General features: G+C 46.9%; 4 protein-coding genes and 1 pseudogene across 6 annotated transcripts; all 5 read right to left on the reverse strand.

The window, feature by feature from the left end:
* Positions 1-22,903: 22,903 nt before the first annotated feature.
* On the reverse strand, positions 22,904-24,153 carry LOC123144235 (zinc finger CCCH domain-containing protein 14-like). Its single transcript, XM_044563311.1, has 3 exons — positions 23,855-24,153; positions 23,680-23,743; positions 22,904-23,610 (listed from the first exon to the last, which is right to left on the reverse strand). Exons 1-3 carry the CDS (start codon positions 24,033-24,035, stop codon positions 23,019-23,021), a joined length of 837 nt encoding a protein of 278 aa, XP_044419246.1. The 5' UTR covers positions 24,036-24,153; the 3' UTR covers positions 22,904-23,018.
* LOC123144233 (uncharacterized) lies at positions 23,940-32,274 on the reverse strand (annotated as a pseudogene).
* A 263-nt stretch (positions 32,275-32,537) lies between these two features.
* On the reverse strand, positions 32,538-35,510 carry LOC123144234 (zinc finger CCCH domain-containing protein 14). 2 transcript variants are annotated; one of them, XM_044563309.1, is made up of 3 exons: positions 35,286-35,510; positions 34,611-34,671; positions 32,538-33,514 (listed from the first exon to the last, which is right to left on the reverse strand). In XM_044563309.1, exons 1-3 carry the CDS (start codon positions 35,350-35,352, stop codon positions 32,728-32,730), a joined length of 915 nt encoding a protein of 304 aa, XP_044419244.1. In that variant the 5' UTR covers positions 35,353-35,510; the 3' UTR covers positions 32,538-32,727. The 2 variants fall into 2 exon arrangements, with proteins under 2 accessions (XP_044419244.1, XP_044419245.1); XM_044563310.1 differs by lacking the exon at positions 34,611-34,671 and having other exon boundaries at positions 35,286-35,493.
* A 1,747-nt stretch (positions 35,511-37,257) lies between these two features.
* LOC123144236 (nicotianamine aminotransferase 1) lies at positions 37,258-40,762 on the reverse strand. Its single transcript, XM_044563312.1, has 7 exons — positions 40,362-40,762; positions 39,628-39,967; positions 39,310-39,528; positions 38,854-38,913; positions 38,543-38,698; positions 38,352-38,445; positions 37,258-37,636 (listed from the first exon to the last, which is right to left on the reverse strand). The coding sequence occupies exons 1-7, from the start codon at positions 40,679-40,681 to the stop codon at positions 37,515-37,517; spliced, it is 1,311 nt and encodes a 436-aa protein (XP_044419247.1). The 5' UTR covers positions 40,682-40,762; the 3' UTR covers positions 37,258-37,514.
* An 8,608-nt stretch (positions 40,763-49,370) lies between these two features.
* LOC123144237 (uncharacterized) lies at positions 49,371-56,058 on the reverse strand. 2 transcript variants are annotated; one of them, XM_044563313.1, is made up of 3 exons: positions 55,858-56,058; positions 54,820-54,874; positions 49,371-52,924 (listed from the first exon to the last, which is right to left on the reverse strand). In XM_044563313.1, exon 3 carries the CDS (start codon positions 52,670-52,672, stop codon positions 49,742-49,744), a length of 2,931 nt encoding a protein of 976 aa, XP_044419248.1. In that variant the 5' UTR covers positions 52,673-52,924; positions 54,820-54,874; positions 55,858-56,058; the 3' UTR covers positions 49,371-49,741. The 2 variants fall into 2 exon arrangements, with proteins under 2 accessions (XP_044419248.1, XP_044419249.1); XM_044563314.1 differs by having other exon boundaries at positions 54,813-54,874; positions 55,858-56,051.
* Positions 56,059-71,062: the final 15,004 nt, after the last annotated feature.

Consider the following 71,062-nt stretch of genomic DNA (forward strand, 5'->3'; position numbering starts at 1 on the left):
AATCTCTCCCGTATGCTGAGTTCTCTTATAATAATAGCTATCAAGCTAGTCTGAAGATGGCCCCCTTCGAAGTGTTATATGGACGAAAGTGCCGAACCCCTCTGAACTGGTCAGAAACTGGGGAACGTCCACTCTTCGGTCCGGATATTATCCAAGATGCCGAAGAACAAGTCCGCATTATTCGCGAGAATCTCAAGACTGCTCAGTCACGTCAGAAGAGTCAGTATGACCGTCATCATAAAGACATGGTCTATCAACCTGGCGAAAAGGCTTATCTTCGAGTCACACCTATGAAGGGTGCTCACCGCTTCGGGATCAAGGGCAAACTAGCTCCTCGCTATATTGGCCCATTCACTATTCTCGAAAGGCGTGGAAAAGTGGCATACCAACTGGAACTACCGCCGAACCTTTCTCAGGTTCACGATGTGTTCCATGTGTCACAGCTCCGCCATTGCTTCAAGGATCCAATCCGAGCTGTGGATCACGAAGTGCTCGAATTGCAGCAAGACCTCTCCTATAAGGAGCATCCGGTCCGCATTCTCGACCAAGCTGAACGCCGCACACGTCAGAAGGCGATCAAGTTTCTCAAAGTCCAGTGGTCGCACCATTCTGAAGATGAGGCCACCTGGGAACGAGAGGATCGTCTGCGCGAAGAATACCCCGCACTGTTTCCTTCTACCTCCTAAATCTCGGGACGAGATTTCTTATAGTGGAGGAGATTTGTAACACCCTGGGAATCATGCTACAGTAACTCCCTGTGATTAAGCTAATCATGTTGCTAAACAGGGCTTGATCACATTTGAATCACCTTCCTTTTCTAACTCCTAGTTCAAATTTCAAACATAATTAAAGTGGAAAATAAAAGTTTTCAAAAATTCAAACAGAAATGTTCAGTGGGTGCCAAATATTACACTGGTAATTATGGTGGAGAAAACACATTTTTATAAAATGTCTAAATACTTTTAAATGAAATAAAACAGAAAAGGAAATAAACAAATAAGAGAAAACAGAAAACAAAACAGAAAAAGAAAAAAAAAGAGAAGGCCCGTTCCCCCCACTGCACCCCGGCCCAAACTGGGCCGCCACCCCCGAACCCCCCGGCCCAGTCGCCCCAGCCCACTCTCCCCCCCCCCGCGTCCCCTTCCCTGTTCCCCCGACCGGGTCGGAACAGGGGCGCGCGCTCCCGCCCGACCACCTCGCCGGCACCGACGCCGGAGAGGATAAGGGCGCCAGCGGCCCCCGCTCCCTCGGGCCTCTCTCCCACTCGCCCCCGCTCTCCCTCGGCCTCTGCGCCTTCTCCCCCGCCAGATCCCCCTCCCTCCCCCCTCCGTTCCCCTCTGCCCGAGCGCGCTCGCCGCCGTTCACCGTAGTTCCCGCGGCCACCGTGCCCAGATCGCCCCGACGACGTGCCCGAACGACTCCCCGCCGTCGACTACGCCGACTGCGCCATCGGGAACGAGCCGAGCGCCACTACATCGACCTCCCCGAGCTCGTCTTCCCCGCACGGCCGCCGTCGATCGTCGCCGACTCCGGCTACCCCGCGCCCTCCCCGAGCTCGCTGCCACTCCCTACGGCTCCGCTGTGAGCTCCTCTACCTCCTCCCCCTCTCCGCTAGCTCGCCCGCGCTCCCTAGCTTCTTCCCCGCGCGCGCCCGAACGCCACGCCGCGGAGCTCGCCGCCGGCGTGTCTCCGGTGACCAAATGGCCACGGGCGTTGGCCCGCTAGCCCGACCGCACCATGCCGCACCCGCCTAGCTAGCTAGTTCGGCCGTTCGCGCGCTCTAGCGTAGCTTCCATCGGGCACCCGTAGCTCCTCGCCGCCGGCGAGCCCGTAGCGGTCGACCCCGTCCGTTCCAGCCCCTCCGACCACCGCCGTTGGACGCGCGACGTCGAGCCGCGTCGAACGCGCCCAGCCACGCCCCCGGAGACCCCCTGTACGTGAAACCCGCGCCCCTCCCGAGCCGCGCCGCCGTGCGTTTGGTCGCCGGCGATACTCCGGCGCCGGCCGCCGACGTGGCACACCTGGGGCCACCCCTGGGTCACTGCCAGTGGCCCCCACGGGCCCAGTTGACTGGGTTGACCCAGTCAACTGCTGACTGGGCAGGCCCAGTCACTGACATGCGGGCCCCGCCGCAAAAATTAAAAAAAGAAAAGAAAAAGAAATGTTTTTATAAATAAAAATAATTAGTTTAATTAATCTCTCACTGACAGGTGGGCCCAGTAGTTAATTAACTAAAAACTAATTAGTTTAATCCTCTGTTAACCCACTGTCTATGACAGGTGGGTCCCCCTTGTCAGTTTGACCAGTCAACCCGGACTGTTGACCGCTGACGTCACTCCTACGTCATGCTGACGTCATATCCCTTTTTCTGTTAATTAAATAATTCCAGAAATTCAAATAAACTTTGAAAATTCATATCTTTTAAACCGTAACTCGGATGAAAATGTTTTCTATATGAAAGTTGCTCAGAACGACGAGACGAATCCGAATACGCAGTCCGTTCATCCACCACACCTCCCTAACCTATCGAACTAGCAACTTTCCCCCTCCGGTCCGTCTGTCCGAAAACGCGAAACATCGGGAATACCTCCCGGATGTTCCCCCCTTTTTGCCGGTACCACCTACTGTCGCGTTAGGACACACCTAGCACCGTTCATTGTCATGTCACGCATCGTCATGCTTATGTTTGCATTGTATTTACTGTTTCTTCCCCCTCTTCTCTCCGGTAGACTACGAGACCGACACTGCTGCTGCCCAGTTCGACTACGGAGTCGACGACCCCTCCTACTTGCCAGAGCAACCAGGCAAGCCCCCCCCTTGATCACCAGATATCGCCTACTCTACTCTCTACTGCTTGCATTAGAGTAGTGTAGCATGTTACTGCTTTTCGATATCCTATTCTGATGCATAGCCTATCCTTGCTACTATTGTTACTACCTTTACCTGCAATCCTACATGCTTAGTATAGGATGCTAGATTTCCATCAGTGGCCCTACATTCTTGTCCGTCTGCTGTGCTATACTATCGGGCCGTGATCACCTGGGCGGTGATCACGGGCATACTTATACTATATACATGACACATGTGATGACTAAAGTCGGGTCGGCTCGTAGGAGTACCCGCAAGTGGATCTTTGTGGCGGAGCGACAGGGCAGGTTGAGACCGCCTAGGTAAGAGGTGGGCCTGGCCCTGGTCGGCGTTCGCGGATACTTAACACGCTTAACGAGATCTTGGTATTTGATCTGAGTCTGGCCATTTGGTCTATACGCACTAACCATCTACGTGGGAGTAGTTATGGGTATCCCGACGTCGTGGTATCAGCCGAAGCCTTCTTGACGTCAGCGACTGAGTGGCGCGCGCCGGATTGGACTGGAACGCCACTAGGCTAGGTCTGCTTCCGGCCGCGTACGCAACGTGCAGGTGTGCATAGGGCGATGGGCCCAGACCCCTGCGCGCATAGGGTTAGACCGGCGTGCTGACCGCTCTGTTGTGCTTAGGTGGGGCTGCGACGTGTTGATCTTACGAGGCCGGGCATGACCCAGAAAAGTGTGTCCGGCCAAATGGGATCGAGCGTGTTGGGTTATGTGGTGCACCCCTGCAGGGAAGTTTATCTATTCGAATAGCCGTGTCCCTCGGTAAAAGGACGACCCGGAGTTGTACCTTGAGCTTATGACAACTAGAACTGGATACTGAATAAAATACACCCTTCCCAGTGCCAGATACAACCCGGTGATCGCTCTCTAACAGGGTGACGAGGAGGGGATCGCCGGGTAGGATTATGCTATGCGATGCTACTTGGAGGACTTCAATCTACTCTCTTCTACATGCTGCAAGATGGAGATGTCCAGAAGCGTAGTCTTCGACAGGACTAGCTATCCCCCTCTTATTCCGGCATTCTGCAGTTCAGTCCACTGATATGCCTCTTTACACATATACCCATGCATATGTAGTGTAGCTCCTTGCTTGCGAGTACTTTGGATGAGTACTCACGGTTGCTTTTCTCCCTCTTTTCCCCTTTCTATATCGGATTGTCGCAATCAGATGTTGGAGTTCAGGAGCCAGACGCCACCGTCGACGACGACACCTATGGCACTGGAGGTGCCTACTACTACGTGCAGGCCGCTGACGACGACCAGGAGTAGTTAGGAGGTCCCAGGCAGGAGGCCTTGCCTTTTCGATCGTTGCTACTTTTGTGTTAGCCTTCTTAAGGCAAACTTGTTTAACTTATGTCTGTACTCAGATATTGTTGCTTCCGCTGACTCGTCTATGATCGAGCACTTGTATTCGAGCCCTCGAGGCCCCTGGCTTGTATTATAATGCTTGTATGACTTATTTATGTTTTAGAGTTGTGTTGTGATATCTTCCCGTGAGTCCCTGATCATGATCGTACACATTTGCGTGCATGATTAGTGTACGGTCAAATCGGGGGCGTCACATTCAGTAAGGTGCTGGAGATGTACATGCATGCATATTCATTTTTGTACACTTTTCTTTTTTTACAAAATAAATTGCATTGGATACTAAATTTGTTAACAATACATGAACTAGTGATTACAGTATAGGCTGGGCATTTATATCTGACACCGTGGACAGTTACTTGTTTGTTCTGTTTGTGCAAAATGCCGTTTTTAGAGAATGAACCAGGCAGGAGAACCGTTGTAGCTGCTTACTCATTGAGGCACTGGTTAGAACTAGTAGTAAAGCCAAGTAGCTATAATAGTGATTAGTATCTTTTTTGTTTTTTTTACTGGAAGTAGTACTGGTAGCACCACCATTTTTCTATGTAGGTACATTTAGTTCAGAGGTTAGACTCATGACCATCACAAGAGTATTTTCTGATCTGTCGAGTAGCAAAAAATGAAATATCTTAGCCTAGATTAGCATCGTTTCTGAATTAATTTAGTCATAAAAATGTATTAAAAAGCAAGATTTTTGTCATTTTTGGGGGGCAGGATTTAATTTCAGGAACCTGAACGGACCCTGTGTGAAGCTATTCGAAACTACTTTTTGTTTGTAATTCCTTTTTTTCAGAAGAGCGTAATAGTAACCACATGTACAGCAATACTTTCGTTTCTTCTGTTTCTTGAAACTGAAACTACTAGTCTTTTTACAGCATAAGTACTTTTGTTTTGGTTGTACCATCGGGTAAGCATGGTTTTTGGGCTTTTTTCGCAGTCATTAAGCTGCATGAATACATTGTGAAATATATATATGTTTCTGAGGTGAAAGAATGACACTGTAAAGTGTTTTTTTTAGTGAGTTATCCATTCTAATTTTTTTTGCTTCCTTTTTTGATGTGTACAGGGGGTTTGTGGAGTTTTTTTCAACCATTGCAAGTATGAGAGCAAGGGAAGCGGTTTCAGCATGCTTGCATGGGAGTTCAAGAATGCAGGGGTAACTCACTCCTAACTTTTTGTACTAATGTCATCACAATACTCACAACTTTTTGTTGTGACATCACTCCTAACTTTTTTTTTGTTCAAATCAGGTTGCGCCTTGCAATGAAAGGGCCCGTTTCAACAATGTGACAAGAGAGAAGGTGACGTTTGTGGCAAACCAACGGGCATACACTGTAAAGTGTTACAAGGGTCGCAGAAAGAGCGCTATGTATGGGAGAGGTTGGAGGAAGTTCTATGAAGACAACAATCTGGGCAAGGGTCAGATGGTGGTGTTCTACCTGGATGAACCTTCGCCTACGGCATCTATTTTGTGGTTCCAGATGGGCAATGGCTCTGAAGATGAATAGCCTATGGAAGAGGGTGATCCCATTGAAGATTCAGATTTCAGGTAATGAGGATGGAGAAGCTTCAAGCGATGATAGTGAAGGCATTGTTCGCACTAGGGGGCTTTTGCTTAATGAGACAGAGGATGCTCAGCTACAAGGGCTGCTGCCTCTCAGTGATGGTTTCGTCGGGTTTGCTTTTGTTCACCGCCTCACAAGGACTGACATTCGCTTGGGCATGATGGTATGTATATATTTGTCTTCGTTTTTTCTTTTTTTGTATGTGTATGCTACAGGCATATATATGTGAACACACAATGCAAATATGATTCCTTGAAAGAGAAGGGGCGGGGGTAATATGGATTCTGAACCAAAAATATAAGATTTTTTTTGTATTAGTTTTTAGTATCTGCAAGCATGTTTTGAACATGTATTCATGCTCAGTTTTTTTCCAGTACGCTCTTTTCAAGCAAAAAAAATCTGAATTGTGTTTTTACTCGTTTTTTAAATTATTCAAAGACCAAAGAAAGTTTGATTGTTTTGATATAGACACTCATATTTTTTCGTGTCTGTTTGTGTTTTTTTGATAGAAAATACCCAAGAAAGTTGTTGCTGCCACGCCGTTTGAAGAACAGGGGGTTGTTGGTATTTCTGTGGATGGTCGGAGATTCAAAAAAATCTCATATAAAACTGCTGATGATGGCCGCATTGTGTTTGGCAGGAAGAAGTGGAAAGACTTCGCAGCTAGCAGAGGACTCAAAGTCAACACAGCTGTTCTTATTGGCTTCAAGAGCAGCGAGAGGGATGATGTCCATGTCCTGGTTATCTTGAAGAAGCTTGGCTAGGCACCAGCCACAGCAACTAATGACAAGCAGAGCTGCGTCTATAATACTCATCTTTTGGGTATTCTATATATTTCTGTGTCGAAGTCTGTATGACGAACCTTTAATTTATGTGTACACCGAACAATGCGGCTTGAATAATATATGATGGGAACCTTTTTCTACATTATATTCAAGTGTTTCACCTAAGTTTTTTTTGTTGATTTTTTCAGTAACCATACATATACTTTTTTAATTTATGTGTACATGCTTTTTTTTAAATGTCAAAATGTGTGCTACTGTATTCGTTTCAAGGACAGCAGACTTCCTCTATACATGTCAATTTTTTCCACGCTATCCAACCAGCTTATGTGTTTTTAATTGTGGTGTCGAGGAACACGCTCCTTACACACAAACGAATGGAGAATGTGGACGATGAAACTTTATTCGATTTTTTTAAGCCTGTCGTGATCTAATTTTGCTTGCATGTCTTTTTCTAAAATGATTACTGGGGCAACTACATGTTTTTTTGTCGCAACTAGGGGGTGGGAGACCTTTGTTTTGTTGGAGAGGGCGACGTCAAAAGACATGGCCCCCAATTTACATGTTCCGCACTAGGGGGCACGTAAAACTGCATGTCTTTCTACATTGGTCGCAACTAGGGGAGGGGACATTTGTTTTCTTGGTCGCAACGCGGGGAGTAGGGGGGGCACCTTTTTGTTTTGTCGGAGGGGGAGCCGTCGAGAGACACGGGGGCCCATTTTGCATATCCCACACTAGGCACGTAACTGCATGTCTTCTCTAACTTGGTCGCAACTCGACTATCCTATGTTTTTGTCGAATGGGGCGGCGTCGAGAGACATGGGGCCCAGTTGCATGTCCCACACCAGGCATGCAACTGCATGTCTTTCTAGGTTGGTCGCAACTAGAGGGCTTTTTTTGTCTTGTCAGTGGGCGCGGCGTCGAGAGACATGGGGCTCCAGTTGCATGTCCCACAGTAGGCACGCAACTGCATGTCTTTTCTAGCTGGGTTGCAACCTGACTTCCATTTTTTTGTTGGTTGCCGGAGGGGCGGCTTCTAGTTTTCTGGTCCAAACTCGGGGAGGGGGGCGGGGGTACCCAATTTTTTGTCGAATGGGGTGGCGTCAACAGACATGGGGCCCAGTTGCATGTCCCACACTAGGCACGCAACTGCATGTCTTCTAGCTTGGTCGCAACTAGAGGGTTTTTGTCTTGTCGGTGGGCGCGGCGTCGAGAGACATGGGGGGCCCAGTTGCATGTCCCAGACCAGGCACGCAATTGCATGTCTTCTAGCTTGGTCGCAACTAGAGGGATTTTTTCTTGTCGGAAGGGCGCGGCGTTGAGAGAAATGGGGCCCTAGTTGCATCTCCCACGCTAGGCACGCAACTGCATGCTTTCTAGCTGGGTTGCAACTTGACTTCCATTTTTTTGTTGGTTGCCGGAGGGGCGGCTTCTAGTTTTCTGGTCCCAACTCGGGGAGGGGTGCAGGTACCCAATTTTTTGTCGAATGGGGCGGCGTCAACAGACATGGGGCCCAGTTGCATGTCCCACACCAGGCACGCAACTGCATGTCTTCTAGCTTGGTCGCAACTAGAGGGCTTTTGTCTTGTCGGTGGGCGTGGCGTCGAGAGACATGGGGGGCCCAGTTGCATGTCCCAGACCAGGCACGCAATTGCATGTCTTCTAGCTTGGTCGCAACTAGAGGGATTTTTTCTTGTCGGAAGGGCGCGGCGTCGAGAGACATGGGGCCCTAGTTGCATGTCCCACACTAGGCACGCAACTGCATGCCTTCTAGCTGGGTTGCAACTTGACTTCCATTTTTCTTGGTTGCCGGAGAGGCGGCTTCTAGTTTTCTGGTCCCAACTCGGGGGAGGGGGGAAGGTAACTTTTGTTTTGTCGAATGGGACGGCGTCAACAGACATGGGCCCAGTTGCATGTCCCACACCAGGCATGCAACTGCATGTCTTCTAGCTTGGTCGCAACTAGAGGGATTTTTTCTTGTCGGAAGGGCGCGGCGTCGAAGAGACATGGGGCCCGAGTTGCATCTCCCACACTAGGACACGCAACTGCATGTCTTCTAGCTTGGTCGCAACTTGACTTTTCCATTTTTTTATGATTTTTCGGAGGGGCGGCTTCTAGTTTTTAGGTTGCAACTCGGGGGGTGAGAGTACTTTTTGTTTTGTCGAATGGGGCGGCGTCGAGAGACATCAGGCGTAGTTGCATGTCCCACACCAAGCACGCAACTACATGTCTTCTAGTTTGTTCGCAACTAGGAGGGGCTTTGTTTTGTCGGAGGGGGCGGCGTCAAGAGACATGGGAACTAGTTGCATGCCCACACCAGGCACGCAACTGCATGTCTTCTAGCATTGGTCACAACTAAGGGGGGGGCTTTGTTTTGTCGGAGGGGGCAGCATTGAGCGACATGGGGCCCAGTTGCATGTCCAACAATACTCATGCAAGTGCATGTCTTTCTAGCTTGGCCGGAACTTAGTGTCTTCCAACTTAGTTGCAGTTAGGGGCCTTTGTTTTACCGGAGAGGGTGACAATAAGAGAGGGCAACAACTAGTCATGCAATTGCAAGCGTTGTCCCCCGGAGTATAACTACATGTTCTTTTACAAACAATTTTTTTTCTCAAACTAGACCTTTTTTGCTTGGTCGGAAGGGGGCAGCTCCCCCGTGAATCCTCTACCCTCACTATGTGTCATACGAGCACCATAACACCGCTGTTTTAAACCACGCTCGCAAACACAAATCAAGCATGCTCTACCCTCACTGTGTAGAGGATTTATTAAAAAGTAATATTCATATACATTTGTTTACTTTCTTCTTTTTGCATTTTTTGTTTTCCCAAGGATTTAAGAAAAATAATATTTTCTTGTATCTTATTCTAACAGCGGAGCTCATTTTCTCAAAAATAAAAGGAGCATATTAAGGAAGAAGAGTTACTTGTCCAGATCCTCGGACACATTTTTTTAATACTTTTTTGTGAAGGAAAGGAGTTTTTTCGAAACGGAGGCAAAAGATTTGTCCTATCGATTAATTAAGCAGAGATAATTGCCCAACAAATCAACGGAAAACAGTGACTATACACGGTGTGCTGCTGTTTTCTTTTTTTCTTTTGTTTTAAGTCTCCGGAATGTGGACCCAGGCTCTACTTCTTTCTAGAGGTCACCCAACGGCATATAGACACAGAGAGAGAACGGGAAAGGAAGGAAGCCGCATCACGGGGGCGGTCACATCCAAGGTTTCCGGGGCGGAAGTCGCCGGCAACGAGATGCTCGTCGACGCCCGCGGCGAGATGCTCGGTGGCGCCCCTCATGAGTCCTCGCGCCCTGCTGATGAGGTGAGCTACGGCCCCTTTTCCCCTCTCTCCCCTCCACCCCACACAATCGCGCCCCCGTTTGCGTGTACGCGAGGCGAAATCGAGCTGCGAATGTCCATTTTCTGTAGTATAGGATTCATAATTTGTTGAGAATCACGATTCCGTGAGGAATTGCAAGTCTGGAAGAGGGATTTTGGTGTGTTTTCGTGCAGCGGCATGGGGGAGGGAACTAGCGTGGTCGGCCGTGAGGTGAAATGGGCGCCGGTGGTGCTGCTGTTGGAAATATGCCCTAGAGGCAATAATAAATGGTTATTATTATATTTCTTTGTTCATGGTAATTGTCTATTATTCATGCTATAATTGTATTGTCCGGAAATCGTAATACATGTGTGAATACATAGACCACAACCTGTCCCTAGTAAGCCTCTAGTTGACTAGCTCGTTGATCAACAGATAGTCATGGTTTCCTGACTATGGACATTGGATGTCATTGATAACGGGATCACATCATTAGGAGAATGATGTGATGGACAAGACCCAATCCTAAGCATAGCATAAAAGATCGTGTAGTTTCGTTTGCTAGAGCTTTTCCAATGTCAAGTATCTTTTCCTTAGACCATGAGATCGTGCAACTCCCGGATACCGTAGGAGTGCTTTGGGTGTGCCAAACGTCACAACGTAACTGGGTGACTATAAAGGTGCACTACGGGTATCTCCGAAAGTGTCTGTTGGGTTGGCACGGATCGAGACTGGGATTTGTCACTCCGTGTGACGGAGAGGTATCTCTGGGCCCACTCGGTAATGCATCATCATAATGAGCTCAATGTGACTAAGGCGTTAGTCACGGGATCATGCATTGCGGTACGAGTAAAGAGACTTGCCGGTAACGAGATTGAACAAGGTATTGGGATACCGACGATCGAATCTCGGGCAAGTAACATACCGATTGACAAAGGGAATTGCATACGGATTGATTGAATCCTCGACACCGTGGTTCATCCGATGAGATCATCGTGGAACATGTGGGAGCCAACATGGGTATCCAGATCCCGCTGTTGGTTATTGACCGGAGAGGCGTCTCGGTCATGTCTGCATGTCTCCCGAACCCGTAGGGTCTACACACTTAAGGTCCGGTGACGCTAGGGTTGTAGAGATATATGTATGCGGAAACCCGAAAGTTGTTCGGAGTCCCGGATGAGATCCCGGACGTCACGAGAGGTTCCGGAATGGTCCGGAGGTGAAGAATTATATATAGGAAGTCAAGTTTCGGCCACCGGGAAAGTTTCGGGGGTTACCGGTATTGTACCGGGACCACCGGAAGGGTCCCGGGGGTCCACCGGGTGGGGCCACCTATCCCGGAGGGCCCCGTGGGCTGAAAGTGGAAGGGAACCAGCCCTTAGTGGGCTGGGGCGCCCCCCTTGGGCCTCCCCCCATGCGCCTAGGGTTGGGAACCCTAGGGGGGAGCTTCCCCCTTGCCTTGGGGGGCAAGGCACCCCTTCCCCCCACTTGGCCGCCGCCCCCCTTGGAGATCTGATCTCCCAAGGGCTGGCGCCCCCCCCAGGGGTCCTATAAATAGTGGGGGGAGGGAGGGCAGCAACCTACAGCCTTGGGCGCCTCCCTCCTCCCCTGCAACACCTCTCTCTCTCTCGCAGAAGCTCGGCGAAGCCCTGCCGGAGACCCGCTACATCCACCACCACGCCGTCGTGCTGTTGGATCTCCATCAACCTCTCCTTCCCCCTTGCTGGATCAAGAAGGAGGAGACGTCGCTGCACCGTACGTGTGTTGAACGCGGAGGTGCCGTCCGTTCGGCACTCGGTCATCGGTGATTTGGATCACGGCGAGTACGACTCCGTCATCCACGTTCATTGGAACGCTTCCGCTCGCGATCTACAAGGGTATGTAGATGCACTCCTTTCCCCTCGTTGCTAGTAGACTCCATAGATGCATCTTGGTGAGCGTAGGAAAATTTTAAATTATGCTACGATTCCCAACAGTGGCATCATGAGCCAGGTCTATGCGTAGTTACTATGCACGAGTAGAACACAAAGCAGTTGTGGGCGTTGAGTTTGCCAATTCTTCTTGCCGCTACTAGTCTTTTCTTGTTTCGGCGGCATTGTAGGATGAAGCGGCCCGGACCGACCTTACACGTACACTTACGTGAGACAGGTTCCACCGACTGACATGCACAAGTTGCATAAGGTGGCTAGCGGGTGTCTGTCTCTCCTACTTTAGTCGGAACGGATTCGATGAAAAGGGTCCTTATGAAGGGTAAATAGAAATTGGCAAATCACGTTGTGGTCATACGTAGGTAAGAAACGTTCTTGCTAGAAACCTACAAACCACGTAAAAACTTGCAACAACAATTAGAGGACGTCTAACTTGTTTTTGCAGCAAGTGCTATGTGATGTGATATGGCCAGAAGATGTGATGAATGATATATGTGATGTATGAGATTGATCATATTCTTGTAATAGGAATCACGACTTGCATGTCGATGAGTATGACAACCGGCAGGAGCCATAGGAGTTGTCTTTATTATTTTGCATGACCTGCGTGTCATTGAATAACGCCATGTAAATTACTTTACTTTGTTGCTAAACGCGTTAGACATAGAAGTAGAAGTAATCGTTGGCGTGACGACTTCATGAAGACACAATGATGGAGATCATGATGATGGAGATCATGATGATGGAGATCATGGTGTCATGCCGGTGACGAAGATGATCATGGTGCCCCGAAGATGGAGATCAAAGGAGCATGATGATATTGGCCATATCATGTCACTATTTGATTGCATGTGATGTTTATCATGTTTTTGCATCTTATTTGCTTAGAACGACGGTAGTAAGTAAGATGATCCCTTATAATGATTTCAAGAAAGTGTTCACCCTAACTGTGCACCGTTGCGAAGGTTCGTTGTTTCGAAGCACCACGTGATGATCGGGTGTGATAGATTCTAACGTTCGAATACAACGGGTGTTGACGAGCCTAGCATGTACAGACATGGCCTCGGAACACACGCAATACACTTAGGTTGACTTGACGAGCCTAGCATGTACAGACATGGCCTCGGAACACGGAGGACCGAAAGGTCGAGCATGAGTCGTATAGAAGATACGATCAACATGGAGATGTTCACCGATCTTGACTAGTCCGTCTCACGTGATGATCGGACACGGCCTAGTTAAACTCGGATCATGTTTCACTTAGATGACTAGAGGGATGTCTATCTGAGTGGGAGTTCGCAATCAGATGAACTTCATTATCATGAACATAGTCAAAAAGGTATTTGCAAATTATTTCATAGCTTGCGCTTTAGTTCTACTGGTTAAGATATATTCCTAGAGAAAATTTAGTTGAAAGTTGGTAGTAGCAATTATGCGGACTGGGTCCGTAAACTGAGGATTGTCCTCATTGCTGCACAGAAGGCTTATGTCCTTAATGCACCGCTTGGTGTGCTGAACCTCAGCGTTGTCTGTAGATGTTATGAAACATCTGACATACACGTTTTGATGACTACGTGATAGTTCAGTGCGGTTTAGAATTGTGGCACCAAAGACGTTTTTGAAACGTCGCAGAACATGTGAGATGTTCCGAAGACTGAAATTGGGATTTCAGACTAGTGCCCACGTCAAGGGGTCTGGACCTCTGACAAGTTTCTTAAGCCTGCAAACTAAGGGAGAAAAGCTCAATCGTTGAGCGTGTGCTCAGATTGTCTGAGTGCCACAATCGCTTGAATCGAGTGGGAGTTAATCTCCCAGATGAGATAGTGATAGTTCTCCATAGTCACTGCCACCAAGCTAGTAGAGCTTCGTGATGAACTATAACATATCAAGGATAGTTATGATGATCCTTGAGCTATTCGCGATGTTTGACACCGCGAGAGTAGAAATCAAGAAGGAGCATCAATTGTTGATGGTTAGTAAAACCACTAGTTTAAGAAGGGCAAGGGCAAAAGGGATACTTCATGAAACAGCAAGTCGTTTGCTGCTCTAGTGAAGAATCCCAAGGTTGAACCCAAACCCGAGACTAAGTGCTTCTGTAATGAGAGGAACGGTCACTGAAGCAGTACTACCCTAGATACTTGGTAGATGAGAAGGCAGGCAAGGTCGACAGAAGTATATTGGATATACGTTATATGAATGTGTACTTTACTAGTACTCCTAGCAGCACCAGGGTATTAGATACCGGTTCGGTTGCTAAGTGTTAGTAACTCGAAATAAAAGCTGCGGAATAAATGGAGACTAGCTAAAGGTGAGATGACGATATGTGTTGGAAGTGTTTCCAAGGTTGATGTGATCAAGCATCGCATGCTCCCTCTACCATCGAGATTTGGTGTTTGCGTTGAACATGATTGGATTATGTTTACCGCAAAACGGTTATTCATTTAAGGAGAATAATGGTTACTCTGTTTATTTGAATAATACCTTCAATGGTCTTGCACCTAAAATGAATCTCGATCGTAGTGATACACATGTTCATGCCAAAAAGATATAAGATAGTAATGATAGTACCACATACTTGTGGCACTGCCACTTGAGTCATATTGGTGTAGAACGCATGAAGAAGCTCCATGTAGGTGGATCTTTGGACTCACTCATTTTTGAAAAGATTGAGACATGCGAACCATGTCTATTGGTATATATGCATGAAGAAACTCCATACAGATGGATCGTTTGGACTCACTTGATTATGAATCACTTGAGACATGCAAATCATACCACATGGGCAAAATGACTGAAAGTCCTCGTTTTCAGTGAGATGGAACAAGAGAGCAACTTATTGGAAGTAATACATTTTGATGTACGCAGTCCAATGAGTGCTGAGGCATGCAGTGGACATCGTTATGTTCTTACTTCACAGATGATTTGAGTAGATGCTGAGTGTATTTACTTGATGAAACACTAGTCTGAATTATTGAAAGGTTCAAGTAATTTCAGAGTGAAGTTGAAGATCGTCGTGACAAGAGGATAAAATGTCTGTGATATGATCATAGAGATGAGTATCTGAGATACGAGTTTGGCACACAATTGAGACATTGTGGAAAGTGTTTCACAATTAATACCGCCTGGAACACCATAGTGTGATGGTGTGTCCGAACATCATAACTGCACCCTATTGGATATGGTGCATACCATGATGTTTCTTATCAAATTACCACTATCATTTATGGGTTAGGCATTAGAGACAACCGCATTCACTTTAAAAGGGGCACCACGCAATTCCGTTGAGACGACACCGTTTATAGAAACCTAAGTTGTCGTTTCTTAAAAGTTTGGGGCTGCGATGCTTATGTGAAAAAGTTTCAGGCTGATAAGCTCGAACCCAAAGCGGATAAATGCATCTTCATAGAATACCCAAAAACAGTTGGGTATACCTCCTATTTCAGATCTGGAAGCAAAAGTAATTGCTTCTAGAAACGAGTCCTTTCTCGAGGAAAAGTTTCTCTCGAAAGAATTGAGTGGGAGGATGGTGGAGACTTGATAAGGTTATTGAACCGTCGCTTCAACTAGTATGTAGCAGGGCACAGGAAGTTGTTCCTGTGGCACCTACACCAATTGAAGTGGAAGCTTATGATGGTGATCATGAAACTTCGGATCAAGTCACTACCAAACCTCGTAGGACGACGAGGATGCGCACTACTTCAGAGTAATGCGTGATCCTGCCTTGGAAGTCATGTTGCTAGACAACTATGAACCTACGAGCTATGGAGAAGCGATGGTGGGCCCATATTCCGACGAATGGCTCGAGGCCATGAAATCCGAGATAGAATCCATGTATCAGAACAAAGCATGGACTTTGGTGAACTTGCCCGATGATCGGCAAGCCATTGAGATAAATGGATCTTTAAGAAGAAGACGGACATGGACGGTAATGTTACCGTCTATGAAGCTCGACTTGTGGCAAAGAGTATTTTCACAAGTTCAAGGAGTTGACTACGATGAGTTTTTCTCATCCGTAGCGATGCTTAGGTCCGTCGGAATCATGTTAGCATTAGCTACATTTATGAAATCTGGCAGATGGATGTCAAAACAAGTTTCCTTACCAGTTTTCGTAAGGAAAGGTTGTATGTGATACAATCAGAAAGGTTTTGTCGATCCTAAGGATGCTAAAAGGTATGCTAGCTCCAGCGATCCTTCCATGGATTAGAGCAAGCATCTCGGAGTCAGAATATACGCTTTGATGGGGTGATCAAAGTTTTTGGGTTTATACAAAGTTTGTTAGAAACTTGTATTTACAATAAAGTGAGTGGGAGCGCTACAACATTTCTGATAAGTATATGTGAATGACATATTGTTGATCCGAAATGATGTAAAATTTCTGGAAAGCATAAAGGGTTGTTTGAAAGGAGTTTTTCAAAGGAAGACCTGGATAAAGCTGCTTACATATTGGGCATCAAGATCCATAGAGATAGATCAAGACGCCTGATGATACTTTCAAAAGACAGCACACCTTGACATGATTTTGAAAGAGTTCAAAATAGATCAGCAAAGAAGGAGTTCTTGGCTGTGTTACAAGGTGTGAGTATTGAGTGAGACTCAAGACCTGACCACAGCAGAAGATAGAGAAAGGACGAAGGTCGTCCCCTATGCTTTAGACATAGGCTCTATAGTATGCTATGCTGTGTACCGCACATGTAGTGTGCCTTGCCATGAGTTGGTCAAGAGGGTACAATGGTGATCCGGGAAAGGATCTCATGACAGCGGTCGAACTTATCCTTAGTACCTAGTGGATTAAGGAATTTTCTCGATTATGGAGGTGGAAAGGAGTTCGTCGTAAAGGGTTACGTCGATGCGAACTTTAACACTAATCCGGATGACTCTGAGTAGTAAACCGGATTCGTATAGTAGAGCAATTATTTGAAATGGCTCCAAATAGCGCGTGGTAGCATCCACAAGATGACATAGATATTCGTAAAGCACACGGTTCTGAAAGGTTCAGACCCGTTGACTAATAACCTCTCTCACAAGCATAACATGACCAAACCAGAACACATTGAGTGATAATCACATAGTGATGTGAACTAGATTGTTGACTCTAGTAAACTCTTTAGATGTTGGTCACATGGTGATGTGACCAGTGAGTGTTAATCACATGGTGATGTGAACTAGATTATTGACTCTAGTGCAAGTGGGAGACTCTTGGAAATATGCCCTAGAGGCAATAATAAATGGTTATTATTATATTTCTTTGTTCATGGTAATTGTCTATTATTCATGCTATAATTGTATTGTCCGGAAATCGTAATACATGTGTGAATACATAGACCACAACCTGTCCCTAGTAAGCCTCTAGTTGACTAGCTCGTTGATCAACAGATAGTCATGGTTTCCTGACTATGGACATTGGATGTCATTGATAACGGGATCACATCATTAGGAGAATGATGTGATGGACAAGACCCAATCCTAAGCATAGCATAAAAGATCGTGTAGTTTCGTTTGCTAGAGCTTTTCCAATGTCAAGTATCTTTTCCTTAGACCATGAGATCGTGCAACTCCCGGATATCGTAGGAGTGCTTTGGGTGTGCCAAACGTCACAACGTAACTGGGTGACTATAAAGGTGCACTACGGGTATCTCCGAAAGTGTCTGTTGGGTTGGCACGGATCGAGACTGGGATTTGTCACTCCGTGTGACGGAGAGGTATCTCTGGGCCCACTCGGTAATGCATCATCATAATGAGCTCAATGTGACTAAGGCGTTAGTCACGGGATCATGCATTGCGGTACGAGTAAAGAGACTTGCCGGTAACGAGATTGAACAAGGTATTGGGATACCGACGATCGAATCTCGGGCAAGTAACATACCGATTGACAAAGGGAATTGCATACGGATTGATTGAATCCTCGACACCGTGGTTCATCCGATGAGATCATCGTGGAACATGTGGGAGCCAACATGGGTATCCAGATCCCGCTGTTGGTTATTGACCGGAGAGGCGTCTCGGTCATGTCTGCATGTCTCCCGAACCCGTAGGGTCTACACACTTAAGGTCCGGTGACGCTAGGGTTGTAGAGATATATGTATGCGGAAACCCGAAAGTTGTTCGGAGTCCCGGATGAGATCCCGGACGTCACGAGAGGTTCCGGAATGGTCCGGAGGTGAAGAATTATATATAGGAAGTCAAGTTTCGGCCACCGGGAAAGTTTCGGGGGTTACCGGTATTGTACCGGGACCACCGGAAGGGTCCCGGGGGTCCACCGGGTGGGGCCACCTATCCCGGAGGGCCCCGTGGGCTGAAAGTGGAAGGGAACCAGCCCTTAGTGGGCTGGGGCGCCCCCCTTGGGCCTCCCCCCATGCGCCTAGGGTTGGGAACCCTAGGGGGGAGCTTCCCCCTTGCCTTGGGGGGCAAGGCACCCCTTCCCCCCCCCCCACTTGGCCGCCGCCCCCCTTGGAGATCTGATCTCCCAAGGGCTGGCGCCCCCCCAGGGGTCCTATAAATAGTGGGGGGGAGGGAGGGCAGCAACCTACAGCCTTGGGCGCCTCCCTCCTCCCCTGCAACACCTCTCTCTCTCTCGCAGAAGCTCGGCGAAGCCCTGCCGGAGACCCGCTACATCCACCACCACGCCGTCGTGCTGTTGGATCTCCATCAACGTCTCCTCCCCCCTTGCTGGATCAAGAAGGAGGAGACGTCGCTGCACCGTACGTGTGTTGAACGCGGAGGTGCCGTCCGTTCGGCACTCGGTCATCGGTGATTTGGATCACGGCGAGGACGACTCCGTCATCCACGTTCATTGGAACGCTTCCGCTCGCGGTCTACAAGGGTATGTAGATGCACTCATTTCCCCTCGTTACTAGTAGACTCCATAGATGCATCTTGGTGAGCGTAGGAAAATTTTAAAATTATGCTACTAATCCCAACAGCTGCCCGACGAGAAGGTGTCAGGGGCAGCCTGGCCGTCTTCTCCATCGTTCTCCGGCGGCACCCCGGCCAGCGCCACGCCCGGTGAGCAGGATGGGGAACTTAGTAGGACTATGTCTGAATTTTATTATGTGCTCTATGAGAGCGTCAGTCTAATTCTGTTCACTGTCAGAAGGCATTCTGTTTGTTTGTTTTTTTCTGAACTTAACATGTGGGAGCTGCTCAGATACAACGGCAACTAATCAATTTAGAGAGCGGGGACACGAATCATGGACAGATATGTATGCATGTTTTTGCAGTTTGCTGCTTGTTTTTTAGTTTTGCCATCTTGATATGCGGCGTCAAGTCTAGTCCCCTTGCAGAATTTGCCAACTGGAATTGGAGCGAAATGATTCATGTACTTGAACAATGTTTGTGCACTCTGTTGCCTGAAAATTCAGAGTTTGTGTACTTGAACATGTTTTTATCTGTACTTATGTTTTGAACAAGATATATCTGTGATTCACAAGTAAATGATGGCACCAGAACTGCTAGTATATAGCAGAATTTAGCAGTTTTGTAGTCCCCTCGCTGAATTCACGCAAACTGGAATATGTTTTGCGTCTTGTCCCCTGGCTGAATTCGCTAACTGGAATATGTTGCGTCTAGTCATTCAGTGATTTGTGAGCATGGGAGGGATTTTGTATTTTGTTGAGATTGCGTCTTAGGAGAATGTACGCACCTAAGAACGTTTTACAATTTAGGTCTGCACAATTTTGTTGCAAACATCCTCCCTAAGTTTAGAAGCAAAACATTCAGCCGGATTGATGCGTCCAAGGATGGGGACACAGGTACAACAGGCCTGGCAAACAGCAAAAACCCAGCAGAAAGCCCATACAACAGTAGCAGCTTGTTGGTCCAGCCTCAACCACGACAAACAAAGTGAGAAGCCCAGCCCAAAGTAACAAACAAACAAACAGGGGGAAAACGAAATAAGCCCAGGTGCTAAGCCGTTTCAACCCAGCAAAAATAGAGCTACTTAACGGGCTTAATCTGCATGCGACGACGTCAGCCGAAGTCTCAGTGGACTGATACCATATTCCTTTTTCCAAGTCACTTGCTTCAACGCTCGAGTTCTTTGGATTAACAAAAAGTGTCTCAAAACATGTGTTATTTTTTCATACACAAATTAATGTACAACTATTACAAAAAGAACTAAACTGTCATGGCGGGCGGCATGGAACTAGCACAATGTCCTGAATCTAGGCATTATGTTAAACAAAATAATGGAGTAATTACAGGAATGACTCCGGCTCTGTTACACCAAATCAATCGATCAGTCATCATCAAGTGCACCAAGTCGATCAATACGACGTGGCAGAAACGAAGATGGATCTGTAGCCGGTTTCTGTGGGCTGGACTCCATATCCAATCGACTCACCTCGGGCTCGCCGAGGCAAAACCCCGTGGCCAGCCTCGCATGCTCTTCCAGCCGGGCGGGCGCCCCGAGCCTCCGCGCGAGACGAGCAATCGCAACCCCTCGCCGCTCCCGACGCCCAGAGTGTCACGGTGCTCGGGTCGTTGGACAGCAGCAGGTGGAAGCCGGCGGGCAGCGCCTTGCAGGCCTCCGAGCCGCCGACGGCGAGCAGCAGCTCCCTCAAGTACGTGATCCTCTTCGCCCGCCCCTCCTCCTCCCTGGCATCCATCGGCCGGTCAGATTAATCAGATCAGTGTAAGGAAGGAACTAACCATGCGTGCCCCGATTGATGGCCCGCGCTTCCTGACGGTCGCGGCATGAACCAGCGCGCGTGCCTACCTGGTCATGGCGACGGGGGTAGGAATAGTGGCATCGTCACGAGGCGCCGAGCTCATGTCGATGGCAGCGGGAGGCCAGTGGACCTAAGCCTGGGGAGTAATTGACTGGGGAGAAGTCCCGGCGCATGCATGCTCGATCGCCAATGTGAAGCGTCGCTTGTGACGTTGATCCACCGCCACGATTGGCTGGTGAAACTGCTTCAGCCGCTGCATGCAAATTCAGCTTCTTCAATTCCCCAAGGGTTGCACGAGCACGCGGGTCTTCTCCCCAGGCTTATTAATGTGTGTGCAGAGCACAAACGTTGAGGTTGCAGACGAACAGTGTCGAGGGGAAATCGTGTCGCGACTACATGCAACTTAAATCATGTCGACTTCAAATTTCAACAAAGTTCATAGGCCAATTTTCAGGGCAAGGAAAATATGATGTACCATATTTTAGAGCATCTACAGTCGGAGTAGGCAAAACCGGACCCTAAAACACCCGCGGACACATTCAGACACATCCACAGGTAATGACCTGTCAGTCCTTAAATTTGCTCATCCACATCCAAATACCCCATACTAAAAATCTTACATTCATAAAAAAAAACATGCAAAACATAAAATTCACATACTACGTAGATCAAGTACCCTAGTCTGCGTCGGAGATGTCCACTATCTCGGTGCCCAGCTCCGAGTACATGGACAGCAGCCGCAGCTCCGGCTCTTGCGTCGGCCTCCGCATCCATTTCCGTCTCGACCTCGTCGAAGAGCGTGCCGGTCGCCGCCCGTTCCTGTCAGATGAACTGTCGGTTGGCCTCCACATAGGCCTCATCCTTGATGAACTCCAGAATGGCCTGCTGCTTCGCCATCTCGGCCGCTTGGGCGGCCGCGAACTCCTGCTCCGCGTCCTCCATGTTGAAGCCCGGAGCCGGTAACAGCTCCTGCTTCGCCTCGTAATCCGCCACCTCCATTGGAGCCGGCTACTGCTCCTCTCCCTCCTCCTCCGGCTTCGGCGAGTCCGGAGGCAGCCCAGCAGCGATGTGGGCGACGCGCTCGCCCCGGTCGATCTGGTATCGGCGCTCCGGCGTGAGCATAGAGTACACGGTTATCTTTTGTCGGACCATGGCAAAGCTAGAGAGCGTGGGAAGAGCGGGAGAGAGGAGGTGGATGAGTTTGGGCTGGCCGCGCGGAGAGGGAGGTGGATGGGCTAGAGTTGGGGGACGTCGGCCGGCTTAAATAGCCGGAGTTGCCCCCGGGCGGCGTTCACACCCTCCACCAAAGGAGACGCCCGTCGGACCGCCGGGTTTCCGGGCGACTCCGCGTTAGGCCCCATCGTCAGTCCGACGTGGCGGACGCGCCCAGGCGCCCCATATTCATGCCATATTTGGGCTGGATATGAGGGGTGCCGGTCAGCCCAGGCATTTGAGGAGCCCGTCTAGGTCGCATTTTCATGACCGTGTCATCCGCCCGGACGTTTGAGGTGGATTTGGGGCGCCATGATGTAGACGCTCTTAGTAGAGGCCTCTCACCACGCCTATCCCAAGGTCGCTTCACATTTGGAAAAATCAAGATGCCGTTAAAAATTAAAGTATTTATGTGATTTGTGCATAAGAGAGTAATTTTGACAAAGAGTAACTTAGCAAAGAGTAGTTGGGTTGGTAGTAAACGATGTGACTTCTGTGATCAGGATGAATCAATACAACCTATGTTTCTCCAACACCCATTACCTAGGTTACTGTGGTGGACCATTCATGCGTCCTTCAATGTGTCTCCCCCCACCACTTTATCAAATTTATTTAGGGCATAATTAAATAGGGTAGAGTCTAAGATGACACATATTCAAGTAGGAATGTGTACATTACTTTGGACCATTTGAAATTGCCACAATGACGTCGTCTTTAAAAGACAAACAATCATCATTTTTTTTTGCAGTATCTTCAAGGCATTGACATGGATCCGTATGTGGTCGTTACTTAACCATGCGAAGCATATGAAGTTTATGGATGTTGGATGCAACCGATGAAAAATGATCGCACGGGATACTTAGAACCGGTTTGGATGGCGGACCAACAATAGGATAGGTGTCTAGTCATCTTACCCTATTTTCGCCTGTTGCGACAACTTTTTTAGAGTTTTGTCAGATTATTTGAGACCATGTTTTGGACCTCTCACTATTTTTAATAAAATGAGTGTGTGCACCATGAGATAGAGAGGCCGAGGGTATTTGTTCTTTTCGAGAGAAAAAAGTAGAGGCCTCTCTCAAGCCGCTACGGCCTAGGTAGATGGTGACAGGGCCGCTAAACTGCCGGTCACTCAGATAAATGAACCACAGTACTGAAAACAGAAGAGCCTCATAAAAGTCATGAGTGACTAAGGTGCAGTACAAAATCCATAAAATCGACGGCATAATCCCAAGTTTAGAGTTACACTTCCTTTTCTAAAAAAAAAAAGTTTAGAGTTACACTGGTCTCATCCAGCGGTCGATGGACCGCTACCAACCACACGGATCTCGAGGAGCAGGAGCCGGCCTGCGTAGCTCGCTCTCGCTGTGGGCAAAGCGGCAGCCGTCGCCATACGTGCAGGATCCTCTGGCAAAGTGCGCGCACAGCCTGGTCTTGACGCCGTTATATCGCCCTCCGCCGAGCACCGGGAGATGCTCCCAGACCATAGCGCTGGCGTGCCTGATCTGATCGGGCGTGCCCTCCAGCTCCACGTTCTTCAAGCCGGCGTCCCGCTCGTGGTCGCGGATGCGCAGCCTGGCGCCGCTGGCCCGGGATATCTCCCTGATGGTCGCTCCGCCCCGCCCGATGACAGCGCCCGCGAGGGACGCGTCCACGGTGATCTTGGACATCGCCGGAGCTGCGTTGGGCGGCGTCGGTGCTCTGAGTGCATGGTCGCCGGTGGGCCTTGGTTTGTCCATGACCAGGGGTGGCGGCGTTGGATTGAGCCTGACAAGCTCCTCCTCGTCTTGTGCTGGAGCCGGAGCTGGACCACTCGGGATGCTCGTTTCTGCGACGGCATGGGAGCCGGCCGGGATGTCGTGGATGAAGTGGCAGTTGGAACCAAAGCGGCAACCTGCGGTGCTGCACGATGGGGGACAAGAAAGTGATCAGATCTGTATTGATGCCGAAATCAGGGGAGCTGGTGGTTACCTGAAGAACCTGACGCATGGCTTGGATTTGCTTCCTGCGCCTGCTTGAAACTCCTCCGGCTCTGCTACACCAAAACAATCGATCATGCGGTTCCACGTTCATACGACAGTAGAATGGAAAATCTGGAGAGGAAACGACCAGGCCTGTTTCGTCTGGACTCACTCGGCTGGCTCACCTCGGTTTCGCCGAGGCAATTCCGGATCCCCTAGGCCTCCAGGAGCACCTCCAGCCAGAGTTTGGGAAGGAACCCACAGTGCGGCGTCATCGGGGTGCTTGGCCAAGTCGGCGTCGGCGGGCAGCAGCTTGCATGCCTCCAAGCTGCCGACGGCGAGCAGGAGCTCCCTCGAGTACGCCATCCTCTCCGTCCGCCTCGCGATGACGGCATCCCTCTCCTCCTCCTCCCTTGCAACGATCGTCCGGTCAACTTAATCGCATAAGTCGAGAAAGAATTAACCGCAAGACGGTCGCTGTACGAACGAGCGTACCTCGGCTGCATAGTGGCGTCATCACGAGGCGCCGAGGACGAGCTCATCTCGCCGGCGCCGGAAATTTTCAGCCTGGCCGAGCTATGTAAATAATCCGGGGTGGGGGAGGCCAGTGGACGTACGGCCGGCGACGCCCCTCCTATGCTGCCATGGTGGGGAGCGTTACTGGTAATTGAAGCGATTGATTAATGCGCCCAGGCTAGGAACGAGGCGTCGATTGTGACGTTGATCCATGGCGACGATTGGCTGGTGCAACTGGTTCGACCGCTGCATGCGCGAGACGTAGCAGAGCTTCTTCAACTCCCCAGGCTTATTAATGTGCGAGCAGAGCACAAACGTTGAGAACGCAGACCAAGTAGTACATCGTGTTGCTGGTCAGTGTTGCGACTCTGCAACTTAACATGTCTCCCCAGGCCTCGGCAACGTCACTGGGAGGTTCAGGTTTCAACATGAAAGTTCAGAGGCCGGCTTGGAGTATATCAAGTTCCAAGTTCAGGTTTCAACATGAAAGTTCAGATGCCGACTTTTGGAAACGAAACATGTCGAGCTTTCTACTAATAAAACCACAAAAGGCTTATAGAAGTCATGACAGATATGAAATCCATAAAACCGATGGCATTATCCCAAGGACAGTCAGAGAATAAATCTTCAGCCCTCAAGGGTTCACAGTTACACTGACTAATGGGTGGGCAGATCAACCTCATGCGGCAGCCGATTTGAGCAGCTCATTTTCGCCATGGGCAAAGTGGCATCTGACGCCAAATGTGCACGACCCTTTCGTGAAGTTGTCGCACAGCTTGGTCTTGAAGTTGCTTCCCTGCCCACCGCCGCCGGCGCGGTGAGATCCTCCGGCCAGGTTCTCACTCGGCAGAGGGGCGTTGGCGCCACCGCTGATCCTGAAGAACAACTCCCTGAGCATGGCGCTGGCGTTGTTGATCTGATCAAACGTGCCCTCGAGCTCAATGTTTTTCAAGGCTTCGTTTGATTCGTGGTCCCGGATGGCCAGCTTGGCCCCGGTGACTCGGGATATCTGCTTTGTGTTGACTCCACCCCGCCCGATGATGCCTCCTGCGAGGGACGCATCGACACTGACCTTGGCTGTGGAAGAAGCCCCGAAGCCTGCTGGGATGGTCATGGCAGGGCTGGGCATTGCCGGAGGTCCAAAGTGGCCGGTGGGCCTTGGTCCCATATGGGGTGGCATGGACTTGTTGATGAACATGTGCTTGCCGAGCTCCCTCTCACCATGTGCAAAGTGGCACTTGTCACCCCATTTGCATCCCTCAGCAGTGTTGTACTTGTTGCACAATTTAGTCTTGACAGTTGGTGTAAGGGGGCCATCTGGAACTGCAGATCCTGCAGGCATTCTTCCTTGGGGATGTGCAAATGCTTGGCCACCCAGGTTGCTCATCTTTGCAACAGCCTGGTGGCCACCGGGAAAGTAATGGAGGAAATGGCAACCCTCGCCAAAGGGGCAACCAGAGGTACTGCACAATGAGAATAAGATGTGGGTAAGTAACTTAATTAGCAAGACAATTCATTTAAGCACAACTGATATTGACTAGGAGGATTCAGACATGAGAGTTCATAAGCCACAAGGCTAGGTGTTGATAGCATCTGAAGAGCAATAAACATTCTAGGGCAAACTTTGCCGAACACAGGAGACATTGTGGAGTACAATCCAAATGGACAGAAGAAAAGTTCTACAATGACTGATGTTCTGATATTACAGTGAACTAATCTACATTTCGAATGTTTATAGATAATAATCATTCCTTTGTGTTGGCTCATTCTGCATCACAAAATCACAGGCAGTTTGGAGGACAAGAAACTATTCATGTGTGTTTCAGCAAAAGAAAAAATGAAGAGTTCCATAGTCAACATTGTCAGTTTCGTCAAAGTACTTAAATACTGATGTTTGTTGAACGTCTATTTCAGGAAAGCTCTCTTATGGATCATAAGTTCAAATTTTGTTACTCCCTTATGATTAAGTATCACAAGCTTGTGATGCTTCAGTGACTCAACAAGAAACTGTTGATGGACATATAATTTTAAACCATACAGTAAAACTATTCATGCATGTACGAAATGTTAGAATAAATAGTATATATCAAGAACGATATATGTGGCAGAATTTCAGGTGTCCAACTCATATATTCGATCTTTGTTTCTATATCATGGTTTTAGAGTCACGCGACTAGTCGCAAAAAAATGTCGACTCAACTTAGTGTTGACTTGAGTCGCGAGTCGCGACTAGTCGCAACTGCAGGCTCGACTTTTTCCGAGTCGCTACCCCAAAGCGACTCAGATGAGTCACGACTCGAAAACCATGCATGATATTACTGGCTGGTTGTTCATCTGAAAGCAGTTACATATCCTTATACTGTTCTTGCACTCTCACATATTCAGAAGCGATTTTGCACAACCCATGCACATTCCAATTTTTACTCCGGTCGAAGTTCTTAGAGCAAATTTGGAGATGTAAAAAGATTCATCTCCAAAAGAAACATTTTACATCTCTAAAAAAGAGACAACTCCAACAGATGATGGAAATTGGTGATGTAAAAGTGCAACTCCAATGGATGATGCAAATGGAGATGTAAAAACTAGAATTGTCGCGAAACGCGGCGTTTGAATCGGGGCGGCGGCCACGGGGCAAAAGCTGTGCGACGGAGCAGCGGTGGGTGTAGGAGCTAGGCGGTGGCTTGGAGATAGCGGATGAGCGGCGGTGACGGCGGAAACAGCGGCTGTGAAGCGGCGAAAAATGCGGTCGATTCGCAGCGTGCGGGCGGAGCGGCAGTGCGGTGGTGGCTGGGCAGGTGCTTGGCGGTTGGGTGGTGGTTAGGCGGGTGCTTGGTGGTCGGGTGATGGCTGTGGCGACGGTGGCCGGGACAAACCGGGCGGCGGCGGTGGAGCGGCGGAAAATACGTCAGACTCGCGGCGTGCGGGCGGAGCGGTGATGCGGTGGTGGCTGGCCGGGTGCTTGGCAGCCGGGTGGTGGTTGCGGCGACAGCGGCGGGGACGAACCGGGCGGCAGCGGTGGAGCGACGAAAAATACGTCCGATTCACGGCGTGCGGGCAGAGCGGCGATGCGGCGGTGGCTGGGCAGGTGCTTGGCGGTCGGGTAGTGGCTGCGGCGATGGCGGCGGGGACGAACCAGGCGGCGGCAATGAAGCGGCGGAAAATACGTCAGATTCGTGGCGTGCGGGCGGAGCGGCGATGTGGTGGAGGCTGGGCGGGTACTTGGCGGTCAGGTGGTGGCTGTGGCGACTGCGGCGGGGACGAACCGGGCGGCGGCGGTGGAGCGGCGGAAAATACATCTGATTTGCGGCGTGCAAGCAGAGCGGCGATGCGGTGGTAGCTGGGCGGGTGCTTGACGGTCAGGTGGTGGCTGCGGCGACGGCGGAAACCAGACGGCGGGGGTGGCGTATCGGGGCGGCGGATGAGCGGCGGAGGGGTGGTTGACGGTCGAAGGTGGCGCGGGCGGGCGGCGGCGGCAATGCTGCGAGTGAATCGGGGCGGCAGCGACTGTGCAGCGGGCGGAGAGAGGAAGAAGGGAAAGGAAATGAAGGTCGATTGGAGGTTGGCGCGCGGCCACCGTTTTTACATCTACTGGAGGTGGAGATACAAATTTACATCGTGAGGTGTTGTATTTTACATCTCCGAGAAGCGAAGATGTAATTTTTTTTCATCTACATCATCTGTTGGAGGTGGATTTTGGGGCCTCGGAGATGCAAAAGTTAGTTATCTTTGCATCTAGATCATTTGGAGATGCTTTTAAGCTTGGATTAGAGAGAACCTGTTGCACAATCTTGCTTAAATGATTTGTTAGCAGCAAGCATTCTTTCACAGGTAAAAGTAAAGTTTTAACGAAATAACAGATATGCATAATAAATGTTACCAGGTGGAGTTCATTTTAAGTTGGACTATAACCTGAAAATTTTGGTGCATGGCTTCAATTTGCTTCCTACACCGGTTTGAAATGACTCCGATTCTGTTGAATCAAATTAATTATGCGCGCCATGTCAATAAGCTGTTGATTAACTAATCACACACCTGCTATTTTTGGAGCTGGAGCTGGGCCACTCGGGATGCTCGTTTCTGCGACGGCCTGAGAGCCGCCCGGGATGTCGTGGATGAAGTGGCAGTTGGAACCAAAGCGGCAGCCTGCGGTACTGCACGACAGGAAACAACATGCGGATAAGTAATTGAACCTGAACTAACGGAAGAAGAAAGTAATCTGAACTGCATTGATGCCGAAAGTAATGAGATCATAATTTTCTTTACCCCAAAACCGTAGAGCAATCGTTCTGCGGTAATTTTCAATTTTTCATTGATTAAGGTAATATGTACTACAAAGGATCAAAATAAAAGAAAATACGGTACTCAGATCATGTTGACGCTGTCCCAGAAAGGGATTACCTGAAGAACCTGACGCATGGCTTGGATTTGCTTTCTGCGCCTGCTTCAAACGCCTCCGGCACTGTTACACCAAAACTATCGATCATCACGCGGTTACGATAGTACAGTATACGGTGAGGAAAGTGGCCGGTGGGCCTTGGTCCCATATGGGGTGGCATGGAGTTGTTGATGAACGTCTGCTTGCCGAGCTCCCTCTCACCATGTGCAAAGTGGCACTTGTCGCCCCATTTGCATCCCTCTGCAGTGTTATACTTGTTGCACAATTTAGTCTTGACAGTTGGTGTAGGGTGGCCATCTGGAACAGCAGATCCTGTGGGCATTCTTCCTTGGGGGTGTGCAAATGCTTGGCCACCCAGGTTGCTCATCTTTGCAACAGCCTGGTGGCCACCGGGGAAGTAATGGAGGAAATGGCAACCCTCGCCAAAGGGGCAACCAGAGGTACTGCACAGTGAGAATAATATGTGGGTAAGTAATTTAATTAGAAAAAAAAGTTCATTTAAGCGCAACTGATATTGACTAGGAAGACTCAGACATATGAATTCATAAGCCAAAAGGATCATGAATATGATTACAAGTGTTGATAACATCTGAAGAACAATAAACATTCTAGGGCAAACTTTGCTGAACACAGGAGACATTGTGGACTACAATCCAAATGCACAGAAGAAAAGTTCTATTGTGACTGATGTTCTGATATAGAATGGACCTAATCTACATTTTTTTTATATTTGTTGATAATAATCATTTCTTGGTATTGGCTCATTCTGCATCACACAAATCACAGGCAGTTTGGAGGACAAGAAACTATTCATGTGTGTTTCGGCAAAAGAAAAAATGAACAGTTCCATAGTCAACATTGTCAGTTTCATCAAAGTACTTAAATACTGATGTTTGTTGAACGTCTATTTCAGGAAGGCTCTCTTATGGATCATAAGTTCAAATTTTGTTACTCCCTCATGATTAAGTATCACAAGCTTGTGATGCTTCAGTGACTCAACAAGAAACTGTTGATGGACATATAATTTAAACCATACAGTAAAACTATTCATGCATGTACCAAATGTTAGAATAAATAGTATATATCAAAAAGGATATATGTGGCAGAATTTCAGGTGTCCAACTCATATATTCAATCTTCGTTTTTCTCAATTCGATAAGAGGCTGTATCATGATATTACTGGCTGGTTGTTCGTCTGAACAGCAGTCACATATCCTTATACTGTTCTTGCACTCTCACATATTCAGAAGCGATTTTGGACAACCCATGCACATTCCAATTTTTACTCCAGTGGAAGTTCTTAAAGCATCTCCAATAGAAGATGCAAATTTGGAGATGTAAAAATTTACATCTCCAAAAAGTGCATTTTACATCTCCAAAAAAGAGACAACTCCAACAGATGATGGAAATTGGTGATGTAAAAGAGCAACTCCAATAGATGATGCAAATGAAGATGTAAAAACTAGAATTGGGGCGGCTGAGCGGCGACGGCCGAAATGCGGCGTTCAAATCGGTGTGGCGGCCGCGGGGCAAAAGCTGTGCGACGGCGGCAGGGTGTAGGGGCTAGGCGGTGGCTTGGCGGTGACGGCGGAAATGGCGGCGGCGGTGAGCGGCAAAAAATATGGTCGATTCGCAGTGTGCGGGCAGAGCGGCGGTGCGGTGGTGGCTGGGCGGGTGCTTGGCGGTTGGGTGGTGGTTGGGCAGGTGCTTGGTGGTCGAGTGGTGGCTGCGGCGACGGCGGCAGGGACGAACCAGGCGGCGACGGTGGAGTGGCGGAAAATATGTTTGATTCGCGGCGTTCGGGCGGAGCGGCGATGCGGTGGTGACTGGGCGGGTGCTTGGTAGTCGTGTGGTGGCTGTGACGACGGCGGCAGGGACGAACCGGGCGGCGACGGTGGAGCGGCGGAAAATATGTTTGATCCGCGGCGTTCGGGCGAAGCGGCGATGCGGTGGTGACTGGGCGGGTGCTTGGCGATCGTGTGGTGGTTGCGGCGACGGCAGAAGTGGGGCGGCGCCGGCATGAATCATGGCAGCGATTCGAAGCGGAGCGGCGGAGCAACGGCGGAGGTGTTTAGCGGACGGAGGTGGCACGGGCGGGCGGCGGCGGCTGTGCGGCGAGCAGAGAGAGAAAGTAGGGAAAGGAAATGAAGGGCGGTTGGCGGTTGGCAAGCACCGTTTTTACATCTACTGAAGGTGGAGATACAAATTAACATCATGAGGTGTTGTATTTTACATCTCCGAGAGGCTGAGATGTAATTTTTTTTGCATCTACATCATCTGTTGGAGGTGGGTTTTGGGGCCTCTGAGATGCAAAAGTTAGTTATCTTTGCATCTAGATCATCTATTGGAGATGCTCTTAAGCTTGGATTAGAGAGAACCTTTTGCACAATCTTGCTTAAATGATTTGTTAGCAACAAGCATTATTTCACAGATAAAAGTAAAGTTTTAACGAAATAACAGGTATGCATAATAAATGTTACCAGGTGGAGTTCATTTTAGGTTGGACTATAACCTGGAAATTTTGGTGCATGGCTTCAATTTGCTTCCTACACCTGTTTGAAATGACTCCGATTCTGTTGAATCAAATTAATTATGCGCGCCATGTTAACAAGCTGTTGATTAACTAATCGCATACCTGTTATTTTTGGAGCTGGAGCTGGGCCACTCGGGATGCTCGTTTCTGCGACGGCCTGGGAGCCGCCCGGGATGTCGTGGATGAAGTGGCAGTTGGAACCAAAGCGGCAACCTGCGGTACTGCACGTGCACGATGAGAAACACCATGCTGATAAGTAACTGAACCTGAACTAACGGAACAAGAAAGTAATCAGAACTGCAATGATGCCGAAGGTAATCAGATCATGTTTTTCTTTACCCCAAAACCGTAGAACAGTTGTTCTGTGGTAATTTTCAATCTTTCACTAATTAAGGTATATGTACAATGGATCAAAATAAAAAGAAAATACAGTACTCGGGTCATGTTGGCGTTGTCCCAGAAAGGGATTACCTGAAGAACCTGACGCATGGCTTGGATTTGCTTCCCGCGCCTGCTTCAAACGCCTCCGGCACTGTACACCAAAACAATCGATCATGCGGTTCCAAGTTCAGTATACGCATCGCAGAATGGAAAATCTGGAGAGGAAACGAGCAAGCCAGTTTCGTCTGCACTCACTCGGCTCGCTCACCTCGGTTTCGCCGAGGCAATTCCGGATCCCCTATGCCTCCAGGAGCACCTCCAGGAACCCACAGTGCGGCATCATCGGGGTGCTTGGCCAAGTCGGCATGCCTCCAAGCTGCCGACGGCGAGCAGGAGCCCCCTCGAGTACGTCATCCTCTTCGTCCGCCTCGCGATGACGTCGTTCCTCTCCTCCTCCCTTGCAACGATCGGCCGGTCAGATGAATCAATTGACAGACGGCGGTCGCTGTATGAACGAGCGTACCTCGTCGTGGCTACGGAGGGAGGAATAGCGGCATCATCACGAGGCGCCGAGGCCGAGCTCATCTCGCCGGCGGCGAGAACTCAGCCTAGTACGGCCGGGGAGGAGGGAGGCAAGTGGACGTACGGCCGGCGGCGCCCCTCCTATGCTAGGGAGCTTACTGTATTAAAAAATGCACCCAGGAACGAGGCGTCGCTTGTGACTTTGATCCATAGCGACGATTGGCTGGCGCAACTGGTTCAGCCAGCCGATGCACGCGCGAGATGCAGCGGAGCTTCTTCAACTTCCACAGGAGCTGCACGAGCGTTCGTTCGTGCGGATCTTCTCCCCAGGCTTATTAATGTGAGAGCAGAGCACAAACGTTGAGCCCGAGCCGGGAATCGTGCTGTTGGTCAGTGTTGCGACCCTGCAACTTAAAATGTCTCCCCCGGCCTCGGCAACATCACGGGGAGGTTCAGGTTTCAACATGAAAGTTCAGAGGCCGACTTGTTCGAGTATATCAAGTTCAGGTCAGTCAGATACTTCAGGAAATGAACATGTCAAGCTTTCTACTAAAACCACAACAGGCTGATAAAAGTCATGACAGATATGAAATCCATAAAATCGATGGCATAATCTCAGGGACAGTCAGAAAATCCATCATCAGCCCTCAAGGTTCAGAGTTACACCGACTAATCGCTACTACAAATCACGTTGGGTGGGTAGATCAACCTCACGCGGCAGCCGACTTGCGCAGCTCGTTCTCGCCATGGGCAAAGTGGCATCTGTCGCCAAACGTGCACGATCCTTTCGTGAAGTTGTCGCACAGCTTGGTCTTGAAGTTGCTTCCCTGCCCACCGCCGCCGCCGCCGCGCTGAGATCCTCCAGCCAGGATCACGCCCGGCGGAGGGGCGTTGGCGCCGCCGCTGATCCTGAAGATCAACTCCCTGAGCATGGCGCTGGCGTTGTTGATCTGATCAAACGTGCCCTCGAGCTCAATGTTTTTCAAGGCTTCGTTTGATTCGTGGTCCCGGATGGCCAGCTTGGCCCCGGTGACTCGGGATATCTGCTTTGTGTTGACTCCACCCCGCCCGATGATGGCGCCTGCGAGGGATGCATCGACACTGACCTTGGCTGTGGAGGACGCCCCGAAACCTGCTGGAGTGGCCATGCCAGGGCTGGGCATTGCCGGAGGTCCAAAGTGACCGGTGGGCCTTGGTCCCATATGGGGTGGCATGGAGTTGTTGATGAACGTCTGCTTGCCGAGCTCCCTCTCACCATGTGCAAAGTGGCACTTGTCGCCCCATTTGCATCCCTCTGCAGTGTTATACTTGTTGCACAATTTAGTCTTGACAGTTGGTGTAGGGTGGCCATCTGGAACAGCAGATCCTGTGGGCATTCTTCCTTGGGGGTGTGCAAATGCTTGGCCACCCAGGTTGCTCATCTTTGCAACAGCCTGGTGGCCACCGGGGAAGTAATGGAGGAAATGGCAACCCTCGCCAAAGGGGCAACCAGAGGTACTGCACAGTGAGAATAATATGTGGGTAAGTAATTTAATTAGAAAAAAAAGTTCATTTAAGCGCAACTGATATTGACTAGGAAGACTCAGACATATGAATTCATAAGCCAAAAGGCTCATGAATATGATTACAAGTGTTGATAACATCTGAAGAACAATAAACATTCTAGGGCAAACTTTGCTGAACCCAATATACTTTGTGGACTACAATCCAAATGAACCGAAGAAAAGTTCTACAGTGACTGCTATATACAGTGAAAACAATCTACAGTTCAAATGTTTGTTGATGATAATGATTTCTTTGTGTTGGCTCATTCTGCATCACCAAATCACAGGCAGTTTGGAGGACAAGAAACTATTCATGTGTGTTTCGGCAAGAGAAGAAATTGAACAGTTCCATAGTCAACATTCTCTGTTATATGTGTCTTCATCAAAGTACTTAAATACTGATGTTTGTTGAATGTCTGTTTCAGGGAGGCTCTCTTACGGATCATAAGTTCAAATTTTGTTACTGCTTCATGGTTAAATATCACAAGCTTGTGATGCTTCAGTGACTCAACAAGCAACTGTTGATGGACATATAATTTAAAACCTTACAGTAAAACTTCATGCATGTACCAAATGTTAGAATAAATAGTATATATCAAGAAGGATATATGTGGCAGAATTTCAGGTGTCCAACTCATATATTCAATCTTCTTTTCTCTCAATTCGATAAGAGGCTGTATCATGATATTACTGGCAGAATTTCAAGTGTCCAACTCATATATTCAATCTTCTTTTCTCTCAATTTGATAAGAGGCTGTATCATACGATACTACTGGCTGGTTGTTCGTCTGAAAAGAAGTTACATATCCTTATACTGTTCTTGCACTTTCACATATTCAGAAGCGATTTTGCACAGCCCATGCACATTCCAATTTTTACTCCAGTGGAAGTTCTTAAGCTTGGATTAGGGAGAACCTGTCGCACAATCTTGCTTAAATGATTTGTTAGCAGCAAGCATTCTTTCACAGATAAAAGTAAAGTTTTAACAAAATAACAGGTATGCAGAATAAATGTTACCAGGTGGAGTTCATTTTAAGTTGGACTATAACCTGAAAAATTTGGTGCATGGCTTCGATTTGCTTCCTACACCGGTTTGAAATGACTCCGATTCTGTTGAATCAAATTAATTATGTGCGCCAAGTTAATAAGCTGTTGATTAACTAATCGCGATGCATAAAAGGACATTAATAGGCTGTTGCCTAATTGTACTACAATATAGTGCACTAATCGAAGCATAGACTACTAGTAGGAACTTTTCAGCTTGAACTAGTATCCAGCACTGAGAGCCTCGCTCCAAACTCCAGGCGAATTGTTGAGTAGGGAGCGAGGGCATGCCAAGTATTAATGCGCAGACTCCAGAAAAGAAGAGGGAGCCAGCTCCAATGGAGCAACGCAACAATACGCGACAATTAATAGGCGAATATTCATGTGCTCGGGTAAAATTACTGATCCCCAACAAACCAGCATGCGGCGAATTGGCATATCTTAAGCAACACGAGCTTCTGAATACCCCCGAAACCCAACCATGGAGAAGTACAGATCCCATCAGGCCACCGCAGCACCGCTTCCACCGAAAAAGATACGAAACCCTAACCTAGCAACAGAGCAACTGAGCGGCATTCCCCAAGAACACTGAGCCGGAAGCTTCACCGGACTAAACAAGCAGGGCGTCCTAGAGAAGCCGCCGGGGAAGATGATTTAGGGCAGGGCTCCACCCGACTCACCTCGCGTGCGCTTGCCTCCGACGGCGGCGCCATCGGCCGTGCCCCTCTTGCGGCCGCCGCCTTCCATCGCTGCGTGCGCGCGCGCGGTAGCTCCGGCGAGCTTGGCTAGGGTTTGTGGCCTGTGAGTGGTGGCGGCGAGCAGGGGCGGAGGGAGGCTACCGGAACGGCACGGCAGGGTCGCTAAAGAGATCCGGACGGAGGAGTGAGGAAAGGCTTAAAAGGCGACCGGTCGGATAGGCTACGGGCGCGGTGTTCGGTCGGACGGCCGGGCCGGATGGTTTGTGAAAACATTTTAATACATTTTTGTTTTTTTTCTCTTCTCCGTCTCTTTATTTCGTGGTACCCAAATTTTGAGAACATGGTGTTGGGTTGGACGGCCGGGCCGGATGGTTCGAGAAGATATTTTAATATTTTTTGTTTTTTCTTCTCCTCTCCGTCTCTTTGTTTCGTAGTACCTAAATTTTTGAAATCTAATCTGCCCACAATCACACTCCACTGGGAGCTTGTCAAAATGACATAATTTCATGTAGAATGATAGTAATATCCATTCATTTAATGTAAAAAACGAATTAGAAGGGTCGACACATTTCTATGAACAAATCATATCCGTTTCACAAAAACCTCTCATGTGTTACTCCATGTATGCTGCTTTCTTCCACATTTGAAACCATTGACACTCCACCCTTTGGGTTGTCGTTCGTTCATAAGCTCGTAGCCCGTTGCAAATGTGCCATGATATCACTCAGAACTTTGCCGTCAACTCGGCTCATCCTTCGCCAACCATCCCCTTTCATGCTCATGTGATCCCTCCAGCGGCTTCCCAGTCACCGTCTCCCATGGAGTTGCCACACCATCTTCTGCTCTCACCTTCTTTAATGCCCTGGCAGCTACCCCCCTCGTGTGGCGCCACTACTCCGTTTCGTGCAACGAAGATGAGGAACACTACAGAAAAATAGGACGGGGGTTGAACTTGAGGCTGGATTTCCACATCCATATTTCTCATCACACAAGTGATACTATGTGAATGCTTATGGTGACGAGAATCATGACGTGGTGAGCGGTACCTCCTGAATGGCATTCTTGTGCCGGCGGAACGACAAGGAGCTTAGGGAGGGGGGGCTCTTCATCGTTGTTTGCCGCTATGTCGACGACGACGTACGCATGGGATTTCTTCCCCTTCACCATTGGTGATGTCACCGGGGAAGTGCCTAGCCGGTACAACAACTTCTTGGTCTTCGACTACCCACATGACTCATCTACCACATTTTAATCCGCAGTTTTTCTTGTTTTCTAAGGTGATCTTCATAGGGTATAGGATGATCATCTTTGATGATTATCAACATGGGTGCGCGGCAAGGGAGTTCACCAAAAATGCCATGCAACACTCCAACCCATGGACATCTCCCAAGTATGCAAATGTCATTACCCCTTCAACACATTCAGCTTCCTCTCTTGCCCCCCGGGTTGGATCAAAGATCGAATCCCTTCCTCCAAGCTGGCCATTTTATGCTCTTTTTGTGTTTTGTGTTTTGAGTTTTTTTTTGTGTTCACTTACTTAATTTCCCCATGTGGGTTATTATGCTGAATCGAGAAGGTGTACCTCTTTCCCAGAATATGAAATGACGACGTCGAAGTTGCAACACAACACAGGAGAACTGCAACAACCTTGACCCATTGGATTTGTGCTTGCTACGACATGAAAGAACATGGGGCCATGGATGGAGGAGGGAGGCGGTGGGAGGTGGGCAGGCGCTCTACGTCGAAAGCGGTGAACCCTAGCGAGTAGCGAGAGAGAGAAGAGGCGAGCGAGAAGTGTGCTCTCTGGACTGGGCTATCTCCGGGATAATTACACACCAATCTTAGGGCACACATGTAAGAAAAGGGCTTGAGAAATGCGGTAAGCCAGTCTGGACTAGCCTTTTTCTCATAGCGCATCATATTCGAGTTATTTTCAACTTCAATTGCCTGAGTCTGAACCAAAAAGCCAGAAAATACTGACCCTTAAATCATATGTAACCAATAATGGTTACAAATTACACCATTCTTCAATAGTATGCCACTTCCAAACCGGTACGAGTCAACCAGGAAGAGTACAAAATATGTGTGAAACGCTAAATATCTTCATTGTGGTGACATAAAGAGAAGCGATTATTGGAAACAACACTAGGGCGATCCAACGCATAGCTGGTGATTCGCCACAGCAGTGTAAAAGCTCAATCATCTTTGAGCTTAGGCTTCTACTTTAGCATGCCTCTCGCAGAAAGATTTCAGCCTTTCCAGGCCATCCTCAAGAGATGGCAGGTCAATGGCGAAAGTGATCCGAACCCAATCCTTCATTCCCAGTGCAGTACCTGCAAAAAATTCATGTACATCAGGGAAGATTTGAGCAACGGAGTAGCAGCACAATTTTTTCCCAACTTTGTGTTGTTGCTGTGTACATTTGTTTTAGTTCTTGAGGAATTTCTTTCAGAATGAAGTTTTAGCTATATATGGCCTGCCAGAAAATTTGTGAATGGTGAAAGTGACTTCTAACATTCTTCAGTAAGTACTATTTTTTGAACTCGGCGTTCTTTAGTAAATCCATTTAGTATAAATTTTATTTGCATTTTAGCATGTCTATGTCATAAAGATGGTAAAATGGCAGAGTTGTAATAGGGCAAAAAACTAACTTTTTAGAACGAGCTCCCAACCCATAATTGGGAAGGCAAGGTTGGTTTTGTAAAATCTATTTTATAAGTAGTTTCTTCTATAACAATCACCCAATAATATCATGAAACTAGTAATATACTCCATCCTTTAGAAATGTATAATGCAGATAAACATTTCTAGGGTCATCATGTCTGGTCCAGTTCATTAATTCTTTGTATATAATTTGGTCCTTACTTGGTAAGTACTTAAGACTCTTGTATATTGAAACAGACGGATTTTTCCAACAGAGGGAGCCGGTCTTGCAAACTAGAAACTCAACATATATACTTACCTTGGAAACATAGTCTTCTATTTATTCTTTCCACCTTATCAAATTGATACAACAACAAAAGAGTTTCAACATATATAGAACTTCACCTGGTAAAACTATTACAGATTCTTCTTTTGCCAGCCTGCAGCAGAAATCTATATCATCAGAAAAGCCATCCAAGAAAGAGAGGTCCAACTTAGCCTGAAAAACAAGCATCAACTCAGAATTATATCCTCACTGGACTAGAATACAACTTAACCAGCTGATCTAGAGCATGTTAACCTGCGCATTTCCTTACCATCACAAACATTGATCCCTCCGGTTTGTGCGGACATGTAATGCCCCTGATGTCCTTTATTTTACCGTAACATAAATCTGCCGAGTTTCTTAATAAATCAAGAATTTTGTTGAAGTATTCTTCCTTTGTGTTAGCTATAATTTGAGGGACTGCTCCCTGTGATAAACAATTATTTAGAGTGTAAGACACTTGCTGCAAACTTATGGCGTGAGAGATAGACGTACATCGGTAAATCATATTATCTTAAACAACATGTGTGGAAATGAATAGATATTTATTCAAAAAGTGGAAATGATAAGGCATATATGTACCTGAATGAATGTTGCAGGATCACTTGTGATGTTAATATAGTTTTGAATTGACTGGTCAATCTGTTAGGAGAACAAAGATAAGTAACCAAGCCACACAACCGGGTGATAATATTAAGACTGCCAACATGACCTTTCAGAAGGACTCGGTACACATCGATAGCAAAAACTAAAACATAGCAAAAACTTTAGGAGGGTACAGAGAAATTTCCGCAATTGTACTCCGAAACTCAGTTACGAACGAAACAACATGTAAGTATGGCATAGTATGTTGCTTTGAACTCGCCCAAATTTTCAAGCCAGTATGGCACAAAAACAACTAACTCAAGTTTTGGTATCAACTAACTATTTTAGACAGGATGAGGCGCAAAATTTATATACAATGGATTGGCCATTCGCCACAGCCAGAATGCAAATACCAAAATAGAAGATGCATCCAATTGTAGATCAAACGTTCACCTTGGTTTCCTTTAAGATGCCATTTGGGTCACACGTTGCGATCCATCCAAGTCGCCAACCAGGCACAAGCCATCTTTTAGATATAGCTCCCAAGGTGATGACTGGGACCGTCTTGCCAAAAACGCCCATCGGTATAAAAGGCTTACTCCCAAATGCCAAGTGGTCGTATACCTCATCAGCAATTATCAATATGCCAAGTTCTCCTGCGGTTTCTGCAATCTGCTCATTGCAAGTACATGTTGGGTAAACTGCATCAGATACAAAACAGTAGTGAACACACTGTAGACTGACTTACTTTTTCTAGGAACATATACTCACTTGGGCCAAATGATCATGTGAGTAGACACTCCCACAAGGGTTACTGGGATTGATGATGAGCATCGCAACCGTGTTCTCATCAGCGATAGCCTTCACAGACTCGAGGTCTGCCTCCCAGCCTCTTTCGGGGACGAGGTCGAAATATCGAACCTCTAGCTCACTGAATGTGGTCCGCGACTCGTACATCGGAAACCCGGGTCTTGGGAGCAAGATGTTAGCCCCGGGCTGGGCAAGAACAGAGATCATGATCTCGATGGCCTGGACGCATCCGGAGGTGAGGTAGATATCATCTGGCGAAAGCTCATAAGGAAGGTCTCGAGACAGGTACTCTGCAATAGCACTGTGTTTTGGCAAACAGATATGAGATGCTCTGTCCTGGGATGGCAACTTTTGGATACAGATAATGTGATCTTGGCCAGCAAAATTTTGGACAAACTAAATGTTACAGGCTGAAAATTTGGGAAAAATTATAAATGAACTACCTCAAGCCAATAAATTCAGTTACTCGGATGAAACGTGTTCAAAAGAAGTAGTCCTAGATTAGTAGATTGTGTTGTTTTGTACTACTGCGAAATACATCAAACAGGGTAAGTGCATTTATGAGAACACTCCTATATTCCAGACGACTGGATAGTTTCCTTTCCTGGCCATACATGGAGGAGATTGAGTGCTAGCCACACACCGATGCTGGCGGAGTAGCCGGCCCGTGGGTGTGGGTGGGTGGACGTGCTCACCTGCGCGCCTGGGGCACACCGACGGTGGGGGAGTAGCCGTTGTGCTTCCTGGAGCGGAGCGCGTCCACGACGGCGTCCTCGGCCTCCGGCGCGGTCCGGAAGCAGGCGGAGGAGGTGGGGTCGCCGTGGCCGAGCGGCACGACGGGGCGCGTCCCGGACGCGTCGACGGACGAGTTGAGACGGTTGAGCACCGAGCGGATGCTCATGCTGCCGGCGGCCGCCAGCGGCGTGCCGGCCGTTGGCCGGAAGAAACGCCATCGGGATGGGGTCGCGCCGACGTCGCCGTCCCCGCGGCGGCTGCTGCTGCCGTTGTTCGCCATTCTCTGTGTGGCCGTACGTGTCTGTTGGTTGCTTGCCAGTGTGTTCTGTTGAAGGGATTCCTATTTCCTCGTTAGGTTACTGCTTCTTGGTATTTAGTGCTACTGTCAGTGTTTCTTTTTATATATATATTTCAAGGCAACCAGCTTCGTAATGGACAGAGCATCGGACACCGGGTATTGATTCTCGATGGTCAGTGGGTGCAAGTCTTCACTAGTCATTCAGTTGGGGTCGACAAGGCCCCCTGCATGGATTACTCCCTCCGTCCGGTAAAGAGCATGCAGAGATTTTATGACAAATTATGGAGTGAAATAAAAAATGCATTAGAAAGGTGCAAGCCATCATCTCTCTTCTCTTTAATTACTCAACCCAATGAGCTAAGTGCATGCACAAATTAAAAAAACCATATGTAGATTGTTATTGATCTTGATTACCGTGTGATGAGAGAGAAATATTTTTTTTACTTTAAAATGCATTGGGAAGATAGAAGTACACACTTTTGTGGACAAATTTTGAAGCTAAATGTACACTCTTCACCTGACGGAGGGAGTAAGTACCAGGTAGGCGCACAGTTCGGACATACGAGGACAAAGTGAGGGGTCCAATTAATACCCTAAGAGCATCCCTAGCGGATTCGCCTTCAAAACCATAAAAGAGTCATAAAAAACATGTTTTAAGGATCGATTTTACCTTTCGCAGGACAGGCCCTGCAAATAGCACTGTAAAAATGAATATCCCTCTCAGAGATGCTCCCCGCCATCCTCCTCCGCCTCCCCTCCTCATTCCCCGTCGTCCCCCGAACACCCCCAATAGCGGCCGGTCACATCCGCGAGGTGGCGCTCATCCCGGCCGCCTCGCCCCGCCCTTCTCCAGCCCCAGATTGAACCGGCGGTGGTCGATTTCGGTGAGGTATGCGGTGGAATTGCGGCGGCGTGTCCTTCCCAACGAGGTTTAACCGATATAAGGGCCACCCTCAGTTTGGCCTTCGAGCCTTCAAATATATAGGTCTCGGGTGTTGGTTTTCGCTGTCCTTTAAAATATTTAAGGGTCGGATCACTTTTACAAAATCTATTATGGACACTTTTTTCGACTAAAACATTAAAACCTGAAAATTATAAAAGTTTGATCGCTTTTAAAAGGTCTGCTAGAGATGCTCTCAACTTCATACTTGTGACCCGACAGAGCGCGTCGACCGGCATTAGGATTCATTCTCCAGTGAGAGCGAGCGCAAACAGTGTCACGACAAAATCCCCTTCCTCGTCCTGGTCCATTGAATCAATGCCTCGTCTCCACCTCCCCTCCACATATTCTTCCTCCCAGAAAACAAACACCATGTTGTGTAGTCGCCACCCTGGTCGTTGTGGTGCTTTTTCCATTAGCCCCCTTTCCCACATGGATTGATTTCACAAATAAACCACGCTTTTAACCTGCTAGATCCCGCTAGATCAGGCAACTGATGTCGACACGAAAAACGGGCAGTTGTTTTCACCGGAAGTATTAGAAGGGATCACACACAACGCGCTTACCCAGATTCAGGCCCTCATCCTGAATGTAATACCCTACTCCTACCTGGATTTGATTGATGTATGGGTCACCTTGTATGGGGGGGTTATAGTTAAGCTTGGCGTGGTTAGGCTAGGCATAAATGTTGACACGTTTACAAGTGCGGAGTAAAAGTGCTCGACATTTTGGATGAGAGTCATGAATGGTTTCATGAGAACAAGCACTATGATCGCTATAATACAAAAAAAAAATCAGTGACCGGGACAATAGCTCACTAAGAGCATCTTCAATAGACGGTTCAAATGTAAAAATACCTAACTTTTATACCATCTAAGGTAAAAAACGCTGCTCTAATAGACGGTCCATATGCAAAAAAATTGGACCGCGGCCTCCTCATGATGTAAGAGCATCTCCAATAGATGGTCCAAAATTTGGCGGTCCAAAACCGAAGATGTAAAATTCGGACCGCCAAAAAGTGCGTTTTGGAGCTCCGAAAAAATCTCAACTCCAACAGATGGTCCAAAATGATGGTCCAAATTTGCAACTCCAATAGATGGTCCAAAATGAAGATGTAAAACAATATGAAAACGGCCGCGCGGCTGCTGCCAGCCACTGTTCAGCCGCGGTTTTGCATTGAAATAGCAACTAAAATTTGAAAATAAAATGCATCATCATCATCATAGTTTTAATCAAAAGTGCATCACCATCATAGTATCGAATTCGTCTACCAAAAGAGCATCGTCTCAATCAAAGTTTTTCGCCCTAGAAATTCAAATGCACATGAATATTACTCATTCGGGTCATCAACTCCACCGATGTTGTGAACCGTGGTATGATCATCATCTCCACCACCACCATGTTTTCTCCGAAGGGTGAAGGCGGATTCTCTGAACTTAAAATAAGGTCTTTGTCGACGTTCTCAATAAGCGGTGAACTCTCGTTGCCGTGAGCACCACCGGAACCATCTTCATTTCGTCCCATGTTGCCGCCATATCCACCTCCAACGCCACTCATGTTGCCGCCATAGCCACCTTCCAAGCCACCCATCATGTTGCCACCAAAAGCACCTCCCATGCCGCCAAAGCCACCTCCCATGCCGCCAAAGCCACCTTCCATGTTGCCACCGAAGCCACCTCCTATGTTTCCGCCAAATGCACCACTCATGGAACCTCCAATCATGTTCATGTAACCACCCATGGCACCACCCATGGCACCACCCATGGCATCTCCCATGTGCCTCCTCCCATGCCTCCTCCCATCATCATTTGCCTCATGAGCATTTGCTTCTTCGTGAGCATTTCATCGCGACAAAGTTCAACATATGCATTTGCCTTGGCATCAAGAGTTGATGTGTCCATAAACATAAACTTGAGTGTCCTCTCTTCTACCATCTTCCTCTCGTCGGCCGCGGACTTCTTCTCCTCTAGGTCCACCTTCCTGTCCTCGGCCGCGGCCAACCTCTCCTCGGCTGCCGCCCTCTTCTCCTCGGCCGCCGCCCTTCACCGCTCGGCCTCACTCCTCTCCTCTATTTCCTTGAGCTTCAACATTCTTTTCTCGTCGGCATACTCTTTCCTTGCCATGACAATGGCATCAAATCCTTCCTTGAGATCATTGTCTCCGGCCTTGGTTCCCTTCGCTTTCTTGTTTCCATTGGGCCTATAAGATTTTGTCGCGGAGTGAGGAGTGGGGCTCGTCTCCTCAATGGCGACATCTTCTTCATCCACAACCAACACACTCTTCTTCTTCGACGATTCAAAAGTCTCTCTAGTTTTCCACTTCTCCACATCCTTGAGCTCTTTGTAGCAATGATGAAAAGTGAAAGCTTTTCCTTTCCTTTTCTTCTTCTCGCTTTTCATGTTCCTCTCCTGAAACAATCCTTGTGCAATCATTTTCTACAATAAAACATTTCATCATCAACATAGTGAACAAAGAGGAAATATTTGACAAAGCACGGACGAAGAGGAAATATTTACCAAATCACTATCACCGCAACCACTTGGGTTCATGCGAGCAACATTTGACAAGCAACCGGCCCACTTTGAGCATTCGGCGTTGATGGTGGACCAACGTTGGCGTAGAGAGTCGCTCGAACGGAAGATACCACTTGTGTTGCGCTCATCGAAATACTCCTTGATGCGTTTCCAATAGGTGCTCATCGTTTGGTCGCTTCCAACGCTTGCATCTTGAGAGATTTTCTTCCAAGCGGTGCATATCAACACATCCTCCCCGGTGCTATAATTGCCGCTTCTTCCCTTGACAATGAAGCCCTCATCATCCACATCAAGATTGTCATCATCATATTGGGTTTCATATTCTTGTGACTCATATATGTAATCATCATTTGCCACATTTGTTGCGTGCATGAAAGCTTCATCATCAACACTACAATTGCACGCACAAACAATCAAGGACACAAAAAATTTGAAACAACAAACGAGAGCACAAACGCAAAATTTATACCTTTGCGACATTTCGTCGAACATGTTGGAGGCGGTGGCCGTCGGCATGGCCACATCTTCCTCCACGGCCGGCGGTGGCGGCGGGGGAGGTGGAGGAATGGATGTGTGGCTGCTGGAGGAGGCCGCCGGCCGCGCCGTCTGCGACTCGTCGCCCCGAGCCGCCACGGCCGCCTTTGAGACCTTCACCGGCCGCGTAGAACTGTCGGCCGGGTTGCGGCTGCGGTTGGCCGGCCGTTTGATGCTGCCTCCTCGTCCCTTCGTCGGCTTCGCCGCCTGCGCGGTGGCCATCGGCCGGGGCGGCGCCAATCCGGGCCGACGGGCGGGGGGCGGCGGCATGGCCGCGGATGCGGGCGGGATGGCAGCGGCGGCGGCCACGTGGGTCAGCCCACCGGCTGTGGCGGCGGCGGAGAAGACGACGGGGTCCATCGGCATCGGCCATGGCGGCGCCGGATGGCGGGGGCGGCGGCGGCCGGGAGGGTCGTGGGCGGGCGGGAACGGAAATGAAGTGGCGGTTGGGCGTTCGCGGGCGGCGGCTAGTTTTGGACCATCCGGCGCCGCCATGGCCGATGCCGACGACCCCGCCGCCTTCTCCGCCGCCGCCGCAGCCGGTGGGCTGACCCACGTGGCCGCCGCCGCTGCCATCCCGCCCGCATCCGCGGCCATGACGCCGCCCCCCGCCCGCCGGCCCGGATTGGCGCCGCCCCGACAGGTGGCCACCGCGCAGGCGGCGAAGCCGACGAAGGGACGAGGAGGCAGCGTCAAACGGCCGGCCAACCGCAGCCGCAACCCGGCCGACAGTTCTACGCGGCCGGTGAAGGTCTCAAAGGCGGCCGCGACGGCTCGGGGCGACGAGTCGCAGACGGTGCGGCCGGCGGCCTCCTCCAGCAGCCACACATCCATTCCTCCACCTCCCCCGCCGCCACCGCCGGCCGTGGAGGAAGATGTGGCCATACTGACGGCCACCGCCTCCAACATGTTCGATGAAATGTCGCAAAGGTATAAATTTCTCGTTTGTTGTTTCAAATTTTTTGTGTCCTTGATTGTCTGTGCGTGCAATTGTAGTGTTGATGGAAGCTTTCATGCACGCAATAAATGTGGCAAATGATGATTACATATATGAGTCACAAGAATATGAAACCCAATATGATGATGACAATCTTGATGTGGATGATGAGGGCTTCATTGTCAAGGGAAGAAGCGGCAATTATAGCACCGGGGAGGATGTGTTGATATGCACCGCTTGGAAGAAAATCTCTCAAGATGCAAGCGTTGGAAGCGACCAAACGGTGAGCACCTATTGGAAACGCATCAAGGAGTATTTCGATGAGCGCAACACAAGTGGTATCTTCCGTTCGAGCGACTCTCTACGCCAACGTTGGTCCACCATCAACGCCGAATGCTCAAAGTGGGCCGGTTGCTTGTCAAATGTTGCTCGCATGAACCCAAGTGGTTGCGGTGATAGTGATTTGGTAAATATTTCCTCTTCGTCCGTGCTTTGTCAAATATTTCCTCTTTGTTCACTATGTTGATGATGAAATGTTTTATTGTAGAAAATGATTACACAAGGATTGTTTCAGGAGAGGAACATGAAAAGCGAGAAGAAGAAAAGGAAAGGAAAAGCTTTCACTTTTCATCATTGCTACAAAGAGCTCAAGGATGTGGAGAAGTGGAAAACTAGAGAGACTTTTGAATCGTCGAAGAAGAAGAGTGTGTTGGTTGTGGATGAAGAAGATGTCGCCATTGAGGAGACGAGCCCCACTCCTCACTCCGCGACAAAATCTTATAGGCCCAATGGAAACAAGAAAGCGAAGGGAACCAAGGCCGGAGACAATGATCTCAAGGAAGGATTTGATGCCATTGTCATGGCAAGGAAAGAGTATGCCGACGAGAAAAGAATGTTGAAGCTAAAGGAAATAGAGGAGAGGAGTGAGGCCGAGCGGTGAAGGGCGGCGGCCGAGGAGAAGAGGGCGGCAGCCGAGGAGAGGTTGGCCGCGGCCGAGGACAGGAAGGTGGACCTAGAGGAGAAGAAGTCTGCGGCCGACGAGAGGAAGATGGTAGAAGAGAGGACACTCAAGTTTATGTTTATGGACACATCAACTCTTGATGCCAAGGCAAATGCATATGTTGAACTTTGTCGCGATGAAATGCTCACGAAGAAGCAAATGCTCATGAGGCAAATGATGATGGGAGGAGGCATGGGAGGAGGCACATGGGAGATGCCATGGGTGGTGCCATGGGTGGTGCCATGGGTGGTTACATGAACATGATTGGAGGTTCCATGAGTGGTGCATTTGGCGGAAACATAGGAGGTGGCTTCGGTGGCAACATGGAAGGTGGCTTTGGCGGCATGGGAGGTGGCTTTGGCGGCATGGGAGGTGCTTTTGGTGGCAACATGATGGGTGGCTTGGAAGGTGGCTATGGCGGCAACATGATTGGCGTTGGAGGTGGATATGGCGGCAACATGGGACGAAATGAAGATGGTTCCGGTGGTGCTCACGGCAACGAGAGTTCACCGCTTATTGAGAACGTCGACAAAGACCTTATTTTAAGTTCAGAGAATCCGCCTTCACCCTTCGGAGAAAACATGGTGGTGGTGGAGATGATGATCATACCACGGTTCACAACATCGGTGGAGTTGATGACCCGAATGAGTAATATTCATGTGCATTTGAATTTCTAGGGCGAAAAACTTTGATTGAGACGATGCTCTTTTGGTAGACGAATTTGATACTATGATGGTGATGCACTTTTGATTAAAACTATGATGATGATGATGCATTTTATTTTCAAATTTTAGTTGCTATTTCAATGCAAAACCGCGGCTGAACAGTGGCTGGCAGCAGCCGCGCGGCCGTTTTCATATTGTTTTACATCTTCATTTTGGACCATCTATTGGAGTTGCAAATTTGGACCATCATTTTGGACCATCTGTTGGAGTTAGAGATTTTTTCGGAGCTCCAAAACGCACTTTTTGGCGGTCCGAATTTACATCTCCGGTTTTGGACCGCCAAATTTTGGACCATCTATTGGAGATGCTCTAAGCCATCGATGGTACACCATTCAATAATGTGCCAACATATTTTGTGGTGCATATGCACAAATACAAAACCCAATGCAAGTGGCATGTCACTCCACAAGCTAGTAAGTTTTGCTTTGTGTTGCTCTATTTGTTGATCATGTGATTGTGTTGCTTTATGTTGCATGTGTTAATCAAGTGATTGTATTGCTTTGCTAGACTGGCCTCATGGCGGTGTTGTACAAAAGGAACAAGGGCAAGCCATTCACGATGCTCCAATGTTGGATGAAGTTGATGCGCACAACAAGTCAAGCAACACTGGCAATTCACTCAAGACCATCAATGCCAAAGGAGATAAAGTTGGTGAAATAAGGAGTGGAGTTGGAGGGCTTGCACCACCCACCTGTGTGCCAAGGTCGAGGGGATGGGAGAAGAAGAAAAGAGAAGGGGCATCGGCCAAGATGACAAACAAATAAAAGGACATCATGATGAAGGAGGAGACAAGTGCCAAACGCAATGAGCTCAAGTAGAACGTTCATGGATATGTAAGAAAAGAAGATGAACCTCGAGAAATCAATGATACAGAAAGGAGATGCAAACAGATGTTTCTTTATTTTGCATAAAGAAAAAGGAAAAATATGTTTTTTTTTTAGGATTTGAATCATAGACACAGTCCATGTACTGTAGAGATGAACCTATGATGTAATATCCAATTTTGCAGGTGTCTGCTCGGTACTTGCAATTGCAAGTGTGTGCCCGCCCGGTACGAAAATGTTGGTCCACCCCGGGTGTGCTCCACCTGCGTGCCACGTACATAAGGGCGCTTGCCAGAAAAACTGAAACAATCAAGCATGCGCCACATGCTATAACATATGAACACGTGAGCTTACAAAACAATATGCTTTTTTTGTGACGTTTGCAAATAAGAGAAGAAAAAAAGAAGGCCCACTCACACCACTTACGGCCTCTTTGATTTACAGGACCGCAAAAATCAGCAGTGAATACACTCGAATACTACAGGACTTTAGTGCACCAAAGTGTGCGCCACATGAAAAACAAATGATTTGCTTTTCTTTTTTGCAAGAGGTTTGGGAGGATAGAAAATTTTCTATGAAATGTATTTTGATGGAATCTTTTGGGGAAAAAATCATGTAGGACTCAATCCTATAAATCAAACAGCCAACATAGGAAAATACGAAATGTATTTTCAAGGAATCCTTATAAAAAATAATGTAGGGTTCATTGAATCCTGCAAAATTACTTTAAAAATCCTTTGAATCAAAGAAGCCTTTAATAAACTCAAAACTCATCATGATGGAACAACAACAACACGGGTAGCTAAAGGGCACGAGAAGCAAACCAAACGCAAGGAACACTAGACCTCAAGCAAAGCATCCCAACACATAGAAAATGTAGCGGCTGGAACTGATACTGCCCTAAACCCATCTTAAAAGAATCTCCACTGCTGAAACATGCAACAGTAGAAGCAAGGACCAAAAATCTAGTCCTGCAACCAACAGAGGAACAAAATGTGATGGGATGCTGCATGCCATCTTGCATGGTACCAGCGCTAAAGACTGGAATGAAACGAGCACCATCGAAGAAAGAAGAAACGGGAACAAAATGACACCTGCTACACTTCATCACCCCTGTGATGGTGGATCATGGATGAGCCAAAACTTCCCTAACCTGCGACTACACCTCAATTCAAAGTTGCAGCAACAAAGATACCAAGATCCCATCAAATTAGCCTAGCACGGTTAAATTACATGGTTCCAACATTTTCGAGTACACGAGCAGGAAATGAGGGGTGACACTAGGGACTGGACACAGCAAAATGCTACTAAGCTGCTAACTCGCTATAGAAAGCTGCTGCAGGAAGATTGATCCGCTTGCAAACCGTCGCTGATGGATGCAAAAGACCCCCATTCGCCTGACAAGTTCAAACCTTCATGGATGTATTCGAAACAGCCAAAAAGCCCAATGCAACAATGTTAGAGACGTGGACTGCCCAACTTGGATAGAACCTTGGTTCTCACAACTTCAGCTCCTAAAGATGCACCGCAAATAAGGCCATCCCACATTTAACTGGTGTAGAGAAACACCTCTGGCACTGAATAAGGATCGAGCTCGAAACAGCCTCGAAGCTTGCCTGCTTTTTCATTTGTCAGATGGAAGCAAGGGACGTGGTGAGCGAACTTTGGGTACTCATCCTTGCTTATTGTTTTCACACCTGCCCCTCTTCGAAATACTGCCCTGTAGCCATCCACCTTTCCTAAAGGCTGAACTTGTATGGACGAATCAGTCTGGCCAACAATCTCCACAAATTCATACTCACAGTTTTTAAAGTCTTCTGCAGTCCATCCAGCCCTCCAGTTCTTGTAAACGGCCCAGATGTCACGGAAGCGAGGGATTATTTCATATTCATTTTTTCTACCAGTTGATCTAGCAACCACAGGATGAGAAAATGACTCTGTACCAGTGTAAGTCGTAGTACCATCATTGCCAGAGGAAACCTTAAAGATTCCACACGCAAGAGTCCGATCTTCTTTACCAGTCAATCTTTTCTCTTCCTCTCCCCGAGGACAGAGATCAAGCCATTTCACTTGTACTTTATTATTCTTGAGATCGACTTTCTTTATGATGGCATAGTAATTGGGGAACTTGTCCATATCACTATAGAGAGCCCAGATCTGCCCAGGTTCGAACTTCTGAATCGACCTTATTTCTGTAAATTCATAGAATTCTGAGTCAGGACATTCAAATTCATCCTGGACAATGCCATCAGATTCCTCATTAACATCCACACCTTCTACAGTAGATGGAGTATGATGCTCTTTGTTCTCTTCCTTTGTTGCTCTTGTAAAGAGCCCTGTATTCATACATGTAGCATGTGGCACCTCCCCGACCTTCTCAGACCCCTTGCCAGAATTAATTCCACTGGATGAACCAGCATACTTGGTATCAACCCCCTTGCCTTTTACTGTGCTTTCCAGAACAACAGAAGCAAAAGCCTCTTCCAAGTTAAGGGGAAGCGCTGCAGGATCAAGTTCAATAGCTCCTTCTGGAATGCCTTCTCTTTCAGTCCCACGCATGAAATGATGAGGGACGCAATGAGAAAATCTTAGTGTGTTATCCTGAGGTATCACACATGGAGTTGCCTCTTTCGACTGCATAAATAAGCTAACAAAGCCTTTTATTTTTACAAGTGGCACGACAATGATGCTAGTGCTGGTTGTGAAATCCGTGACAACTTGAACAAGTTCATACTCAAAATCTGTGTGGCTGTCAGCATCCGAACTCCAGCCGATGTCCCATCCCTTGTGCAGGGCCCAAACTTCATCTTTCCTAGGATATATCTCATACGAGTTTTTTGTCTTGCTTTTCGCACAGGAAATAGTTTGGGAGAACATATTAGCTTCTTTAGCTGTGTCTGATGTTCCATGCTTAAAATGTCCACAAGCAACAGGCAGTTCTGCACGTGACCATGCCAGCTCTGCTTCATTTGTGGGATCCAATTCCAGCCAAACAAAGTGTACTATAAACTTTGGGGCCATTTTTACCTTTGTAATTCGAGCATAAAATCTTGGCATGCAGCCATGACTATCATAGACAGCCCAGATCTGGTTGGGTCTAAACTGACTTACATCTCGAAGTTCGTCGAAGTTAAAAAATTCAGGATCTGCGCAGCTAAATTTTTCCTCATCTGAAGCATCATCAAGGTTTGGGTCTAGACCATTGCTGCTGACAGAATTGGATGTTTCTTCTTTTTCGTGATTAAGACCATTTGTGTGACCATTATGCCCAGTTTTGTCTTCATCAAACTTTGATGTGCTGCTTTGATCATCACCATGCAACACACCACCTTTCCTTAACCTTTTGAAATTGGAAGAACTGACATTATTATCGTCGTCATCATTACCATCATCACCAATATCCTCATCTTCACTCTCTTCCTTATACTTAACTTCTTGCTTCTGCCTACTTGACCTGCGGCTGTGTTGACTCGGCTTTGCATTATTTGCAGCAGCACCATCTACAGTGATCTCTTCTTCACTATCAGTGGTGGTCTCCGAATCACTAGATTCAGACACGGCTCTCCTGCCCCTTTTCAATCCTGCAGCTGATGAACCTTTTGAAGTCCGAGCAAATTTTGCTTTCTCATTTGGTACACCTGCAGCACTAGCGCTATTACCACCTTCCCCCTTCTTTTTGTTTGTATTTGCAGCTGCCTTATGAGATCCATAATTAGCATGAACCCCTGGAGTGGCATTATTCCAAGCCTGTTGACCTGGGGCATTTGTCTGCCGGCCTGCAAAATTCTGTGGTGCCCCTGCATTTTTTACCCCAGCATACTGTCGATCTGCCCCAGAAGGAACAGCTTGCTCATTTATATCATGTGCAATAAAAGGCTTCAAACAACTCTGACAACGGATAGCTTTCTTCAACATCGCAGTGTAGTACTGATATCTCATGCCACAACTTGAACACATGGTCCAGAATGTTTGTGGTGTCCCTGCAGAATTTGAGGGCTGATGAAGATTCACAGGTCTAACAGGAGCAGCTCTCCTTGACTGCTGATAAGGGGATGGTCTTGCTGCACCAACTCTGACTGAGACTCTCCTTTTCATGTCATAGGCAGAACGTTTTGAGCTGTCTGTAAGCGTCATGTTTGCTTCTCCCACTAATTTAAATGCTGCCTCTGCACCTGCAAACTTGTTCTTGTCGGGATGCAGCAAAAGCGCAAGCTTACGGTATTGCTTCTTTATTAGCGTGTCATCATTCGTGAAAGCAGGTACCTGAAGTATCCCATACCAGTCAAGCTCTCCATTAACCTTCGTTCCAGCAGCACAATGAACGTCACAGACAGTTAACATTTGTGAAATATTGTCAATCTCTGAGAAAAGTTGTTGTGCTTTGATGATCAATTTTTTTGCACCAACAAAATCCTTCTCCAGCAATTTTCTTTCAGCCAGAGCTTTTGCTCTAATAGCTTCCTCTTTGTTGCAGTCCATGATAACAAGTATAAAGAATCAATATCCAAACTCCTAACCGCTCTCATGCAGAAAGTCCCAGTAACAAGAAAGACTGTTTCTTTCTCTCCATTCTTTTTCTCATAATACACAATAGGGATGGTGCACCTTATTGCAATACTGCCTTCAGTTAATTGTAGTGTCCAGAATAACTAACTTCAAGGTACAAAATACGTTCAGGAGCTGAGATATACTACTTAAAGAGCAGTACACTAAATAAATTAACTGGTCAGCCTGCATGAAACAAAACAACGATTATGGTTAATAAATTTGATAAGCATATTCAAGAAAAAACAGAAGGCGTTTTTTGCTACAGAAGAATAAAAATTTGCATTTATTGCCTCGCTCAAGAGATAAAATCACCTCAGACGACATTGGTTTAGCGTTAGTGCTGACACGAAAGGCTGTTAGCAATCTAAAATGAAATGTGTGCATAGTAAATTAATAATATAAACAATTCAGGTTTAAAGAAATATGCGCTCAACTGATAAGAAAGCACAGTTCATTGGCCTCTTCCTGGGTTCCAGCTAAGCCCCAACAACAACCAGAGCAAGTAACAACTCAGTTGTCCTACGGATTACGTTAAGCTGTTTCTTTTACTTTTTGGGGATGTGTGTGCGGGGGGGATCTTTCTCTGTTTAGAAAGCACAGTTCATTGGGCTATTCCTTGGTTCCAGTTAAGCCCCACAAACAACCAGAACAGGGTTTTGACAGTTTCAGTACATTATTTTATTCTAATTCGATACAGCTTGCTGAAGGAATAAAAGCAAGAAATAATTTGATATCTGAAGTCTCGAATGTGTTATGTACAGAAACAGAAAAATAATGCTGGGATATGGCAAACGTGCATTTTAACAAGAATGGCAAATTCAAAACTAGTGCATGAAAGAACTGTGTATCAATCTGCACACAACTGTGGTCTGTTAATGTCTTCAAAATTTAAAATTGACAATAAGAACAAGCCTGAAGCAACAGCACATATTTTCTGCACAACACAATGTATTTAATAAAGCTCACAGATGTAATTTCTGAGATGTCACTTCAAATTCACTAGCCATGGATCAAGGTGGAATATACTTACTATAATCATTAAGATATTTTACAATTAAAAAGACTAAAGTGGTCTATCAATCTGCACACAACTGTGGTCTGTTAATGTCTTCAAAATTTAAAATTGACAATAAGAACAAGCCTGAAGCAACAGCACATATTTTCTGCACAACACAATGTAATTAATAAAGCTCACAGATGTAATTTCTGAGATGTCACTTCAAATTCACTAGCCATGGATCAAGGTGGAATATACTTACTATAATCATTAAGATATTTTACATTAAAAAGACTAAAGTGGTCTATCACAACATAACCGGCTGGGATATAAACTATACTAAAGAAATGCGAAAAATTGGAATGGAAATTCCTTGATTCATAATATACAGGAACTTGAGAAGTTTTATCATCAAGGTATGGGGCCACTAGACTGATACGACAGTAACTTCAGGGTAGTGTGTGTACAATTTGCATAGAATTGGTGATTCAAAGAAAAATAAGTAGGATTCACAACAAACTTCACATACCTAAATTTCTTTCTTAGAGGCTAAGAATGTAACTAAAATATCAGTGCATTTGCATTATCTTTGGTTTCAGCCAAAGGCAAATATCTAGCACTAATCAAGAGATTTGTAAATCTCATGGTAAATGGACCCACAACATTGCAAATAACAGCAATCAAGTAAACGATTACACTCACCGTGAGGGTGCACTAAAGCTTGCATGTCTTATGATGTTGTACAACTCTAGTTCCAATTAAGCCAGTTAGGCAAAAAGTAAACCTTAGTACCCTACAGTCAAATCAGCATTTTGGACAATGATAATAAAATATGTTCCCGGATTCAAACACGCAAACTATAAACAAACCCCTGTGTAGAAGGCCGAATGCCTAATGTTGCATCTAGAAAGCAGTAGGGCAAATTACCCAGTTGCGCCAAATAATAGGATGCATGGAAATAAAGTTCCTGTGAATTAAGCTAGTATTGTACATAAGGATAGGACAAACAATTTCAATGTCTGTTTGCACAGTAGTGCTTCTTAAAGGTTCAAGAGAATGGAAAAAAGTACTTACTACTTACCACGGAATACAGATGACCATCATAACAGGCACAGCGAGGACAAGCTTGGTATTATCTGCAAAAATAATAATAATGAGAATCGTATGCAAATTTCAAATGTAATTCTACATATCAACTTCATATGTCCCTCCCTACTTGCCTCTCTCTCTCTCACACACACACACACGCACTAAACATAATAAATCAGCCAAAAAAACAAATATGATAGCAAGCAATACATTGTTTTTATTTTTGGCTCCACAGTTATGTAGGGACTAGGGAGGTAAGGTGTCAAAAACACGCCCTGGAGGCAACCATAGGGTCGACTATATTTTGTTGTATTCATGATTTTTTGGATAGTTTGTTCACTGAATAATATCACCACAAGTGTGACTTCTTTGTGAATACTCCGTGTTTATGTTTACAATGTTTATTTTAAACTGATCTTGGAATGTTAAACCTATGAGATTTGTATTTCATAATTATAGAGATGGAGATATTAAACCAACAACACAAGACACATGTTCGAGGGTGTGGCACCCACAGCCACTATGAAACAACACAAGAACATTGTATTCTTCGTGTCGACGGGTGGTCTTAAGAACATTGTATTCTTCGTGTCGACGGTTGGTCTTACAAACAATGTGTGCTCAAGATGTGTAATTACTAATAGGAGAAATGGTTCGAATCTTCAAGCAGAAAAGCTACTCGTATCCCCTAGTACCCCTTTTTTGCCCGTGAAAGAGAAAGGATCTCTTCATCTGCGCGAGCACACACGGGCGCGCGCATGTTCAGACAAGTTTATGACCTCAAAACACTTCGGTTTTACCCCAGCCCTAGTTTCGCCTCAAGACGCTAAAGCGGGGGTCCAAACAAATGACGAGCTCCCCGGCCCAAGTCCAGCCACGCATCACTGGACACGCGCACCCGCATCGCCGCTCACCCCGCGGCAGCCCCGCGCGTGAACCATTCACCGGCCCGCGTTGATTAGGGTTTTCTGGAGTTCCGAGAAAAAGGGGATTGGAGGCCTCAACGGCGGGGAGAGGGGGCAGCGCGTACCTAATCGACGGCGGAGGCGGCGGGGGGCGGGCCGGGACGCGAGCCTCCGGCGAAGGGAAGCGGGCGACGCCGACGAGGAGGAGGGGAAGGTGGGAGGGTTTGCGGTTTGCGCTCGAAATCTGACGAAGGGGGGCGGGGCTCTCTGTTCGCACCAGCGGCGGCCGAGCAAATGAGTACTCGCGCTTGTGAGCGGACGTGAGGTCAAGGGGTTAAGGGGTTGGAGCCCAAACTAGGTATGGATCCGGATGGTATCGGGTGCGAGCCCCGTCACAGGTCTGGTGGGGTCTCTGATGGGGCCGTACCCACAGGCAGATTTTGACGGGTTCGGACTTTGGCTACAATTATTTACTATTACATAATGAATAAAAATTGTTCTTTATCTTTTACCATCCACCTAACCTAACCGAAGATCCGGCATTCACCCAGCGAGGGTAAGTTCGAGGAAATAAAATCTCGCATTCACCCAACTGCAACAATGAAAAAAATCTGCCTTTCATCCAAGAGATCAGGCATCAAAGGGACTCACCAAATAGTTTTTGAATGTTTGGATTCGGTGGTTTAGGGTCCAAACACTTTTAGCCCTCTTCAACATGGTTTAGCTAATTAGGCTGGACCAGTCCGGACGTTCGAATACCACTAGGCCGATGCCAAATCGAGGAAGCTTGGGGAGCTCGGATATGTATCATCTCGGACTCCGACATCCTTGTCTCACACAAAACCTCATCTAAAGTCATGTTTTCAATCATGCCATCCTCCTCTGCTCCTAGAGATTGATGCCGACACGTACCCTCTCCTCCTCCCGCTCTTGATGTTGCCCAGGCTTTGCCGACTGCCGCCGCCATACTCCCCCGAATCTGGTCACGGCCCAGGTACCCTCCCCCCCTATTGATGACATCCATAGCGGACATCACTCCCGACAAGTGTTTGGACAATGTCATAGTGCAATTTTTAAATGTTCTTGTTGTTTACTTCGAAGCAAACATAATGGATTCAGACATGATGATGACCCAACCTCGAGGCAAGGTTCGATCTGATGTTGCGTCCGATCTTTCACGACACTCCCCTTAGTAGTAATAACCTCTTACCCGCGCATGCAATGTACATGAATCTTGCTCCAAAACTTAGGGTTTTTTTATAACTTACCCCAAAACTGATACAGTAATCCTAAAAAAGCATCGTGTCTATTTCATAAAACATAACCTAAATTTTGCATGACGCACGATCTTGATTTTTATATATCAATAATCAACCGTCCTAACTTGACCCACAAGGTTGTCAACACCATAATTCCTAATTATATCTCACGCACACAAAATAAATTACAACTCCACCTCAACATACTTAAATAGTAAGACTATTATTCTGACATGACATATGTGTTATACTGCATGTGACCCCGTTAGAATAAATCCAAGGCATATCATCGATCATCCGAGGAGCAAGCAATCATACGAGCACGAGACCGAGATTTGTTAACGAGGTTCACCGATATGGCTACATCCCCGGGGCCTGACTATGGGCGCTCCTCCCCATGACAGCGCTACAATACCGCACCTGGTCGCCCTGGACGCCGGCACATGTCGCCGGCTTCCCCTGCGTTCATGTGCTATTATGTTGACATAGGTTACATCCTGTGTCTACCCCCACTATATATGAGAGGTCTAGGATACAAGTGTCCTACTAGGACACGACTCCATATCCTATCTAAACACAATACTTCTCAGAGTCCAACTATAACCTACCTTATACACAATGTTCGACACAACTCTAACAAACTCCACCTTGGCGAGTATTATCCGCCACCTTGAATTCGTTAATGCGTCATTCATGTACATTGGACTTGAGCTTATCCCATGAGTACCGTTGCTACTCCAAAGATTGCATATGACTCCACCTGCAACTTGTAGTCCCTTCTTTTCTTGACCACAGTCAACACTCGAGCAAGATTAAGTCCCTTGTTACTCTATCTTGTGCTCCCAACTTCCAGAGTATCCCTCCAACGGCATCACACACTGATCACTGACCAACGTGAAAAGTGAACAACTCACATATTGGGTGTCACACATAAGAGTTACCTGAACTCACATCACCGCTCCTTTCTTGACCGCCTGTCTGAAACTTGAAGAAATTTCATTGTTGCTTGTAGTCATCCTGAGTCAAATTCGCAGTTGTCTCACCACATGTATGACCAGCAGAGCCCCAGCCCGTCTCCGTGTTCGTGCATACCGCACGCCTCGCCGCTATTATCGCGTCGAGCCTCCGCTGTCCTGGTCGAGTCTCAAGGGTCGCGAACCCTCATCACTCAAACCCCACTGCAGAGTTCCATCTATCATCACCGACTGATGACGAGTTTCACGCTTCCATCAGACCATTGGGCTCCAGTCCAGACTGCATGTACTCGCTTTCCCCCCCTCTGAAACAGGCTTCGACTCTGACGTCTTACGCCGTAGCCCCTCAATCATCACCGAGTGAAGTCTTCCTCCAGACTCCAGCTCCATCTTTGATGTCTACTAAACAACCTTCTTATTGTAGACGTTGTTGGGCCTCTAAGTGCAGAGGTTTGTAGGACAGTAGCAAATTTCCCTCAAGTGGATGACCTAAGGTTTATCAATCCGTGGGAGGCGTAGGATGAAGATGGTCTCTCTCAAACAACCCTGCAACCAAATAACAAAGAGTCTTTTGTGTCCCCAACACACCCAATACAATGGTAAATTGTATGGGTGCACTAGTTCGGCGAAGAGATGATGATACATGTGTCGGTTTCGGGTACACGTACCATTTTGTTGAAGGCCGTTCGAGCTTTTCCTGGGAGTATGGCATCAGTTACATACTTCAGCGCCGTAGCGCCTGGTATGAGCCTCGTGGAGAAGCAATCGCTAGTCCATGGGGCTCATACTTCAGCGTTGCAGCCAGATGGTAGATATAGGTTTTTGTAATCTGAAAAATATAAAAACAGCAAGGTACCTAATGATAAAAGTGAGCGTAAACGGTATTGCAATGCTAGGAAACAAGGCCTAGGGTTCATACTTTCACTAGTGCAAGTTCTCTCAATAATAATAACATAATTGGATCATATAACTATCCCTCAACATGCAACAAAGAGTCACTCCAAAATCACTAATAGCGGAGAACAAACGAAGAGATTATGGTAGGGTACGAAACCACCTCAAAGTTATCCTTTTTGATCGATCTATTCAAGAGTATGTAGTAAAATAACATGAAGCTATTATTTCCGTTTGATCTATCCTAGAGTTCGTACTAGAATAACACCTTAAGACACAAATCAACCAAAACCCTAATGTCACCTAGATACTCCAATGTCACCTCAAGTATCCGTGGGTATGCTTATACGATATGCACCACACAATCTCAGATTCATCTATTCAACCAACACATAGAACCTCAAAGACTGCCCCAAAGTTTCTACCGGAGAGTCAAGACAAAAACATGTGCCAACCCCTATGCATAAGTTCACAAGGTCACTGAACCCGCAAGTTGATCACCAAAACATACATCAAATAGATCACGTGAATATCCCATTGTCACCACAGATAAGCACATGCAAGACATACATCAAGTGTTCTCAAATCCTTAAAGACTCAATCCGATAAGATAACTTCAAAGGGAAAACTCAATCCATTTCAAGAGAGTAGAGGGGGAGAAACATCATAAGATCCAACTATAATAGCAAAGCTCACGATACATCAAGATCGTGCCAAATCAAGAACACGAGAGAGAGAGAGAGCGAGATCAAACACATAGCTACTGGTACATACCCTCAGCCCCGAGGGTGAACTACTCCCTCCTCGTCATGGAGAGCGCCGGGATGATGAAGATGGCCACCGGTGAGGGATCCCCCCTCCGGCAGGGTGCCGGAGCAGGGTTCCGATTGGTTTTTAGTGGCTACAGAGGCTTGCGGCGGTGGAACTCCCGATCTAGGTTATGTTCTGGAAGTTTGGGTATATATAAGAGGTTTTGGCGTCGGGAACAAGTTAGGGGGGTCTCTGAGGCGGCCACGAGGTAGGGGGCGTGCCCAGGGGGTAGGGCGCGCCCCCACCCTCGTGGGTGCCTCGGGACTCTTCTGGCCCATCTCCGATACTCCGTGGGCTTCTTCTGGTCCAAAAATAATCTCCGTGAAATTTCAGGTCAATTGGACTCCGTTTGGTTTTCCTTTTCTGCGATACTCAAAAACAAGGAAAAAAACAGAAACTAGCACTGGGCTCTAGGTTAATAGGTTAGTCCCAAAAATCATATAAAATAGCATATAAATGCATATAAAGCATCCTAGATGGATAATATAATAGCATGGAACAATAAAAAATTATAGATACGTTGGAGACGTATCAGCATCTCCAAGCTTAATTCCTGGTCGTCCTCGAGTAGGTAAATGATAAAAATAGAATGTTTGATGTGGAATGCTACCTAACATATTTATCAATGTAATTTTATTTATTGTGGCAAGAATATTCAGATCCATAAGATTCAAGACAAAAGTTTAATATTGACATGAAAATAATAATACGTCAAGCATACTAACCAAGCAATTATGTCTTCGCAAAATAACATAGCCAAAGAAAGCTCATCCCTGCAAAATCATATAGTTTGGCCATGCTTCATTTTCGTCACACAAAATACTCCCATCATGCACAACCCCGATGACAAGCCAAGCAATTGTTTCATACTTTAGTATTCTCAAACTTTTTCAACTTTCACGCAATATATGAGCGCGAGTCATGGACATAGCACTATGGGTGGGATAGAATATAATGATGGGGGTTGTGTGGAGAAGACAAAAAAGGAGAAAGTCTCACATTGACGCGGCTAATCAACGGGCTATGGAGATGCCCATCAATTGATGTCAATGCGAGTAGGGATTGCCATGCAATGAATGCACTAGAGCTATAAATGTATGAAAGCTCAACAAAAGAAACTAAGTGGGTGTGCATCCAACTTGCTTGCTCACGAAGACCTAGGGCATTTGAGGAAGCCCATTGTTGGAATATACAAGCCAAGTTCTATAATGAAAAATTCCCACTAGTATATGAAAGTGACAAAATAAAAGACTTTCTATCATGAAGATCATGGTGCTACTTTGAAGCACAAGTGTGGAAAAAGGATAGTAGCATTGTCCCTTTTATCTCTTTTTTTCTTTTTTTCTTTTTTTATTTGGCCTTCCTTTTTTGGCCTTTCTCTTTTTTTGGGACAATGCTCTAATAATGATGATCATCACACTTCTATTTATTTACAACTCAAAGATTACAACTCGATACTAGAACAAAGTATGACTCTATATGAGTGCCTCCGGCGGTGTACCGGGATGGGCAATAAATCATGAGTGACATGTATGAAAAATTATGCATGGTGGCTTTGCCACAAATACGAGGTCAACTACATGATCATGCAAGGCAATATGACAATGATGAAGCGTGTCATAATAAACGGAACGGTGGAAAGTTGCATGGCAATATATCTCGAAATGGCTATGGAAATGTCATAATAGGTAGGTATGGTGGCTGTTTTGAGGAAGATATAAGGAGGCTTTTGTGTGATAGAGCGTATCATATCACGGGGTTTGGATGCACCGGCGAAGTTTGCACCAACTCTCGAGGTGAGAAAGGGCAATGCACGGTACCGAAGAGGCTAGCAATGATGGAAGGGTGAGAGTGCGTATAATCCATGAACTCAACATTAGTCATAAAGAACTCACATACTTATTGCAAAAATCTACAAGTCATCAAAACCAAGCACTACGCGCATGCTCCTAGGGGGATATATTGGTAGGAAAAGACCATCGCTCGTCCCCGACCGCCACTCATAAGGATGACAATCAAGAAACACCCCATGCTTCAAATTTATCACACAACGGTTACCATACGTGCATGCTACGGGACTTGCAAACCTCAACACAAGTATTTCTCAATTTCACAATTACTCAACTAGCACGACTCTAATATCACCATCTTTATATCTCAAAACAATTATCAAATATCAAACTTCTCATAGTATTCAATACACTCTATATGAAAGTTTTATTATACCCATCTTGGATGCCTATCATATTAGGACTAATTTTATAACCAAAGCAAATTTACATGCTGTGAAGCATGAGAGATTAATAATTTCTATAAAACCAAACCACCGCCGTGCTCTAAAAAGGTACAAGTGAAGCACTAGAGCAAATGACAAACTACTCCGAAAAATATAAGTGGAGATCAATGAGTAGTTGAATAATTATATAACTATGTGAAGACTCTCTAACATTTAAGAATTTCAGATTTTGGTATTTTATTCAAACAGCAAGCAAAACAAAAGAAAATAAAATGACGCTCCAAGTAAAACACATATCATGTGGTGAATAAAAATATAGCTCAAAGTAAAGTTACCGATGAACGAAGACAAAAGAGGGGATGCCATCCGGGGCATCCCCAAGCTTAGGCTCTTGGTTGTCCTTGAATATTACCTTGGGGTTCCTTGGGCATCCCCAAGCTTAGGCTATTGCCACTCCTTATTCCATAGTCCATCGAATCTTTACCCAAAACTTGAAAACTTCACAACACAAAACTTAACAGAAAACTCGTAAGCTCCGTTAGTATAAGAAAATAAATCACCACTTAGGTACTGTTGTGAACTCATTCTAAATTCATATTGGTGCAATATCTACTATATTCCAACTTCTCTATGGTTTATACCCTCCGATACTACTCATAGATTCTTCAAAATAAGCAAACAACACAATGAAAACAGAATCTGTCAAAAACAGAATAGTCTGTAGTAATCTGTATCAAACGTATACTTCTGGAACTCCAGAAATTCTGAAATAAATTGGTGGACATGAGGAATTTGTCTATTAATCATCTGCAAAAAGAATCAACCTAAAAGCACTCTCCAGTAAAAAATGGCAGCTAATCTCGTGAGCGCTAAAGTTTCTGTTTTTTACAGCAAGACCATAAAGACTTTACCCAAGTCTTTCCAAAGGTTTTACTTGGCACAAACACTAACTAAAACATAAAACCACATCTAACCAGAGGCTAGATGAATTATTTATTACTAAACAGGAGCAAAAGGCAAAGAACAAAAATAAAATTGGGTTGCCTCCCAACAAGCGCTAACGTTTAACGCCCCTAGCTAGGCATGATGATTTCAATTATGCTCACATGAAGGATAAGAATTGAAACATAAAGAGAGCATCATGAAGAATATGACTAGCACATTTAAGTCTAACCCACTTCCTATGCATAGGGATTTTGTGAGCAAACAACTTATGGAAACAATAATCTACTAGCATAGGAAGGCAAAACAAGCATAACTTCAAAACTTTTAACACATAGAGAGGAAACTTGATATTATTGCAATTCCTACAAGCATATGTTCCCGCCTCATAATAATTTTCAGTAGCATCATGAATGAATTCAACAATATAACCATCACATAAAGCATTATTCTCATGATGCACAAGCATAGAAATTTTACTACTCTCCACATAAGCAAAATTCTTCTCATAATCAATTGGAACCTTTTCCGAAATAGTGGAATCATCACTAAATAAAGTCATGACCTCTCCAAATCCACTTTCATAATTATCACAATAAGATTCAACATCCTCCAAGATAGTGGGATCGTTACTTTCTAAAGTTGACACTATTCCAAACCCACTTTCATCAATATAATCATCATAAATAGGAGGCATGCTATCATCATAATAAATTTGCTCATCAAAATTTGGGGGACAAAACATATCATCTTCATCAAACATAGCATCCCCAAGCTTGTGACTTTGCATATCATTAGCATCATGGGTATTCAAAGAATTCATACTAACAACATTGCAATCATGCTCATCATTCACATATTTTATGCCAATCATTCTATGTAATTATTCTTCTAGTACTTGAGCATAATTTTTCTTTCCATCATTTTCACGAAAGACATTAAAAAGATGAAGCATATGAGGCAACCTTAATTCCTTTTTTGTAGTTTTCTTTTATAAACTAAACTAGTGATAAAACAAGAAACTAAAAGATTCGATTGCAAGATCTAAAGATATACCTTCAAGCACTAACCTCCCCGGCAACGGCGCCAGAAACTGCTTGATGTCTACTACACAACCTTCTTCTTGTAGACGTTGTTGGGCCTCCAAGTGCAGAGGTTTGTGACGGTGTCCTGGACTAGGGGTTAGTCACCACGTCGTCTCCCGATCAGTTGGATTGGGCCGAGGACCCCCATGGTCGTTTACTCATGGGCCAGTTCGGACAGCCCATGTCGCATACAAGGAGGATTCCACAAGACTTGGCGCCCAAGACAAGGACTCCTCTAAACCCTAGGTCAACGGTGCATATATAAACCGAGGCCAGGCTAGTTAATAGACAATCTCATATTCATTAGATCAATCTCGCGGTAGGTACATGTACTCTGTACTACACCCCATACGAATACAATCAAAAGCAGCATGTAGGGTATTATCTCTTCGAGAGAGCCCGAAGCTGGGTAAAACCCTGTATCCATGTTACCATTGCTCCAAGATGCTTAGCTTAGGACCCCTACTACGAGATACGTCGGATATAGAACCGACATTGGTGCTTTCATTGAGAGCCTGCTGGCGGTCGCCACGGGGCGATGGGAATTCGGATCGTCTCCGGCGCGATCTACGCATCGGAGCCGAGCTTTATGGTCGATGTCGGCATCTTTTGTCGCCGGCTTGACTGGTCACCTTGGCTTAACCGAGGACTATGCCCTACCTCCAATCATCATGTTCGGACGAGGGCCTTCATCAACATCAACTCCGATCTTTGTCAAGATCATGAAGGAATCATCCATGGAGCTCGGGGGCTCGACGTCAACATAGCCCTCAGGCGACCGTGCTGTTTTTTCGAACAGCGAACTTGTATCCGCTACCACCACATCCTCGAGCATCACTTTGACGATTCCTTTGGTGGAATTGTGCAGAATTGAGTGTACAACAACACTGTGAAATTTCGTCGCGTTCCGATGGAGCGATCTTCGCCGGTCTTCGATTTAACGGAGCCCCGTCAAATCTGGACGGGAATCTGGACGAGTTTGGAGCGTGGTGTCTAGCATCTAGCTCGGACGTCCTTTGGAAGATCCAACCGTTGATCTGCTGCGGAATTCCTGTATATACCACCCCTTCAAATTTCAGCTCGATCCGACCGTCCAAACTCCGGGAACCTTCCGATTAGCGCATCACTTTTCAGATCTGTTTTCTGCGCGAGAACGAATTCGACCCGAGTTCATCTTTTTTATGAACGGGATTTCAGACATCCTTTTTGAAGGAATTTTTGTATGGGGTATTGTGTTTTGTTCCCAAACACATCCCACTAATTTTGAAGTCTTTTCCAATATGATCTTCACCATCGCGCCAGTGTCAAACCAGCCCGACAACGTTGCTCTACGGCTGCCGACCTGCGCTAGACACGTCGTTGCTTTGTTGAGCCAAGCTCAACTTCTTTGGATCATCGTCTCGGCAAGCCGAACAAGAGTTTGGCATCGCGAAGGATAAATCATCACCAACATCGCCGCCCCACGGATTACACAGAGCGGGCACACTGGCATCGCCGCACGGTCACTTCATCAAGCCAGCATTGACCACGTCACGAGTTATGACCTGCATCGGCATGGCCGCACCGTTGCTTCATCGAGCCGATGTCCATCACGTCGAACTACTTCAACACCTCGGCTGACATGGCAGCTGCAACGTCTCCTTACCGACCTGCTCCGTCTCCTCGTTTGGACCGGGGGCTTCGCCATCAACCTACTCTGGAGACTTCGGTGTCGTCAACCGACCAACTTCGTCACGTTAGCTGGACCGGGGGCTTTGCCTCGGCAAGCCAACCTTTACCAGCATCGCCATGCTGTCGCTTCACCGCCCATCAGGCAATGGGTATGCGGATCGAGTCCCAATTTTGGGAGTCACTTTTCTTCGGACTGCTACACCAAATAAACCAGGTGTTGTTAATCCTAGCAATTTTTGCTTGTTTGGGTTTATTTTTTTCAAGGAATTATTACTCTGGTTTGTCCCATCATCTGTACACATGTCTATCAAATAGTGGCTGCATTAACCACGGTCGCGTGGTGGTTCGGTCAGTTTCCATACATAGTTCGGCGAACGCCGCATCCGGAACTCGGACCGACCTATGAATTTAGGCTTTGCCACGCCTTTAACGCATCACACCGACGCCCTGCATGGACATTGACTTCGGCACCAGGCCACATATCTTTAAATAGATTATTTTGCGTAAATTAATTACGCGAGGATTTTTATATATTTATATTATTATTGTTGGCCTGCACTATTTTACATGTGCAAGTAATGGACTTCGACTGCGTCACGTGGTCTCTTCGGCAACCCGACGTCGTCGTCCCAATCGGCGTAAATCGGCTCGTGTGATCACCTTGTTGGTCCTGTTGCCATACCGACGTGTTCGGTTGCCTCGAGGATTTGGGCATCGCCGAGAGAGCTCTACCTCATCGAGTGTTCGGCGCACATGCCATATTTCCTTTATTACTAACTTTGCATAAAATATTTATTATGCAACAATTTTTTTAATTTATTATTATTACTATTATCTCCGGTTCACACTATTTTTTGTGCACAGGTAAATGATCCGGGTCGGGCAGTGTTGTCACCTCGGCTGGACGGGGGGCTTCGTCAACACTTCATTAACCCATGCTGGGGATTTTGGCGTCACTCTGCCGGCCTGCATTGACCGTGCTATGTCACCACTTCGGAGTGCCGAGCTCTTCGCTCCGCCACCTCGATCGGGACCGGCTTGGGGAATGGAACCTTGTCCCACATTAAGCTCAGACCGTGTCATCAATGCTGAACACATTAACCAGCTAAGTCGCTTTCATGCTCAAAAACTTTCAGTTTTAAATTTTGTTCGGTTCGACCAAGCATTATACTTTTTTTGGCAAAAAGTCGTTTATGAAAAACTTCCTTGTCAAAACTTTGTTTATGACACACAAATTCAAATACCCCGTCTACTTGGGGGCTTCCTTTATGAAGCTTTTCCTTTGCATATGATTATACTTGTATGGCTTCGTTCCTTGTTCGTGTATTACGCCACAATATGCACCATGTTGACTTAAGTGTTCCGCAAGCTGGGTTGCCTTGCTCCTTTGTTTACCCCTACGTTCCCGATTGTTCGGCTAGGGAGTAAAGGGAGCACCTCTACGATTGTCACGATCGGGTCATCCGAGCTCGGACCTCAGACTGGGTGAAGCCGAAAGCTAACGCTCTTATTGTTTTCAATCATGGTCGGCACACAACGGAACTCATGAGTACAAAAAATGTATTGCACAAGTCTCGTAGTAACAATGAGAAACCGAAGAAAGGTATTGGTGGGGGTACTATTTTCTTCGAAGATGCTTCTTACACTTCGTCAGTAATATAGCATAAGTTCCCTGAGCGCGCTTTGTCTGTTATAGCCTTATGGCCTGATTGCCTGGTTATCGGAAACACCGTCGATATTCTCGACAGGTGGAGTACATAACACTTTTTGGCCCTTGACCGAAGAGGGAGAAGTCGACGGTCGGTTAAGACGCGTTTAAAGTTCGGGTGAACACAGATATGATATAAGTACTTCGGTACGTACAATCATTATACATAAAATTCTTTTACCCAAGTCACTTGGGGGCTCTTAAATTTATGTGAGCTGTTTTTTAGTAAGTGTTCTTCTTAGTCGTTGCAAAGTCTTTTCCTATCACTCCATTTTTTGACGCGAGTGTGTGGTCAATAGCCGAGGAGCCTAATTTCTTCCTCAAAGCCGCTAGAGTTTAGTTTGCTAAACTGGCCTAACGAGAAGTACTCCACCTTCAGGATAGGAGGTTGAAGCCGTAGGCTGACCCGCTTGAAGTCTTGAGATAGGATGTGTCATGTTAAAGCACCACAGAAGCACCTTTTTTTTCAAGACCAATTTTCAATTTGGCACCGAACACTTGATCTAGTTCGGACGTTCAGTTTTTACTGAAGTTTTTTTGGTTTTCCAAGCCTATGGCACTTTAAAACTATTTGTGTGTTTCCAGCATAAGTCTTGCAGTGCAACGCCAGACACCTTTAGAGATTCGGCAAAAGCATTCTCGGATATTGCTATATATGCATCGGTTTCGAATTGTGTCTTCGGTCGATAGTTGGGTTGCCCGGCTCCTGTGCTTGCCTCCTATGTTCCGCTTTGTTCGGCTAGGTGTGCAAAGGGAGAACCATTGCGATTGTGCTTCCAGCTTGAATGGTTAAGCACCTCAGTGGAGAAAGCCGAAAACTGACTGGCACAATAAGCGTAAATTGGTCAGCGATCTGATGACTATAAGATCGATAGAGGTCACCCTGTGTTAAATAATGGGTCGTTCATAACATTGGCCGAAGTGTCTATGGCTTGACCTCGGCTGTCGCCGAACACTAACTGGGGGCTAGTAACCGGCCTCCCAACTTTAAGCTCCTATGACTAAGTGAAAGTTATAAAGCCCGCATATCTGATTGCCTCGTTTCCGCTAACACAACCGCCTTCGGGTACCGAAACGTCAGCTAAGAGTTAATTGGTTATTGCGGAAACACCCTGCATAGCATCTACGAGGGGGTGGAAGCCGACGATGGGCCACTTTCAACTGATAAACGGTCGCAACGGAGTCAAAATAAACATATCATCGGTGTTTGTATTTAATATACGAGGGCCCCCTTCCGCAATCATCGTTATAAAGCCATAAATATGCATCAATTTGACTTAAGATTTTGGCCAAGTTGGGTTGCCTGGCTCCTGTGCTTACCCCTACATTCCCAATTGTTCGGTTAGGTGGTAAAGGGAGCACCTCTGTGATTGTTACTACTGGGTCATCCGAGTAAGTACCTCGGACTGGGTCAAGCCGAAAGCTAGCAATCTTAAAAGTATCACATTGGTCGGCAACGACGGAAGTGAAAATTTTGGTTCAGTAATACCATAGAGTTCGGGAACTTTCCCCGAACTAAATCCTCGATATTTTCGTCCTACATTGATCGGAGGTGAGGTTTTCATAATCATTATAAGCATGACGACCCAAAGAAAGGAGCCGATAGCAGGACTATTTTCTTTGGAAGATGTTTCTTACTTTAACAAGTAATATAGCATATCTCTCCGCGTACCTTTGTTTATAAAACCGTATGGCCGGATTGCCTTGTTTGCCGTAAATCTTTGCCATTACAAAGGCTTTATAAAGTAGGACAAACACTCCTCAGCTACTGGCCGAGGAGGTCGAAGCCGATGGTCAGTCAACAAAGTTTTGTACAATGCGGATCCGAGCATTAATGATGTCAAGTACTTGGACACATAGAATCATAATTTGTGATTTTACTCCGGATATCGATCCTTAATTCGGCCACCTGTGCCCACATTAAGGCTCGGGGGCTACTGGGCTTCGTGCTTATTATTTATAAATATTAAAGGGGCACATCGATCCCCTGATCTGGTGTTGCCACCCGACCAGTGGCTCGGGGGCTACTGCATTGTCTATTCAATGCAGAAAATTCAAAGTGTGCAGTGTTCGGCATGACCGAACTATGGAAAAGCGCGTCTTCGGACAATAATAAGTACCGGCTGGGACTTATCCGGCGTCAAGCTGATATATCACGGTGGCTTCTCATGACACACTCTCAGGGGCCCGTCCGCCGATCACTATTACCTCTAATATAATACACTGCGTTTCTATTCCTATGTATGCTGCCGAGCTAGGAGTTCATCCTCAGGCCGATTTCACAACCTGAGTCTCGGGAGCTACAAGGATCAGCGGTTTCATATTTTCCTTCAGGTGCATCTCAGATTTCAGGCCGACACACACCTTGAGGGCTACTGGCTATACATCTCAGCAGAGAATACATTGCACAAATCGAAAGTAAATCCATAGAGGGCATCTTCGGCATTAAGCTCGGTTAAACCCCTTTAACCTTTTTGGGACGAGGTGAGCTATGACACGTCAGATACAGTCCGGCGTTGGAGCTCGGATACAGTCCGGCGTTGGAGCTCGGATACAGTCCGGCGTTGGAGCTCGGATACATTCCGGCGTTGGAGCTCGGAAGCAGTCTGGCGTTGGTGCTCGGCTACGAAAGATACCTCGGATGCAGTCCGGCGTTGGAGTTCAGATGCAGGAGGACACCGCCGCACGGGAACCACTTCAAACCCGAGGTGTGGCATAAAAAATAACAAGGCATTGATAAAGGCCGAAGACTTAAAGGGCTCCTCGGATACCCGACGTGTAAACTCTTCGGATTCACCTCGGCAATCCTCAAGATCGAAGATTTGTTGAACCAGTTTTCAAGTCCGACGACCGAAGATGAAGAACAGTTCGAAAGAATCGAGGAGCGTCCCCAACTTGAAGACCGGTTCACGGGGCTACTGACGGTGTCCTGGACTAGGGGTTACTCACCACGTCGTCTCCCAATCAGTTGGATTGGGCCGAGGACCCCCATGGCCGTTTACTCATGGGCCAGTTCGGACAGCCCATGCCGCATACAAGGAGGATTCCACAAGACTTGGCGCCCAAGACAAGGCCTCCTCTAAACCCTAGGCCTACGGTGCATATATAAACCGAGGCCAGGCTAGTCAATAGACAATCTCATATTCATTAGATCAATCTCGCGGTAGGTACATGTACTCTGTACTACACCCCATATGAATACAATCAAAATCAACATGTAGGGTATTATCTCTTCGAGAGAGCCCGAAGCTGGGTAAAACCCTGTATCCATGTTACCATTGCTCCAAGATGCTTAGCTTAGGACCCCTACTACGAGATACGCCGGATATAGAACCGACAGTTTGTAGGACAGTAGCAAATTTCCCTCAAGTGGATGACCTAAGGTTTATCAATCCGTGGGAGGCGTAGGATGAAGATGGTCTATCTCAAACAACCCTGCAACCAAATAACAAAGAGTCTCTTGTGTCCCCAACACACCCAATACAATGGTAAATTGCATAGGTGCACTAGTTCGGCGAAGAGATGATGATACAAGTGCGATATGGATGGTAGATATAGGTTTTTGTAATCTGAAAATATAAAAATAGCAAGGTAACTTATGATAAAAGTGAGCGTAAACGGTATTGCAATGCTAGGTAACAAGGCCTAGGGTTCATACTTTCACTAGTGCAGGTTCTCTCAACAATAATAACATAATTGGATCATATAACTATCCCTCAACATGCAACAAAGAGTCACTCCAAAGTCACTA

This window comes from Triticum aestivum, chromosome 6D, assembly GCF_018294505.1.
Source record: "Triticum aestivum cultivar Chinese Spring chromosome 6D, IWGSC CS RefSeq v2.1, whole genome shotgun sequence".
Taxonomy (NCBI): domain Eukaryota; kingdom Viridiplantae; phylum Streptophyta; class Magnoliopsida; order Poales; family Poaceae; genus Triticum; species Triticum aestivum.

Bases quoted from the DNA above. Each gene is read 5' to 3' on its own strand.
- LOC123144235 (XM_044563311.1), bottom strand. From the start codon at position 24,035: ATGGCGTACTCGAGGGAGCTCCTGCTCGCCGTCGGCAGCTTGGAGGCA. The intron at 23,744-23,854 runs GTGAGCCAGCCG...GTTTTGGTGTAG, and splicing joins ATTGCCTCGGCGAAACCGAG to CAGAGCCGGAGGAGTTTCAA. The intron at 23,611-23,679 runs GTAACCACCAGC...CCCATCGTGCAG, and splicing joins CCATGCGTCAGGTTCTTCAG to CACCGCAGGTTGCCGCTTTG.
- LOC123144234 (XM_044563309.1), bottom strand. From the start codon at position 35,352: ATGGAAGGCGGCGGCCGCAAGAGGGGCACGGCCGATGGCGCCGCCGTC. The intron at 34,672-35,285 runs GTGAGTCGGGTG...TTGATTCAACAG, and splicing joins CGGAGGCAAGCGCACGCGAG to AATCGGAGTCATTTCAAACC. The intron at 33,515-34,610 runs GTTATAGTCCAA...CTCACTGTGCAG, and splicing joins CCATGCACCAAATTTTTCAG to TACCTCTGGTTGCCCCTTTG.
- LOC123144236 (XM_044563312.1), bottom strand. From the start codon at position 40,681: ATGGCGAACAACGGCAGCAGCAGCCGCCGCGGGGACGGCGACGTCGGC. The intron at 39,968-40,361 runs GTGAGCACGTCC...GCCAAAACACAG, and splicing joins GGTGTGCCCCAGGCGCGCAG to TGCTATTGCAGAGTACCTGT. The intron at 39,529-39,627 runs GTGAGTATATGT...TGCAATGAGCAG, and splicing joins CACATGATCATTTGGCCCAA to ATTGCAGAAACCGCAGGAGA.
- LOC123144237 (XM_044563313.1), bottom strand. From the start codon at position 52,672: ATGGACTGCAACAAAGAGGAAGCTATTAGAGCAAAAGCTCTGGCTGAA.